Source organism: Bos mutus, chromosome 2 (assembly GCF_027580195.1).
Source record: "Bos mutus isolate GX-2022 chromosome 2, NWIPB_WYAK_1.1, whole genome shotgun sequence".
Taxonomy (NCBI): Eukaryota; Metazoa; Chordata; class Mammalia; order Artiodactyla; family Bovidae; genus Bos; species Bos mutus.
In genome coordinates, this window is record NC_091618.1 from 19,974,053 (window position 1) to 20,046,141 (window position 72,089).

Below are 72,089 nucleotides of genomic sequence, written 5' to 3' on the forward strand. Positions count from 1 at the left end.
CATGCCAATCCCACTGCAGTAAGTTCACCTAGAAATAGGTAGGATGCAAGGGGCTAATGCAAGAGAAGAAAACAAAGGCTCTTCTATGCTCTTTGTTAATGTTTTTAAAATTTTTTTTTATTTTAAAAATAAAGACATTTTTAAAGTCTTTATTGAATTTGTTACAATATTACTTCTGTTTTATGGGGTTTTTTTGGTTTTTTTTTTTAGCCACAAGGCATGTAGGATCTTAGCTCTCCCCACCAGGGATCGGACCCTTACCCTCTGGATTGGAAAGGGAAGTCTTAACCACTGGACCACCAGGGAAGTCCCGAAGTCTGGTTTTCAATGCACACAGAAACAAGTATTCACACATATTCAGTAAAATGCCTTACGTTCTTTTGAAAACAGAGAATAGTAGCTATCAACTGTGTCAATTATTTATGAAGCTATTTTCTGATGTTTTACAGCCAATTATGAAACTTCAGCCTTTCCTGGTCTGGTGCATTTTACTCTCCTGTGCTGCATGCTGAAAGATTGGATGACTAAGTGTGCCATTCACCCTTATTTTGCATAATTGTCATTCCAGCAAATGAATAGTCTTTTGTGCTGTCTCTGCAGCCAGCTTTTTTCTCTAGGTCAGAACTTGTGTGCAGACCATCACAAAAGTGCTCCAGCCCCAGAGAGTAACTGTAGCTGATGTTCCTTCAAAAGCAAACTGTTCCCAGCTTAAAGTAAAATGTGACCTGAAAACATACCTGGACCTGTCACCTTTCATGGATCCACACAGCTTTTAGTAACTGAGTTCTGCTATCAAATGGTTCCTGGGTGCAGGTTTTGGAAAAGAAAGGGAAGATGTGAGTCACTGGACACAGATGAAAACATAAGCCTCCCTCTCGACACCCCCACTAACCTCAGGCATGAAATGGGGGCAGGTGAAAACCCAAGACCAACCATAATCTTCACCAATTGCTCAGGCCAGCCTTTCAAAATCGATGTTCTGGATGCCAGCCAACTGCCCCTCATAAATTAGCATCACTGGGATATAGTCCAACAACCAAGCACATACTTACGCACACGGAGGCATCCATGTCTTACACTCCAGAAAGCCGACGGTCTGTATGATTTGCTAAATGTAAGGAGCTCCTTTACTCCTTTCCCATTTGTTCATCTTTATTTTACTTAGACCTTAATCATACAGATGAGATCATTATGCAACATTGATCTTAGCTCTTGATTCCTGCTTTTCTAAATATCATTGTCATTGCTAATTCGCTAAGTTGTGTCCAGCTCTTTGCGGGTTGCCATTTCCTTCTCCAGGGGATCTTCCTGACCTAGGGATGGAACCTGTGTCTCCTGCATTGGCAGGTGGGTTCTTTACCACTGAGCCACCCTAGGGAAGACCTGTTATTACAGTCTTAGTCAAAAAAATGTCCAGCAAAAAGAAAGTTGTCCCATGAATGGAGAATATACATGGACAATGTAGTTGTGAAGATATACAAGGAATAAACTGTTTTTTCTAAAGTAACAAAACTTTATGTTTTATTACCAAAAAAACTACCAGAAAAGTTATTTTTGTCCACGTTGAAATTTTAAAGTATATATTTTTCTAACACAATGTCTTTTTATTAGTCAAGTGCCACTTTATTCCACAAGATTTTTTTTTTTCAAGTATAGAAATGAGAATGAAGGAATAACTAGGAAAGAAATTATAGGGTAAAGTCAGGAGTGAGTCTCATACCAAAAAAAAGGATGCTATGAGGTCTTAATAAAAGATCTTGAAATTTGGGATCAATAGCTCCAAAAGCAGCACTTACACAGACAATATGAGAAAATATTACAAAGTTGTAATTTGTATTTTTGAGACAGGTCATAGGGTGGGAAGACAAGAGGCAGATGGTTAAACCTCCAACTAGATTTCAAAACTAGAGGCTATGAATGGTGTCTCTTGGGGGGAATTCAGTCAAACTATTTTTCTCAAAGTCTTTGTTGGCAAGCATGACCTTGAGGGATGGCAAAGTGGTGCAAGAGAAGAACAGTTCTACAGTACGTGGAGAAAACATCTACGTTGAAGAATAATTGACATAGACCATCGACAACACAACACATCTGAATGTCCACAAACAAAGGTGTGAGTATGAAGATCTACCTCTGGAAATGAGAGGAGATCATTACTGGTGCAGTCATCTCTTCCAGTCTCACCTCGCCTACTTCTCTCTGGCATTATACACAATTTACTGTCTTGAATTATTGGATCCATTTTTTCACCATGCATCAAAACAAAATAGGTGGAAGTTTGAGGGAAATGGGCATATAGAAAGGTTTTTCATAAAGTATGTGCTTTTCCTGCAGGAAAAAAACAAAAACAAAAACTCAGGGTGGATCAGCAGTAACAGCAAAAAAAAACAAACAAACCTTTTCTTGGCTGGAGTGCAGATGGCTTTTGCTTATTTTCTTTTTTGCTTATTTATGTTCCACTTTATTTCACAGAGGACTTGAGATGGCTTTCAAAAAACACACAGAAGATAAAGAGTTGAAAAGGTAATGGCAAAGGGAAAAATACAGGTGTGTAAATCAAAGCTACAAGGAGAGATTAATACTGAGAAATATACATTATTCAGTGCTACTCACCACTAGAAATGATAAAAAGTTGACTTGAGACTTCCTTCCATCAAAGTCAGGCAGTGAGAGTTATGAAACCCATTTAACATTGCATCCTTAATGTTTAAAGTATGTACTTTTGCAAAGTTTTTAGAAGTTTATTCAGAAGATGACTTTTGCACGCAGGGGCACTAGACTGTAGCCCTGTCTCAATAAACCAGACTAACTGATTCCATCATGGTCCCCAGGGACAATCATAAAGGTGCTCTCTTTCTCATTTTTAAAGATCTTTTTTGAAATAATGTTATAGTGTGTATATGTATCCATATCAATGTATAGTAATATTGAGGAAGGTCTTGATGCTATTTAAATTTATGTAAATTGTATAATGCTACATCTTGTTTCATTTATTCATTGTTTCTGAGATCAATATCCTTGTTGACTCAGTTGACCACAGGTGGTACCCAACTTATGATGGTTTGATTTATAATTTTCTGACTTTAGGATGGTGTGAAAGCAATATGCCTACAGTAGAAATTGTATTTTAATTTTGAACTATGCTTTTTTCCTTCAATGCACTTGTGTGATATCCAGCCCTAGCTCCCAGTCAGCCATACATACAACCATTCTGTTTTTCCATGTTCAGTACAGTAGTCAATCAACTACATGCGATTAGTTCAGTTCAATTCAGTTGCTCAGTTATGTCTGACTCTGCAACCCCAGGGACTGCAGCACGCTAGGCCTCCCTGTCCATCACCAACTCCCAGAGTTTACTCAAACTCATGTCCACTGAGTCAGTGATGCCATCCAACCATCTCATCCTCTGTCGTCCCCTTCTCCTCCCACCTTCAATCTTTCCGAGCATCAGGGTCTTTTCCAGAGTCAGTTCTTTGCATCAAGTGGCCAAAGTATTGGAGTTTCAGCTTCAGAATCAGTCCTTCCAATGAATATTCAGGACTGATCTCCTTTAGGATGGACTGGTCAGATCTCCTTGCAGTCCAAGGGACTCTCAAGAGTCTTCTCCAACACCATAGTTCAAAAACATTACATGGGATAGTCAACACTTTATTATACAATAGGTTTGTGTTTGCCCAGCTGTAGGCTAAGAGTTAGGAGCATGTTTAAGGTAAACCAGGTAAGCTATGATGTTCAGTAAATTAGGGGCATTAAATGTATTCCAATTTTTGTTATCTTCAACTTATGATAGACTTGTCAGGATATAATTTAATATATAATCTGTATTTATAACTGTTATATCATAATCTATAGTATGAAAATATTGTTGTTGTTCCAGCACTCAGTTGAGTGCGACTCTTTGTGACCCCATGAACTGAGCATGCCAGGCTTCCCCGTCCTTCACTATCTCCCCGAGTTTGCTCAGACTCATGTCCATTGAGTCGGTGATGCCATCCAACCATCTCATCCTCTGTCTCATCCCTTCTCCTGCCCTCAATCTTTCCCAGAATCAGGGTCTTTTCCAATGAATCAGTTCTTTGCATCAGGTGGCCAAAGTATTGGAGTTTTTGCTTCAGCATCAGTCTTTCCAATGAATACTCAGGGTTGATTTCCTTTAGGATGGACTGGTTGGATCTCCTTGCAGTCCAAGGGACTCTCAAGAGTCTTCTCCAACACCACAGTTTGAAGCACTGAGCCTTCTTTACATCCAATTCTCACATCTATACATGACTACTGGAATTTATTGATTTAGGAATTTTTCATTTAAATTGTGCCATTGTACATAATGCTGCAATAAATACCTCTGTACATATTTTCTTATATGACTTAGAAGTTATTTTGAAACATGAACTTAAAAATTTAATTGCTGATTTGGACTGTATGCAGAAGCGAAAAGCTACTGCCAAGTTGCTTTCCAAAATGGGGTGTTATCAGTTTATACTTCCAACAGTGTATGATAGCTACTGTTTCCTTGAATCTTTACTAACTGGAATATCTCCTTTCTCTCCCACCCACATGTACACTCCCTAATCTGAGAGGTTATGGCATATCATTATAGTTTTAACTTGAATTTCCTTAAGATTGGAAATTATTTTATTTTAATTTCTTTTTTGTAAATGCTCCATTTGTATAGTTTATTTGCTTTATTTCTGTTGGGTTCTAGGCACTTTAAAAATATATTTGGTTGGGTTTTATATTTACCTTTAAAAATCTTTTCAAGTTTTGTTTTGGAATTACATTAAACTGATATATTTATTTGAAAGAAAACAGAAATCCTGACAAAACTATCCTCTTTCCATCTGTGATCCTTGCATATGCCTTCATTAGTTCAGATTTTCCTTTATGCCCTTTAAATATTTTGTTATTTTTTTCTCAAAGACTGTATTCCACATTTTCTCTAAATTTATTCCTAGATGCTTATAGCTTTTGTTAGAATAGTAAAACATGTCCTTACCCCGGGCTTCTCAGGTGGTAAAGAATCCTCCTGCCAGTGCAGGAGATGCAAGAGACACGAGTAAGTTCAATCCCTGGGTTGAGAAGATCCCCTGTAGTAGGAAATGTCAGCCCATTCCAGTATTTTTGCATAAAAATTCCATGGACAGAGGGCTACGATCTGTGGGGTCACAAAAAGTCAGACATGACTGAGCAACTGCACGTGCCTGCATGTCCTACCCTTATTACATTTTTGTTAGTTGTTGTTAATGTATAAAACATTACTGATTTTTTATGTCACTTTCCAGGAGCATTTCCATCTTATTCAGGGATTGGAGGTTCACTGTGATTGCTAGAGACACAATTATATCACCTACAAATAATGATGCTTTGACTTTTCCATTTTGATCCTTATCTCTCTCACATTTTTTTTTTCCTGCATTAGTAGAATTGAATGTGTGTGTGTTAGTCACTCAGTTGGGTCTCTTTGCAACCCCCTGGGCTATAGCCCACCAGGCTCCTCTGTCCATGGAATTCTCCAGGCAAGAATTCTGGAGTGGGTTGCCATTTCCTTCTCCAGGGGATCTTCCCAGCTCAGGGACTGAACCGGGTCTCCTGCATTGCGCACAGATGCTTTACCATCTGAGCTACTAGAGGAGCATAGCATTGACTAAGACCTTCATTATTGTGGAACAGAAATGGTCACAGCACACACACACGCACACCACACACAGAACAAGGAAAGTGACATCATATTTTTAAATAGCAACACTGGTACCAAAAATACAATAAAGTAATGTTTTAAATTTTTTAAATAAAAACTCTTTGAATCCATAATTTTATGCCTAGCTAAATTTTCCATTTAACATAATATTGCAATTCATCACTATAACATTTTTAGTGATACTCAAACTGTCTTATATTTGGCCAGTGGGAACTTCTCTAAGTTGGTTTCTAAGTTGTCTCAACAGCTTTTTATGAAGTAAATGGTATTTAGGGACCACAGTCTACGCCCTAGGAGTAGTCATTGCTAGTAGGCTAAGCAGTGCTTTCCAGATCTTCTCAGCAGACAGAATAGGAAAATTTAAATACATCATTGCTACTGCTGCTGCTAAGTCCCTTCAGTCCTGTCCGACTCTGTGCGACCCCATAGATGGCAGCCTACCAGGCTCCCCCATCCCTGGGATTCTCCAGGCAAGAACACTGGAGGGGTTGCCATTTCCTTCTCCAATGCATGAAAGTGAAAAGTGAAAGTGAAGTCACTCAGTCGAGTCCGACTCTTAGCAACCCCATGGACTGCACCCTACCAAGCTCCTCTGTCCATGGGATTTTGCAGGCAAGAGTACTGGAGTGGGGTGCCATTGCCTTCTCCAAATACATCATTAGCTCATATAAATAGTTCTCATTCAAAATCAAGACTACAGAGGCTTTACCAACTTAGCTCACATCCGTATCCTCTTCCTTCTATACCAAAATCTGGTTTACCAGTTAACAACAACATAAGTGCTCAACAGTCTCAGTCTGACAATAGCAAACAACCACCAAATATTGGGTCACCAAACGCCAGTTTTGTCTGCTTTCTTTTTAGTTCTTTCGTCCGCTTTTGTAGTTCATTTGTCCTTAGCGTATATTTCACTAGAGACGTACAAGTCAAATTATTGTGCTTTTAAGTTGCTTGAAATGATTCCTTTTTGGTTATACTGCCTACTCAGTTCACATTGAAGCACCTCTGTTTCATTTTATTTTCCATTTTTATAGATTTTCAAATGTGAATTGTGTTGAATAATTATGTAAAATATTCACTTGCTTCCAGAGTCAAATGTACAAAACAAGGTACACTGAGAAAAGTGCGACTTCTGTTCCCTCTTGCCTTCTACTGGCAATCAAGTTTTTCACTTTTTCATTTACTTCTGACTTTTTGAAAAGGTTAAACAAATACATACATTTTCAAAACCCTCTTAGATAAACTTAACAAATTCTTTAAAATACTTAATTCCTTTCTTATGAATCTGTGTTATAAAATTTAAAAAAAAGAATGAAAACTACCTTTATTATTTTTTGAGACAAATGTCATATGGATTCCAAATTAAAGATCTTGCCAGAAAAGGAATGTGTAGAAACAATTCACTTATAAAATTCGCTAATTCACTATGCTGAAGGAGAAAATTTAGAAAACTATCTTAACTTATACAGAAAAATTCTTATAAAATTTGAAACCTGTTTTTGGTCTTTGAGAATATAAAGAATATCAGTTACTACCTGGAAATTTCCAGGTAACTTACAAAAAATATTATATTTAATGAAAAGACTTTGGCTATATTCTAGTTACTGTTAGAAACAAGACCGGGATACTTAGAAATATTAATAGAACCAACTGATAAATCATTACATCTAGTAAGAGAGCTCAGAAAAGTGCCAGATGTAGAACCAAATGGAAGAAACCAATAGCAGGTCTTTATGTGCCACTCAAATGCAGGATACTTAACCCTGTGTTAATTTCCTAAGATTTCTGTAACAAAGTTCCACAAATTGGGTGAGTGAAAACAACAGATATGTATTTTTTCACACTTCCAGAGGTCAGAGGAAGACCTGGGTTCGATCCCTGGGTTGGGAAGATCCACTGGAGAAGGGAAAGGCTACCCACTCCAGTATTCTGGCCGGGAGAATTCCATGGACTGTATATTCCATGGGGTCGCAAAGAGTCGAATACGACTGAGCAACTTTCACACTATACACTATTCACACTATGCTTCATAAAGAGTATTTAATAAATGAACTATTTGTTTTAGAAAATTCTCAAAGCACCAGAAAACCACTCCACCCACCACCTTTAAAAACAAAATCAAGGTTCAAGAGAGAGGGGACATATGTATACTTATGCCTACTGTATGGCAGTTCAGTTCAGTTCAGTTCAGTTGCTCAGTCGGACTCTTTGCAACCCCACAGACTGTGCACACCAGGCCTCCCTGTCCATCACCAACTCCCGGAACTTACTCAAATTCATGTCCATTGAGTCGGTGATGCCATCCAACCAGCTCATCCTCTGTCGTCCCCTTCTCTTGCCTTCAATCTTTCCCAGCATCAGGGTCTTTTCAAATGAGTCAGTTCTTCACATCAGGTGGCCAAAGTATCGGAGTTTCAGCTTCAGCATCAGTCCTTCCAGTGAATATTCAGGACTGATTTTCTTGGCTGGAAGCTGCCCTTGTTATCACATGGTGTTCTCCCATGGCTGTTTTCTTATAAAGACCTCAGTCCTACTCAATTAGGGGTTCACCCTACTCCGGTATGACCTCACCTCAACTAATTATGTCTGCAATGACCCTGTTTCTAAGTCAGGTCACATTCTGAGGCCCTGGAGGTTAGGATTTCAACATGTAAATTTTTGATGAGGGAGGGCACCATTGAAATCTGCAGCAGGATATAGCAAGTGCCTAAAGAGCAGGCCAAGCAAAAGGCTACGGACAAGAGACAAAAGTGATGCCTTGAATCCCAGCACATCATGAAAGGCAGAGACAGCACTAGGAATTGACCTTATAGATTTGGGGATGGCAGAAAGCATATTCCAGGTGGAAAAACAACCACTGAATTCTTGACATCAGAAATGGTGGAAGATAGTGTATGAGTTAATGCAAATATAGACTGATAGAGGAGAATTGAAAAAATTCAGTTCAGAAAAAAGACTTGGGAGGATCTTGAAGACATTGGTACTTGAGCAATTAGGAAATCAGACTCTCGGTATAAGCAGCTTTTGGCGGGAAAAGCCTTTTGCAGAAAAGAGCTCTCTGCAGGAGGTACCCTTTTTGTCTCATCACTAACCTTAAACCAGGCACCCCCATGCTCTACTCATTGCTGCCCCCCAGCAAACCTTTCTGTCTTCTGATCACACAACACCTTGCTTGGAAAAATTCAAACAATATAGAAGTTTATGGGCTTCCCAGGTGGCACAGTGGTAAAGAATCTGCCTGCCAATGCAGGAGATGCAGGAGACAAGGGTTCAACCCCTGAGTTGTTAAGATCCTCTGTTGTAGGAAACAGCAACTCACTCCAGTATTCTTGCCTGGGATAGCCCATGGTCAGAGTAGCCTGGCTATAGTCCATGGGGTGGGTCACAAAGAGTTGGACACAACTGAGCAACTGAGTGCACACACACACATACACACATATATGCATATATATACATACATGTGTATATATATATATATATGAAAGTGAAAGTCCCTCAGTCGTGTCCAACTCTGCAACCCCATGGACTGTAGTCCATAGAATTCTCCAGGCCAGAATACTGGAGTGGGTAGCCTTTCCCTTCTCCAAGGGATCTTCCCAACACAGGGATCAAACCCAGGTCTCTTGCACTGCAGGCAGATTCTTTGCCAGCTGAGCCACCAGGGAAGCCCAAGAATACTGGAGTGGGTAGCCTATATATATTTATCTATAGATATATATATTTATTTATCTATACAAGATATATATATATAGATATAGATATAGATATATATATATCTCGTATGGGGGTTCCCTGGTGGTTCAGATGGTAAAGAATCCGCCTGCAGTGCGGGAGACCCATGTTCGATCCCTGGGTTGGGAAGATCCCCTGGAGAAGGAAATGGTAACCCACTCCAGTATTCTTGCCTGGAGAATCCCCAGGGACAGAGGAGCCTAGTGGGCTACAGTCTATGGGGTCGCAGAGTCAGACATGACTAAGTAACTAAGCACAGCACAGCACACATTATATGGGCTTCCCCAGTGGCTCAGACTGTAAAGAATCTGCCAGCAATGCAGGAGACCTGAGGACATATATTATATAAATATATAATATACATATGAGTATATATATTGTATATACATATAATATACATAACATCCACCCATTCTAACAGTATTTATTTGCAAACTATGGTACATGCCAAGCTCTGTGATCTATACAAACTATATTTGGGGTCTGCAATCTGAATCTGATATTCCTTCTAGAAATGAAGGCAAAAGCTCACCATTGGATAAGTAGACCAAAACAATGCTTGTTTGTTTTTTTTTTAAACCTAGCTATTTGGCTAAACCTAGTTTAGCCAATATAGCAAATTAAGTATACCTGCTTCTTCTCAGAATACTCACACCACAGGAATAGAGAAATACACTATAAATAGGACCAGAATTATGAGAGAATTTAAATTTAATTTATTGGACTGCTCTTTTATTAATAGGTTGCTATCAACTCTGTTTACCTCTCTGTCTTACAGAGTGAAACCAACAACCTTAAAGGAAATTGTCAGTCTCTTGCCTAGTTGTTTCCTATATTTAATATAAATTTTAAAATGGGCTCCCTTGTACAGTATTCCAGACCGCTCAGAAAGAAGAATAGAGGCCATGCTATGCTGTTCCACCACTCTGGCAGTCATCAGCTGTGGCGGCAGAATACCATAGACTGGGTGGCTTACACAGCCGATTTATTTTCTCACAGTTTTGGAGGCAGAAAGTCTGAGGGCAGGGTGCCAGTCTGGTCGGGTTCTGGTGGGAGCTTTCTTCCAGTTTGTAGAAAACCATCTTCTCACTGTGTCTTCAAGTGGCAGACAAACGGCTCTGGTGTCTCTTCCTCTTCTTGTAAGAGCACTAATCCCAGCCTGAGACCCACACCTCCAGGACCTCCTCTAAATGTAATTAACTCCCAAAGACCCCATCTCCAAATATGGGGGTTGGGACTTCAGCATGTGAGTTCAGCTTTCTGTGATTGTGTTCTTGAGGCTGTGGGTTTATAGTTCTTGCTTCTTCTGTCTGCCCTCTGATGGATAAGGATAAGAGGTTTATGCAAGCTTACTGATGGGAGGGGCTAGCTATGGGGAGAACTGGGTCTTGCTTTGGTGGGCAGGACCATACTCAGGAAATCTTTAATCCAATTGTCTGCTGATGGGTAGGGCTGTGCTCCCTCAGTTAGTTTTTTGGCCTGAGGTGACCCAGTCTTTCAAATCAGGAAAGGAGTACATCAAGGCTGCAAATTGTCACCCTGCTTATTTAACTTATAGGCAGAACACATCATGAGAAACTCTGGGCTGGATGAAGCACAAACTGGAATCAAGATTGTTGGGAGAAATATCAATAACCTTAGATATGCAGATGACACCCCTCTTATGGCAGAAAGCAAAGAAGAACTAAAGAGCCTCTTGATGAAAGTGAAAGAGTAGAGTAAAAAGTTGGCTTAAAGCTCAACATTCAGAAAACTAAGATTATGGTATCTGGTCCCATCACTTCATGGCAAATAGATGGGGAAACAATGGAAACAGTGAGAGATTTTATTTTGAGGGGCTCCAAAATTACTGCAGATGGTGACTGCAGCCATGAAATTAAAAGACACTTGCTCCTTGGAAGAAAAGTTATGATCAACCTAGACAGCATATTAAAAAGCAGAGACATTACTTTGCCAACAAAGGTCCATCTAGTCAAAGCTAAGGTGTTTCCAGTAGTCATGTATGTATGTGAGAGTTGGACTATAAAGAAAGCTGAGCTTCAAAAAATTGATGCTTTTGAACTGTGGTGTTGGAGAAGACTCTTGAGAGTCCTTTGGACAACAAGGAGATCCAACCATTCCATCTTAAAGGAAATCAGTCCCAAATATTCATTGGAAGGACTGATGCTGAAGCTGAAACTCCAGTACTTTGGCCACCTGATGCAAAGAACTGACTCATTGGAAAAGACCCTGATGCTGGGAAAGATTGAAGGTGAGAGAAGGGGATGACAGAGAATGAGATAGTTGGAGGGCATCACCAACTCAATGGACATGAGTTTGAGTAAACTCTGGGAGTTGATGATGGACAGGGAGGCCTGGTGTGCTGCAGTCCATGGAGTTGCAAAGAGTCGGACACGACTGAATCACTGAGCTGAACTGAACTGAACTGACCCAGTCTTGGAGTCTATGACTCTGTGATAGGGTTACTGGCATCTGCAAAAGGCCTTATACCAACACGCCTCTCAGGACTACTGCTGCCAGTGCTCCTGTCCCTGCAGCAGGCCACTGCCGACCACAGCTTTGCAGGAGACCCTGAAACACTCACAGGCAGGTCTAGCTCAGTCTCCTGTGTGGTCACTGGTCCTTTTCCCTGGGTCCTGATCACACAAGGTTTTGTTTGTGTCTTCCAAGAGTCTCTGTTTCCCTTGGAGACAGATAAAACTGGAAAATGGAAATCATCTTCATTATAATCCCAATGAAATGCAATGCCAAAGAATCTTCAAACTACCATACAATTGTGCTCATTTCACATGCTAGTGAGGTAATGCTCAAAATCCTTCAAGATAGGCTTCAACAGTACATGAACCAAAAAATTTCAGATGTACAAACTGAGTTTAGAAAAGGCAGAGGAACCAGAGATCAAATTGCCAACATCCATTGCTGCTGCTGCTGCTAAGTCACTTCAGTCATGTCCAATTCTGTGTGACCCCATAGACAGCAGCCCACCCGGGCTGTGATTCTCCAGGCAAGAACACTGGAGTGTGTTGCCATTTCCTTCTCCAATGCATGAAAGTGAAAAGTGAAAGTCACAGAAAAAAAACATAAGAATTCCAGAAAAACATCTACTTCTGCTTCATTGACTACACTAAAGCTTTTGACTGTATGGATTACAACATACTGTGGAAAATTCTTCACAAGATGGAAATCCCAGACTACCTTACCTGTCTGCTGAGAAACCTGTATGCAGGGCAAGAAGCAACAGTTAGAGCCTTACATGGAACTACTGATTGTTTCAAAATTGGAAAGGGAGTCTGCAAGGGAGTCTGTATATTTTCACCTTGTTTATTTAACTTCTATGCAGAATACATCATGAAAAATGCCAGGCTGGATGAATCACAGGCTGGAATCAAGAGTTCCAGGAGAAATATCTACAACCACAGATATGCAGATGATACCACCCTAATGGCAGGAAGCAAAGAGGAACTAAAGAGCCTCTTGATGAAGGTGAAAGAGGAGAGTGAAAAGGCTAACTTGAAACTCAGCATTCAAAAAACTAAGACTATGGCTTCTGGTCCCATCACTTCATGGCAAATAGATGGGGAAAAAGTGGAAACAGTAACAGATTTTATTTTCTTGAGCTCCAAAATCACTGCAGATGGTGACTGCAGCCATGAAATTAAAAGACACCTGCTCCTTAGAAGAAAAGCTGTGACAAACCTAGATAACATATTAAAAAACAGAGATATCATTTTACTGACAAAGGTCCATCTAGTCAAAGCTATGGTTTTTCCAGTAGTCATGTGTAGATGTGAGAATGGACCATAAAGAAGGTTGAGCACCAAAGAATTGATGTTTTCCAATTGTGGTGTTAGAGAAGATTCTCGAGTGTCCCATGGACAGCATGGAGATCAACCAGTCAATTCTAAGGGAAACCAACTCTGAATATTCACTGGAAGGACTGATGCTGAAGCTCCAATACTTTGACCAACTGATGCAAAGAGCTGACTCATTGGAAAAGATCGTTATGCTGGGAAAGATTGAGGGCAGGAGGAAAAGAGGGTGAAAGAGGATCAGTAGGTTGGATGGCATCACCGACTCAATGGACATGAGTTTGAGCAAACTCCAGGAGACAGAGAAGGACAGGGAAGCCCAGTGTGCTGCAGTCCCCTGGGTCACAAAGAGTCGGGCACCACTGAGAAACTGAACAACAACAACAACAACATGAGCTTGGGGGATACAATTCAGTCCACAGCGATCACTGTGGTCCCACCTTGCCTATTCTGTAATCACAACATCAGAGACACTTGCTGGGTTTTGTATTTGCCCACAAATACGCGACTCTGCCACTGTTTCAGTTCCTATTGCTTGTCCCAGGAACGTGATGTAACTTCAGTTCTCCCCATAAACCATTAACTGTGCAGGTGGCTGCACCAAGTTCCTTCTTGAAAACCTTCACTGGCAACAGCATTGCTGCATGTCAGAGCTCCACCAGCTGCAGCTGTGTGCTCAAGCAAGTCATTTAACTTCTCTGTGCAGAGGGCATTGTAATAGTGCTTCTTTCAAAACAGGTGCGTTGTTAGAAAAGTGCCTGGATTTTAAGGGCAATGTGTGTGCTGGTCATTGCTGTCATTGTAAATGATAGATTTAGCGTCTTTTCAGTGCTTATTTCTAACTATTTATATTTATATGCTCGTACTTAGGTCAAACACATGGCTTGCTAGTTTCCATATGTGCTTTGAACTTTTCCATCCATCACTTGTTTGCCCTCCTTCTAGAATGTCTGCCTCCAACTATCTCCACTTGTCACAGTCTTACTAATTCTGCAAAACAGCTCGAAATGTCATCTCTTTCTTGAAGTCACTCTACTTGTTACACCCGTTTCTCACTCAACAATGAGGAGTCCCTCCTGCCATGACACATGACGTCATGGTCTCCTGGTATGTTTATTGTTATTCTGTTTTGTGTTCATGGTTATTTGTGTATGGCTGGATTGTAGAGTAAATAAGATTGTAAACCACACCAGGGCATAATTATTCATGTATCCTTGACAGCCCCAAGCCATGGGAAACTATAATTAATACCAGTTTAATAAGAATATCTCTAAAGATAAAATAAGAGCAAAGGTTCAGAATTTATTTTTGTATTTTATTAAGACATTTTTAGGACATAATCTATTAAAAAAACTCTATGGCCACAGGAAGGACAGATATTTATGGTAAAAACAAGAAGACAAGGCAAAGACAGAAAAGAATTTCACAAAAAAAGTGAGAATCATTACCTCATTTTGCTGAGCTTAGTAGGCAAAATGCCCTCCATCATTTTTCTTGGATAACTTTGAATAAAATATCCATGTGTGACTATATTAAAAAATGGAAAAAGATACTTAAAGTCAGAGCATGAGAACCAGAGGGAAGTACCATAAAGCCCAGGTGCCAAAGAGAGAGCACAGTACAGATGGATGGATGGAGAGCAGTCTCAGCAGTGGGAACAAGCAGATGCCCAGCAGCACCTTCAGACCAGCTCACCTAGTGGCAGCATTGCTTCTGGCAGCTGCACTTCTGCTGACAACAGCTCTTCTGCTGGCAACAGCCCTTCCCACCACCGCAGCCACACGAGTTGCAGCTGCAGGTGCGGCGGTGGCAGCAGACCACGGGGACGCTGCAGCAGCCCCCACAGCAGCCATAGCAGCAGGGGCAGCAGCTGGTGCAGCAGCCCACCCGGTAGCATCTGCAGCTGTTGCAGCCGCCACAGCCACCACCGCAGCCACCACCGCAGCCACCGCCGCAGCCACCACCGCAGCCACCGCCGCAGCCACCACAACTTCCACAACCACAGCAGCCCATGGTGTCAGTAGAGAGGACTTGGATTCAGGAGAGGTGAGGAGGGAGTCTCAGGATGTGAGGGAGGTTGAATGTCACCTTCTTCTAGGGGGACCCTTATATACCATCTTCAGGAGCTGAGCCAAGAATATACAGGTTGTGCCTTGTTGTTCATCCCACTTCCTCTAAGATACCTCACAAGACTCTGACATCCTTCCTTGTTGAGACTGTGTCCAGTTACTATTGCTATTTTAACCATTACCTGTCTCTTAAAGCTATATTTGGATTAGAACACACTTCGAACAGCTTTGCGCTCCTAAGAACTTACACGTGTATGTATGTTTTGCCCCAGGGACTAGAATAGTGCCTGACCCATTGTACATATTCAACAGCCAGCTGTTGTATTAAATGCCTGAAATATTTAAGAACTATCCTCATTTTTTATAACCGTGACAGTTTGCATCTGGAGTCAGGTAAAAGTCCCATTTTTTAACATATGCTTCTTAGTTACCACAGATTAGGAAAAAAGATTGTTTTTCTATCTGCTGAGATTCACTGCTTATCCACTAAGTTACAAAAACCTCTTGGAAGAATAAGTGAAAAACCAGACCCCAAACAGAAAGAGCATCCTTAACATCTCACCTTAAAACGCAGGTATGGTTTCCAGTCCAATTTAACAGAGTAGAAAGACACACACTCCTCTCCTCCTCCAAGAACACCAAAATTGCAACTAGCTGTTGAACAACCATCAACAGGAGGGCACTGGAACCCATCAAATAAAAACACCCCATGTCCAAAGACAAAGAAGGAGCTGCAGCGAGACAGTAGCAGGAGCACAATCACAATCAAATCAAATCCCATATCCTCCATGTGAGTGACCCACAAACTGGAGAACAATAATACCAAAGGAGTTCTCACACTGTTCTGATAGTTCTGAACCCCACATCAGGCTTTCCAGCCTGGGGATCTGACAAAGGAACTGGGAATCCCCAGGGAATCTAATCTTAAAGCCAGTGGGATTTGATTATAGAACTTCCAGAGGACTGGGGAAAATAGAGACTCCAGTCTTCAAGGGCACAAACAAAATTTTGCATGCACCAAGACCCAGAGGAAAGGAACAGCTAACCCACAGGAGACTGAACCAAAACTACCTGTTAGTGTTGGAGGGCCTCCTGTGGAGGCATGGGTCAGCAGGGGCTACCACAGGGACCAGGGCACAGGCATTATAAGGCCAGGAAGGTCCTCCTTGGTGTAAACTCTCTCGGAGTTCACCATTAACTCTACCATAGAGCCCATAGACCCCAGGGCTGGGTCACCTCAGGCCAAACAACTACAAGGGAGGGAGTGGAACCCCCACCCATCAGCAGATAATTGGATTAAAACTTTACTGAGCAAGGCCCTGCACACCAGAGCAAGACCCAGTTTTTCCCATCACCAGTCTCTCCCATCAACAAACTTACACAAGATTCTTAGCCCCATCCATCAGAAAGCAGACAGAAGAAGAAGCATAGTCTCACAGCAGCTAAAACAAAAACCATATTACAGAAAGTTAATCATGATGAAAAAGCAGAATGTTATGTCCTAAACAAGATAAAACTCCAGAAAAACAACTAAATGAAGTGGAGATAAGCAACCTTCCAGAAAAAGAATTCAGAGTAATATAGTGAAGATGATTCTGGATCTCAGAAAAAGAATGGAGGCAAAGACTGAGAAGATGCAAGAAATGTTTACCAAAGACCTGCTGCTGCTAAGTCACTTCAGTCGTGTCTGACTCTGTGCGACCCCATAGACAGCAGCCCACCAGGCTCCCCGTCCCTGGGATTCTCCAGGCAAGAACACTGGAGTGGGTTGCCATTTCCTTCCCCAATGCATGAAAGTGAAAAGTGAAAGTGAAATCGCTCAGTCAAGTCCGAATCTTAGCAACCCCATGGGCTGCAGCCTACCAGGCTCCTCCGTCCATGGGATTTTCCAGGCAAGAGTACTGGAGTGGGGTGCCATTTCCTTCTCTGCAGTTAGGTTCACTGCAATAATAAAAACAGCTTCTTATTAAAACTTTTCATCCTCTCTACAGAGAAGCTGTAAAGTTAGGCAAAGTTCCCAGGTGGCTCACTGGTAAAGAATTCACCTGCCAATGCAGGAGACACGGGTTCAATCCCTGGTCTGGGAAGATCCCACATGTTGTGAAGCAACTAAGCCCTTGTGCCACAACTATTGAGCCTGTGCTCTAGAGCCTGGGAAGCACAACTACCAAAGCCTGTGTGTCCTAGAGCCCCAACTCCACAGCAAAAGAAGCCACTGCAGTGAAAAGCCTGCACACCACAACTAGAGAGTACCCGCCCCCCAAAACTAGAGAAAGCCCTCGTGCAGCAATGAAGACCCCGTAAGCCTAAATAAATAAATTTTAAAAATTTAAAAACAAAATTGCTTACCAAAGACTTAGAAGAACTAAATAAAGAACCAACAAACAGAGATGAATAATACGCTAGAAGGAATGGATAGCAGAATAATTGAGGCAGAATGGATAAATGACCTGAAGGACAGAATGGTGTAAACCACAGCCCCAGAGCAGAATATAGAAAAAAGAATGAAAAGAAATGCAGACTGCCTAAGAGACCTCTGGGGCAACATTAAAAGCACCAACATTCACATTATAGGAGTCCCAGGAGGAAGAAGAGAGAGAGAAAGGACCTGAGAAAATATTTGAAGAGATAATAGCTGAAAACTTCCTGAGCATGGGAAAGGAAATAGTCAACCAAGTCCAGGAAGCACAGAGAGTCCCACGAAAGACAAACCCAAGGAGGAACACACCAAGACACATAGTAATCAAACTGGCAAAAATTAAAGACAGAGATAAAATACTAAAAACAACAAGGGAAAAACGACAACATACAAAGAATCTCTCGTCAGGCTATCAGCTGATTTCTCAACAGAAATTCTACAAGCCAGAAGGGAATAGCATGATATATTTAAAGTGATGAAAGGGAAGAACCTACAACCAAGAATACTCTATCCAGCAAGACTCTCCTTCAGATTTGAAGGAGAAATGAAAAGCTCTCCAGACAAGCAAAAGTTAAGAGAATTTAGCACCACCAAACCAGCTTTACAATAAATGCTAAAGGAACTTCTCTAGGCAGGAAACAAGAGAAGGAAAAGACAGAAATAAAGCCAAAAAAATACAGAAAATAAACCCCAAACAATTAAGAAAACAGTGATAGGATCATGTATATCAATAATTAGCTTAAATGTAAATGGACTAAATTCACCAACCAAAAAACATAGACTGGCTGGGTGGATGAAAACATACGCACATATGTACTCCCACTTACCACATCACTCTGCTCGGCAGCCTCCCCGCCACCAAACTGTATGTAATTATTTTATATTGTTGTTAATCATGTTCCCATTATGGCTTGTAATTATAATTATCTTTTTTTTGGGGGTCTGGCTATTGATTGTGAAAACTGATAAAACATCTTTTACTATTGTGATTATGTTTAAAAAAAAAAAAAGCACAGCTATGCTTTCTCTGGCTCCCTGAGGTCCTTATTTTATAAAAATTGACTGTTCATTAAAGATTACCCTGCCCCTGCCAAAAAAAGAAAACTTGTGTGATGTCAGATGCTAAAACAATAATTTTGTGTAGCCCACACCTAACATCTGCTAGGAGGAAGTTCCTCCTTGTCATTTGTCTGTTAAATAATTGGGTAAACAAAAATAAGAGAGATTTCATCCAGTGGCTGGCCTTTTCCCATGCCTCTCTGGGTTTGAGACGTGGGGCCAGCCCATCGGTTCAGTCCAAAAATGGCCCAGGGGAATGTTTATCTGAAGTGACTGGTGTCCATCCAGCTGGCTCTGCGGGTATAGTTTCCTTCTTTCACCCCAAGTAGCTTGCAGGTATAAACAGTAGTCCCCCTTGCTTGACTGTGTTGAGAATTGAGGCCTGCCCAGCTAGTCCAGGAACTCCAAAGAGCTCACTGCCAGTCTTTCTTGGGACTTACACTGCAGCTTCTGTATCAGAGACACCTGGGCTTGGGCAGGTCCGTGCTTCTCCCAGGACATTGGTATCCCTGGATTGACAACTGGCATCTCTTTGTTAAGTCTACCTTTTGAAAGCTAGAGAAGGAAATCTTAACATGCCCTCCTCCTTTGATTTACTTCTCACCATTGAGCAGTCTCTCCCAGCTCCCCATTTCTGTTGCCCAGCGTCGTGGAAAAACTCTGGGGCACTCGTGGGAGCTCTTCAACTCTTCACTCATGTGATCTCTAGGCTGGTCATTTCTGACACACAGGCAACATTCTGAAGCCCCTGAGGCTGCTTTTTCCCTGCACCTTGGCCATCACTTTTCCATTTCTAAACTAAAGATCTGATACACAAGTACTTCATTCCCAACAGAAAACTCAAAGTTATGAGGCTGCTATTCTAAAAATAGCAAGTTATCATGGCACGGGTATTCAAGGAAGTAAACAAAAAGTCTTGTGAGACTCTTCCAGGGAAACTGGGCCAAAAAACAGGAAAAGGTGTCAGTATATAAGGGTCTCCCCCAGCAGAAGGCGACATCCAACCTCCCACATCTCCTGAGTCTCCCTCCTCACCTCTTCTGAGTCCTCTCTACTAACACCATGGGCTGCTGTGGTTGTGGAAGTTGTGGTGGCTGTGGCGGTGGCTGTGGTGGTGGCTGTGGCAGTGGCTGTGGAGGTGGCTGCGGCGGTGGCTGCGGTGGTGGCTGTGGCAGCTGCAACAGCTGCAGATGCTACCGGGTGGGCTGCTGCACCAGCTGCTGCCCCTGCTGCTATGGCTGCTGCGGGGGCTGCTGCAGCGTCCCCGTGGTCTGCTGCCACCGCCGCACCTGCAGCTGCAACTCGTGTGGCTGCGGTGGTGGGAAGGGCTGTTGCCAGCAGAAGAGCTGTTGTCAGCAGAAGAGCTGTTGTCAGCAGAAGTGCAGCTGCCAGAAGCAATGCTGCCACTAGGTGAGCTGGTCTGAAGGTGCTGCTGGGCATCTGCTTGCTCCCACAGCACAGGCAGTGGGAGCACTACCTCCATCCATCTGTCTACTCTGCACTGTCTCTACTCTGCCACTTGAGCTTCTTAGGAATTTTCTCTTTGGTTGTGTATATCATACTTTGAGGCTTCAGTGATTCTTCATTTCTTGAGAGTGATGGCAGGACATCTTATACAATGACATCCAGTGGGAAAAGATGGAGCTGCTGTTCATCAGTAGCAGTAGCACTTAGCAGATGCTGACGGTATGGTGGTTGTTGAGACCAACTTCTCTCAATTCAATCTTGTCTGCTTCTCCCAGATCTGTTACCCTGCTGTGTAGGATTTAGACTCTGTGTTGGGACTGTTTTAGTATCTTCTCTTTTTGCTTTGAGCAGTTCAAGTCTTCATACCTTTAAAGTGTTTAAACCCACGGGAATAATTAAATTCAAAGCTGTGAGCACCTCTAAGCATCTGATAGCAGCCCATAGCCCTGATCTCAGACTAGTAGGATTGAGATCCTCAATATTTTGACCTGTAGCAGGTGTTCATTGTTTATGTCCACCAAGTTTTGCCTTTGCCATCTCTAAGCACAACGGATTCCTGATTTTGCAATGCTTGCTTTATATTTCTAGTTATTACATTGCCATCTTCTAAATGTCAAATAAAATAAACTAAATCATCCTCAAAATATTGACTCATGAGATCTTCTTACTTGGTGGTAACCTCTGAGGGAAGATGGAGAGGTAATGTTGAATAATGAGGAAAGAGACCTCCCTTGCTCGCTTGAATTGATTGTGAGCACAAACTACTTTGATGGAAGACCTACATTAATAAACATTAAAATTTTAAGTGATTTGTCTGTTTCTCATCTATTTTGTGACCTGATTATTTTTTCAAGGATATCTTAAATGAACTGACAATAAGAGCCAAAAACACACAAAGCTGGACAAAGTTTATCTTGGCTGTCAGAATTTCTGCCATTGTGATCCATGCATATTTCCTTCTCGGGCAAAACAATTTCATGAAAGTATGGATTTCACAGGCAATTTAAATTTGATTTGTTAAGAGTGTCTTTTTGACAAGTAGATTTCCTCAATTAAATTTAAAATCCTTGTTTAGTCACAAAAGATTAATTTCCACAGATTTTTTAGCCAACTCTGTATCTAATTACAATCTAAATATCCTCTATAACAAAACACAATACTGCTTCTCAGTTTAGAACTATATTTTCACATTTACTGTGAGCAAATCAGATTTTGGAATTATGAAGCTTTTAGGTGAACTCTGCCATCTCTTTTGAAAAAATGAATTTTCCACAGAAGATCACACTCATCCAACAACCATCACAGCCATCATCACCATCCCGACCACAGTCACCAGCTTCACCACCATCAATTTGCATTAAAAAAAGAATGAATTGAAAGAGTAGCACTGAAACATATACATTATCATATGCAAAACAGACAACCAGTGGGAATTTACTATATATCTCAGGAAGATCAAACACAGTGCTCTGTGACAACCTAGAGGGGTGGGATGAGGAGGGAGGTGGGAGGGAAGATGTTCAAAAGGGAAAAGACATATGTATACCTATGGCTGATTCATGTTGGTGTATGGCAGAAACTAACACAATATTGTAAAGCAATTATCCTCTAAATAAAAATTTTTTTAATTAAAATTAAAAGGAAGCGTGAATAGACAAACTTAAGAAACTCACCTTTCAATGGTCTTTTAAACAGTGTTTTCAAGGTTCCCATAAGCTACTTTTGAAAACGAGTAACAGATTGGAATGCACACGGAAAAACAGTCACTCCTCTACAATATCTGTAAGAATGCTGATAATACTATTTCTTGGGACAGCACTTAAGCAGTCTGAACTTTCATTTTTTTAAGTACATGTCTTTTAATTCAGAAATTTCATGTCTTGGACAAAAGCATACTCTTTACAAGGCTATTTACGTTACCAAATCAAACTTGAGTCTGCTACCCACACATAAAGCCAATCTATTGACCCCAGGTGGTGGTGAGGGAAAGTACAGTGTTTACTATAAGGCACCTCACAAGGAGAATGGGTGGCTCATGCCCAGAAACCCCAAACTCACCAAAGGATTTCAGCAAAGCCTTTTAAAAAGCCAAGTAAGGGAGAAGGTCACAGGGTCTATGATCAGCTCATGCATAGTGCTCTGACTGGTTGATGGTGAGGGAACAGGGTGGTGTTACAGGGGTTAATATATCAACCCTTAGGCACCAGAAGTTCTGCAGGACATGTGCTCGTGATCATCAAGTAGCTAATTTCTTCCATTTGGTGGAAGTTTCTAAAAAAAAACTTAGAAAATATGCATCAGATATTACTATCTAAGTATTCGGAGAAGAGTGACAGCAGAGGATATAGGGGAGGTGTCTGCCCTAGGAGGGTCCCACTTGGTTGAACTCATGGCATTGAACTTAAAGACTTTGTTGTTCAGTCACTCAGTTGTGTGCAATTCTTTGGGACCCTGTGGACTGCAGCACAGCAGGCTTCCCTTTTCTTTACCATCTCCCAGAGTTTATTAAAACTCATGTCCATTGAGTGGGTGATGCTATCCAACCATCTCATCTGTCACCCCCATCTCCTCCTGCCCCCATACTTTCCCAGCATCAGGGTCTTTTCCGATGAGTCAGCTCTTTGAATCAAGCGGCAAAAGTATTGGAGTTTCAGCATCAGTCCTTCCAGTGAATATTCAGGGTTGATTTTCTTTAGGATTGACTGGCTTGATCTCCTTGCTGTCCAAGGGGCTCTTAAGACCTTTCTCCAGCATCACACAGAAAGACTAGAAAAACACTATCTTCCCCTGTGTGTATGTGTATGTATGTGTTAGTTGTTCAGTTGTGTCCAACTCTTTTGACCCCACAGACTGCAGCCTTCCAGGCTCCTCTGTCCATCCATGGAATTCTCCAGACAAGAATACTGGAGTGGGCAGCCATGATACCACCCTTATGGCAGAAAATGAAGAGAAACTGAGGAGCCTCTTGATGAAAGTGAAAAAGGAGAGTGAAAAAGCTGGCTTAAAACTCAACATTCAAAAAACTAAGATCATGGCATCTGGTCCCATCATTTCATGGCAAATAGATGGGGAAACAATGGAAACAGTGGCAGACTTTATTTCCTTGGGCTCCAAAATCACTGTAGATACTGACTACAGCCATGAAATTAAAAGACACTTGCTCCTTGGAAGAAAAGCTATGACCAACCTAGACAGCATATTAAAAAGCAGAGACATTACTTTGCCAACAAAAATCTGTCTAGTCAAGGCTATGGTTTTTCCAGTAGTCATGTATGGATGTGAGAGTTTGACTATAAAGAAAGCTGCTGCTGCTGCTACTGCTAAGTTGCTTCAGTCGTGTCCAACTCTGTGTGACCCCATAGATGGCAGCCCACCAGGCTCCTCATCCCAAGGAAAACTGAGCACTGACTAATCGATGCTTTTGAACTGTGGCGTTGGAGAAGACTCTTGAGAGTCCCTTGGACAGCAAATCAAACCAATCAATCCTAAAGGAAATCAGTCCTGAATATTCATTGGAAGGACTGATGCTGAAGCTGAAGTTCCAATACTTTGGCCACCTGACGTGAAGAACTGACCTACTGGAAAAGACCCTGATGCTGGGAAAGATTGAAGGTGGGAGGAGAAGGGGATGACAGAGGATGAGATGGGTGGATGGCATCACCAACTTGATGGACATGAGGTTGAGCATGCTCCAGGAGTTGGTGATGGACAGGGAAGCCTGGTGTGCTGCAGTACATGGGGTCGCAAAACGTCGGACATGACTGAGCTGAACTGAAATGAGCCATTCCCTTTCTCAGGGGATCTTCCTAACCCAGGAATAGAAATCATGCCTCCTGCATTGCAGGCAGATTCTTTACCATCTGAGCCACCAAGAAAGCCCTGAAATCACATTCAATTTCTCTTTATACAACAGAATCCTGCCCAGTTGTCAAAAAAAGGAAATAGATCTCCATGAACTGAGAAGGAATGATTTCATATCTATTAAATGTTCATAAAGCAAGCTACAGTGTACAAGATCAATTATGTAAACTGAAATTTATCTAAAAAATTATAATATACAATCAAGAGAAATGTGTTAACCATGATGTATACGTGAGGTGTTGTCCGAGTATCTGTGGGGGAACAAAGGGGACTAGGGAGGTTTGGGGCTTCCCAGGTGACGCTAGTGGTAAAGAACCTGCTGGCCAGTGCAGGAGATGTAAAGCGATGTGGGTTCCATCCCTGGGTTGGGAACATACCCTTGAGGAGGGCACGGCAATCAATTCCAGTATTCTTGCCTGGAGATTCCTTTGGACAAAGGAGCCTGGCAGACTACAGTCCATACCATGGCAAAGAGCTGGACATGACTCAAAGTACTTAGCACCCATGCAGGGAGGTTTCAGGAAGAGGACCTGATACGATGGCTCCCTGCAGGCTTTACATGGTACACCTATGATGGCACTGCCACCATTGCAGCATCCTGTGACATCACAGCTGAGCAGTATTAGTGCCCTGGGGAGCACTGAGCCAGGGGGAGCACTGCTCTGAGTTCTTCCTCTTTGCTGGCCTCGCTGGATGTCCAACCACAACTTCCTCGGTACTGGGGCTGAGGGATTCCAGGGAAAACAGAGGCAAAGAAAGCCTGGTAGTGGCTCCCTTCCTGCTGTGTTGGATGCAAGTGTCTGATTTTCAACTGACCAAAGACTTCAATGTCTCCAGATTCCTAGTGGGCAAAATAATTTGGGGGGGAGTCCATGGATTCTTATGTACAAAATCAGCCCAATCTATAGATGTCATTGGCCTTTCCTGGTGGTTCAGTGGGAAAGAATTCACCTGCCAATGCAGGAGACATGGGTTCAATCCCTGGTCAGGAAGATCCTCTGGAAAAGGAAATGGCAACCCACTCCAGTATTCTTGCCTGGGAAATCCCATGCACAGGGAAGCCTGGTAGATTGCAGTCCATGGGGTTGCAAACGGTCGGACATGACTTAGAGACTAAACAACAATAACAATAGGTGTCATTAAACGATTCACACTTACCTTATTTCCTGCATGTTTTTAAATTCCAATAGGTGCTATCCAAAAGATCTTCTGTAGTCACAGAAATAGACCTACAACAATCTCTCAGATTCCTAAGGAGACACACCCAGATAAGAGAGGCTTGTCTCCAAACACATTCAGGACAGAGTGAGGACTGTATGATTAAATTATCATTATGCATTTAGAAATCTGCAACAGTATTACTGTTGAAGTTGGATAGTTGGGAGTTCATGACATGCTTAAAGTTTCTTTACAATAAACAGTTTAAAAATACAAAGATCAACAAATAGTGTACAATTAGAAAAAGATGCTCAACCTCACTAATAATCAAGAAAAGTATTGATCTTTTCATCTGCTATAGTAACAAAACATTGCGTTAATACTATCTGGTGTTGGTTGCAGAGTATAAAGCAAGCATCATACAAAGTGGGTGAGAATAACTGATGTACATTCTATAGAGGGTTATTCAGTTAACTTTCATCACTATGCAAAACATAGATAATCTTTGATATAGTAATACCATCCCTAGGAATTTGTTCAAAGGAAATAATCAGAAGAAAGAAAAGATGTAATATATAGTTAACATTTATGGAGTGCTTATTTTGCGCTGGGGATTGACTCTTTTAATCTGCATAATAACCATATGGATCAGATATTAATATTATTATTATCGTTTCTATTGGTTCAGACGCTAAAGAACAGACCTGCAATGCAGGAGACCTGGGTTCGATCCCTGGGTTGGGAAGATCCTCTGGAAAAGGGAACAACTACCCACTGCAGTATTCTGACCTGGAGAAATCTGTGGACAGAGGAGCCTGGCAGCTACTGTCCATGGGGTTGCAAAGAGCTGGACACAGCTGAGCAACATTCATTTTCATTTTAGGAATAGGAGACCAGAAAGGTGAAGTTATTGCACAAATGGGTGAGCATTAAAGCTGAGAATTGAACCCTGGGAATCTGACCCCATGTGGGGAGTGTTGTGTTTGGACATTCATGACAACATTAAAAGTTCACTTATATGGAGACTTCCCTGGTTGTCCAGTGGCTAAGCCTTCGAGCCCTTAATTCAGGGAGCCCAAGTTCCATTCCTGGTCAGGGAACTAGATCCCACATGCCTCAACTATGAGTTCGCATGCCACTGCTAAGACCCAGCGCAGACAAATAAATTAGATAAATAAGTTTTTTAAAGTTCACTCATAGGCATTTGGCCAAATAAACTGTGCTATCTACAACTATTACAATAGTTCCTAGATGAGCATCAAGCACCTTTGACTCTCAGACTCATCCTATCTGTACTTGCATGTGTACAAAGCTGAAGTTCCCTGTAAAATAGCCCACAGCATATTCCAAACAAGGACAAACTGTAGCAACATGCTTTAGCCACCCTAATGTTCAGGCCTCTAATTAGAGCAGGGTCACATTTCCATCAGCCTCCACAGCCATGGTTGTGTCATGTGGGGTAATGGCTGGATCCGCCCCATTTTGTGTTGGAATCGCATCCCTCTGGTAGTCACTGCCAGGCTGCCCTACACCTCTGCACATTCCCACCTCCACTTGTCGTAAGAGATCCCTAGGGTGCCAGGTCACCTACTCAGCTGTCCCTCCTCATGGCACCCACCCACATTCCTCCACTTTCAACCTCCTCACCACAGACCCTCTTTGCTGCTTCTGACCAACTCTTGTGGATCCTTGCTCGGCTGGGCTGAGGGTGCCCTTCTGGCATTCACCACTTTTACATCATCCATACCCACCTCCCCTCCTCTGTCCCAGAGGTGGAGCAGGGTCTTCTTTTAATTCCCCACAACCTTTCAGACTCCAGATGACAACCAAGCTAGTCTCTACTTAAGGTACAAAGACAACAGAAAGGGATTTAAAAACATACCAATTCAGCCATGCTCTTTACCCCTGGATGCCTCTGTGACCCCCTCCATTCCACTACTGGTGTCTGGAGGGAGCACCAGCCAGCTCCCCTCCTCCCACAGAAATGCCCTCAGGCACCTCTGCTCCCCTTGGAATTCAGGCACAAACCACAATTAGACTCCAATGAAAGGAAAATTGGCCCACCCTGAGTGGGGCCTCGCCCTGATCTTATTCTTAAATCTACCCCAGGTTTAGGCAGGGACTATGAGAAAACCTGCTCCCTTCAGGGTAAATCCCACTTTATTTTCACCCACACAGATGTGGTCTTGCCTCCAAACCCAGAGTTCACAGCAGGACAATTACTTCAGAACTCAATAAACCAACATCTGTACCACCTGATACCTGGAGTATTTCAAGTGTCATATGTCTGGGATGGGCTTCCTGGGTAACTCAGCTGGTAAAGAATCTGCCTGCAATACAGGAGATCAGATCAGATCAGATCAGTCGCTCAGTCGTGTCCAACTCTTTGCGACCCCATGAATCACAGCACGCCAGGCCTCCCTGTCCATCACCAACTCCCGGAGTTCACTCAGACTCACGTCCATTGAGTCAGTGATGCCATCCAGCCATCTCATCCTCTGTCGTCCCCTCCTCCTCTTGCCCCCAATCCCTCCCAGCATCAGAGTCTTTTCCAATGAGTCAACTCTTCGCATGAGGTGGCCAAAGTACTGGAGTTTCAGCCTTAGCATCACTTCTTCCAAAGAAATCCCAGGGCTGATCTCCTTCAGAATGGACTGGTTGGATCTCCTTGCAGTCCAAGGGACTCTCAAGAGTCTTCTCCAACACCACGGTTCAAAAGCATCAATTCTTTGGCACTCAGCCTTCTTCACAGTCCAACTCTCACATCCATACATGACCACAGGAAAAACCATAGCCTTGACTAGATGGACCTTTGTTGGCAAAGTAATGTCTCTGCTTTTGAATATGCTATCTAGGTTGGACATAACTTTCCTTCCAAGGAGTAAGCATCTTTTAATTTCATGGCTGCAGTCACCATCTGCAGTGATTTTGGAGCCTCCAAAAATAAAGTCTGACACTGTTTTCACTGTTTCCCCATCTATTTCCCATGAAATGATGGGACCAGATGCCGTGATCTTCATTTTCTGAATGTTGAGCTTTAAGCCAACTTTTTCACTATCCACTTTCACTTTCATCAAGAGGCTTTTGAGTTCCTCTTCACTTTCTGCCATAAGTGTGGTGTCATCTGCATATCTGAGGTTATTGATATTTCTCCTGGCAATCTTGATTCCAGCTTGTGTTTCTTCCAGTCCAGCATTTCTCATGATGTACTCTGCATATAAGTTAAATAAACAGAGTGACAATATACAGCCTTGACGTACTCCTTTTCCTATTTGGAACCAGTCTATTGTTCCGTGTCCAGTTCTAACTGTTGCTTCCTGAGCTTCCAACAACACAAGAGAAGACTCTATACATGGACATCACCAGATGGTCAACACCGAAATCAGATTGATTATATTCTTTGCAGCCAAAGATGGAGAAGCTCTATACAGTCAGCAAAAACAAGACCAGGAGCTGACTGTGGCTCAGACCATGAACTCTTTATTGCCAAATTCAGACTTAAACTGAAGAAAGTAGGGAAAACCACTAGACCATTCAGGTAGGACCTAAATCAAATCCCTTACGATTATACAGTGGAAGTGAGAAATAGATTTAAGGGCCTAGATATGATAGATAGAGTGCCTGATGAACTATGGAATGAGGTTCGTGACATTGTACAGGAGACAGGGATCAAGACCATCCCCATGGAAAAGAAATGCAAAAAAAGCAAAATGGCTGTCTGGGGAGGCCTTACAAATAGCTGTGAAAAGAAGAGAAGCGAAAAGCAAAGGAGAAAAGGAAAGATATAAACATCTGAATGCAGAGTTCCAAAGAATAGCAAGAAGAGATAAGAAAGCCTTCTTCAGCGATCAATGCAAAGAAATAGAGGAAAACAACAGAATGGGAAAGACTAGAGATCTCTTCAAGAAAATCAGAGATACCAAAGGAACATTTCATGCAAAGATGGGCTCGATAAAGGACAGAAATGGTATGGACTTAACAGAAGCAGAAGATATTAAGAAGAGACGGCAAGAATACACAGAAGAACTGTACAAAAAAGATCTTCATGACCCAGATAATCACAATGGTGTGATCACTGACCTAGAGCCAGACATCCTGGAATGTGAAATCAAGTGGGCCTTAGAAAGCATCACTACGAACAAAGCTAGTGGAGGTGATAGAATTCCAGTTGAGCTATTCCAAATCCTGAAAGATGATGCTGTGAAAGTGCTGCACTCAATATGCCAGCAAATTTGGAAAACTCAGCAGTGGCCACAAGACTGGAAAAGGTCAGTTTTGATTCCAATCCCAAAGAAAGGCAATGCCAAAGAATGCTCAAACTACTGCACAATTGCACTCATCTCACACGCTAGTAAAGTAATGCCCAAATTCTCCAAGCCGGGCTTCAGCAATATGTGAACCATGAACTTCCTGATGTTCAAGCTGGTTTTAGAAAAGGCAGAGGAACCAGAGATCAAATTGCCAACATCCAATCATGGAAAAAGCAAGAGAGTTTTTCCATGGATCATGGAAAAAGCAAGAGAGTTCCAGAAAAACATCTATTTCTGCTTTATTGACTATGCCAAAGCCTTTGACTGTGTGGATCGCAATACAGGAGACCCCAGTTCAATTTCTGGCTCAGGAAATTCCCCTGGAGAAGGGATAGGCTACCCACTCCAGTATTCCTGGACTTGTCTGGAGGCTCATATGGTAAAGAATCCACCTGCAATGCGGGAGACCTGGGTCCATATAGTCAAGGCTATAGTCTTCCCAGTGGACACATATGGTTGTGAGAGCTGGATAGTAAAGAAGGCAGAATTCCAAAGAATGGATGGCTTCATACTGTGGTGCTGGAGAAGACTCTTGAAAGTCCCTTGGGCAGCAAGGAGATCAAATCAGTCAATCTTAAGGGAAATCAACCCTGAATATTCACTGGAAGGACTGATGCTGAAGCTCCAGTATTTTGGTCATCTGATGCACACAGACAACTCATTGGAAAAGTCCCTAATGCTGGGAAAGATTGAAGGCAGAAGGAGAAAAGGGTGTCAGAGGATAAGATGGCTGGACAGCATCACCGATGCAATGAACATGAACTTGGGCAAACGCCGGGAGATGGTTAGGGCCAGGGAGGCCTGGCATGTTACAGTCCATGGGGTCATGAAGAATCGGACACAACTGAGCGACTGAACAACAACAACAGTGTATGGGACATAAATATTATGTCTCTGTTAAAAAGTGCCCAACTCTGTCTTCTTCATGTTCATGGTCCTTCCCTTCCTCTCTAAGGGTGACCTGGAACATCTTTCCTTTGAAATGACTGCTCCAAACCATTTGCAAATATGGGCTTGAACAAGAGTGTGAACTCACACACACTCCCCACACCAAGAAAAGAAATAGGGTGGCCCACACAGTTCTCTACAAACACAGCTAAAATACCCATCAAACAGCTGTTCCCTGAATGAACCTCGCTATCTGCCTCTGCAAGATCAGGATAAATGCTTATCTAGTGGTGGACCCTGGTAGCTCAGCTGGTAAAGAATCAGCCTGCCATGCGGGAGACCTGGGTTCAATCCCTGAGTTGGGAAGATCCCCTAGAGAAGGGAAAGGCTACCCACTCCAGTATTCTGGCCTGGAGAATTCCATGAACAGAGGAGCCTGGCAGGCTACAGTCCATGGGGTCGCAAAGAGTCGGACATGACTGAGCAACTTTCACTTTCACTGGTGGACCCAAATCAAAGGAGCAGTAACCTGAAGGTAGCTTGAAGTCGCCATGTTGAAGCCAGACACGGCTTTCAATTTTCCTATGAAACCTTTGCTGCTCTCTCCAAAGTATTACCAAGGGGCATAATCATAGGATGGAAGACAGTTGATAACTTAAGCTTTTCATGTTTGAAACTGAACTCTTGATCTTCCTCAAAAAGATGCATTTGTCACAAACATCCCTTCCTGGTTACCCTCACTTAACAGCAATCTCATCCTTTTGCACTGGCCTAAAAGACCTGTGGTCATGTATGGATGTGAGAGTTGGACTGTGAAGAAGGCTGAGCGCCGAAGAATTGATGCTTTTGAACTGTGGTGTTGGAGAAGACTCTTGAGAGTCCCTTGGACTGCAAGGAGATCCAACTAGTCCATTCTGAAGGTGATCAGCCCTGGGATTTCTTTGGAAGGAATGATGCTGAAGCTGAAACTCCAGTACTTTGGCCACTTCATGCGAAGAGCTGACTCATTGGAAAAGACTCTGATGCTGGGAGGGATTGGGGGCAGGAGGAGAAGGGGACGACAGAGGATGAGATGGCTGGATGCCATCACTGACTCGATGGACGTGAGTCTGAGTGAACTCCGGGAGTTGGTGATGGACAGGGAGGCCTGGTGTGCTGCGATTCATGGGGTCACAAAGAGTCAGACACAACTGAGCGACTGAACTGAACTGACTGAAAAGACACTGATGCCCCCTGGACTCCTGTTTCCCTCACACACAGGCACTGGGTTTATCAGCAAGTCCAGCAGACATTACCAGAGCCCAAAGCACTCATAATCCACTCACCACCTCCGTCCAGCAAGAACTTCCTCAAGATGGCGCAGTTTCTATTCCAGCCCCTCCGAAGTCAATTCTCTATGTGCTGTTGAGTCATCCTTTTACAATGAAAGGCAGGTGATCTCTTTTCTAAAATCACGCTCTTCCCAGGTTGCCAGCTCCAGTCACGGTCAAAGCTGAAGTTTACAATTATCTATAATGACACCCATGAAACACAGTCCCCATCACCTTGCTGAACTCCCTATGCTCAGCATCCTCATTGACCTGCGCTCTCACTGCCCCCTTCCCACCATTCACAATGCTCTTGTCCAATTAACTGGCCAGTTCATTCCTCCATCACTTTCTTCCTTTCCTCAAATGGCACTTTCTCTTTGAATCCTATTTGGACTGCCCAATACAAAATTGAAATCCCACCCATCCTCTCTGCTATTCAAACCTCTTGTACTCTGCTCTATTTCTTTTCTTTTGCATCACATTTTCATTTGCTTTGTTCTTTTTAAAGGACTTCAGAGGCCCAGAAAATGATGGACTGTAATCTCTTTGGTTCATAATACACCCTAAGCATAGTTTTTCTTATTTATTTTCCCAAGCATTTTAATAATTTATCAAGCTAGGATCTTAACAAGATAGCCTAACTATAAGGCTCCTCACCACCCCAACCCACCCCCTGTAACCCCACACCCAGGCAAGTCCCTACCCTAATGCCTGTGCACATAATTCCTTTGATTTTCTTTGGTCATGGATTGCTTACAACTATATGCATTTTTTCTATGAATATGCTTCAATTTATTTGTTCATATCCTCTCCGGATAACGGGAAGTTCCATTGTTTCCAAGTTTTGCTATTTTTGACAATGCTGCTATGAACATTCTTGTATATATCTCCTGGAGACATATGCAAGAACTTACACACATTTATGAGTGGAATGCCTAAGTCTTATGGAAATAAATGAAGATCAATCAAAGAAAATGGCTAAAGGTTATTTATTCAGAGTTACTATGGCAAAGGTAACTCTTTGTTGTAAGCCACCCTCACTGTGTTACGACAGAGACTCAAAGGCAAACAGAGGAGTGGGAAAGTTTTATGGTAGAAAAAGGGGAGGATCCATGTGGACCCGGATTGGAGGCTGTTGTTGTAAAGAAGCTGTTGTAAAGTGGCTAACTAGAAGTAGGGTGTCCTATGTGATGGGTTAGACATACTTGACTTTCTCTGACTCGTCCTAAGTTAGAAGAAGGGGAAAAAATTAGGGAAGTTGTCAGCTTTTAATCAAATTGCTATAGACATTATCATTTGACTTCCTGCACCCTTTGCCAGAGATACTTGGCTGCCTGGGCTGGTCATTTAGATAACCACACCATTGGCATGCATGCAACACAGCAAGATCAGCCCAAGACTAATACTGAGTTGTCCATTAGATCTGAAGTTTCACATATATAATATATATTTCTGTACAATTTATCTTCCTGAACTTTTTAATTATAAAGTAATTAATTTAATTATATTATTTCAATTATAAAGTAAATTGTACATATCTCCAAGTTAATTATTTGTTTCATCCTTTGCAACATTTAATAAACACTCATTCTTTGTAGAAAAATGTGTTAATATTTTCTAATGCTCTGTGATACTTCTTCAAAATTTGCATTGTGTTGTTCCTACATAAGCTCTCTGGAAATATCTATAAGCAATGGGACACATGCAAGCCCTCAAAGATCCATCAGGAATTCAGTACCCTGCAAAGACAGTGTCTGGACAGAGCTTTTAGACAGTATGACCTTTATACTTGTGGATGTCAATGTGTGTATCCATATTTAAGGTGTATTTACTATTACAACTCCATTATCCATATTACATATCCATATCCATATTACAGTTATAAAAATCACCATGGTATGTAAGTTTCTAATTGCAGGAACAATCTGAAGACAATGAAGTATATACAGCATCAGTTGTGTAAAAAGAAAAAAAATTCCTGAGGGCAAGAATTTTTATCTCTTTTGTTCATTGGAGTATTCTCAGTGATAGAACGGTGCCTAGTGCATTGTGGGCACTCAATATATATATGTAAAATGGAGGGATATGATGTATCTATAAAATATTATGTTACGGGTGCATATGTTTGATCTTGCCATTACCCTCACAAGTAAAGACTGCATCACTCAGATCTATGTCCCCTCCATTAATGCAGGCTGGCTTCCAGCTTTTGCTTATTTTTATATAATCCACTGCAACATGCACAATGTTTGGCAAAGTTAGTGATCACCAGGTATAGGCTGAAGCAAATTCACTTATTTATATTATTAACCTTTGATGCACTTATTAATGTGAAGGCTGGCAAATAGTAACGAGTAATAACCCCCCAGTAAGCAGGATCACTCCTCATTGTCTAGGGACATCTGAACACAGACTGGGCCGGGTGGGAAGGGCCTGTTTTTCCCTGAGCCTTGTTAAATCCTCCCACAGCCTCTTCCTAGACGCACCCCTGTTGTTGTTGTTATTGTTGCTGTTGTTTAATTGCTAAGTTGTGCCCAACTCTTTGCGACCCCCATGGACTGTAGCCTGCCAGGCTCTTCTGTCCATGGGATTTCCCAGGCAAGAATACCAGAGTGGGTTGCCATTTCCTTCTCCCGGGGATCTTCCTGACCCAAGGATCAAACCCACGTCTCCTGCACTGGCAGATGGGTTCTTTACCGCTGAGTCACCAGAGAAGCGCGTGTCATTGTTTTTGCGTGTGTGCTGTAACCTTGCACCCAGAACCAGTGTCTTCTGAAGTTCTTTTCAATGCAACACTTCTAAAGTATCCACCCCCTGTGAGCACTGCCCAGGGGAGTGGGAAAGACACAGAGGGCAGGACCTCTGTGGTCCCAGCAAAGTCCAGAAGGAATAAGTCACCTTCTCAGCAACTGCCTGACCACTGATGCAGTGACCTGCCCCTTTCTTCATCTCTTGCTTTGACCAGGGAACAGATTTAGGTAGAAAATCCTAAGGGCACTGCATTCCGAGGGTGGGTTTATCAACATCGTACACTCTAAGTGGTTTCACCTTCAAGGCACTGTGAGAGATGTGATTGAAAGTACTTGTTGTAACCTCTTCATTTTTATGTTCCTACAATGTTCACTTATGATAGAATATAATCAAAGTGGGTAGTGTTTCAGTAACTCACTGCTGCTGCTGCTGCTGCTAAGTCACTTTAGCTGTGTCTGACTCTGTGCGACCCCATAGATGGCAGCCCACCAGGCTCCTCCGTCCATGGGATTTTCCAGGCAAGAGTACTGGAGTGGGGTGCCATTGCCTTCTCTTACTAATAGATTTATTCACTCATGACCAGACCAGTATTTTATAATCATAATCTTCCGAAAGAAAGTTGACTAGTACTGGTAATGAAATTTTAAAATCTCACTAAATTGTAGTCAGATGTTAAACAAATAAGACCTACACAAATAAACTAAGATAACCAAGACCTAAACAAATACACATTGCTTTAGGCATCGAATTTCATCTGGCGGTAGACACTGAGATCAAAATCTGTTAGAAGGTTATCTAGGGGTAGAGAGAAAGTTATGTCATATGAGTTCATTGATATGGTGTTCCTAGAATCCTTTTCTCACTTACGTAAGAGGAGAGTTGAAGCCACAAATTTTTTTAAATTTATTATTGGAATATAATTGCTTTACAATGTTGTGATGGTTTCTGCTGTACAGTCAAGTGACTCAGCTCTATGTATACATATATCCTCTCTCTGTTGAGCCTCTCTCCCAGCTCCCCATCCCACCCCATCCCCATCCCACCCCTCTAGGTGGTCACAGAGCACCAAATTGAGCTCTCTGTGCTAACAGCAGCTTCTCACCAGCTCTCTATTTTACACATGGTCGTGTATATATGTCAGGGCTACTCTCTCAACTCGTCCCACTCTCTCCTTCCCCCACTGTGTTCACATATCCATTCTCTACATCGGCGTCTCTGTTTTTGCCCTGCAAATGGGTTTATCAAAACCATTTTTCCAGATTCCATATATATGTGCTAATATACAATATTTTTCTCTTTCTAACTTACCTCCCTCTTTATAACAGGCTCTAGGTTCATCCACCTCATTACAATGGATTCAAATTCACTCCTTTTTATGGCTGAGTAACATTCCACTGTATATATGAACCACAACCACCAAATTTTTACCATCATGTGAAAACCTATTAGGGACAGATTATTCATTAATTACTTTAAATCTATCTCAGAAAACATCAGGGGGTCTTACTCACTTCAGTGGGTTTAGTTGCATCTTTGCATGAGACACATTCAAACAATGAAAAAAGAGGAGATATTGACACATTTTTGAATGCCAGTTTTGTGGTTTATTAGGAAAAGAACTGTCTACGGTTTACAGAATCAGAAAATAGTAGCAGAGACAGAGAATGCAGAAACCACAGAGAGAAGGAGAAAGAGATAAAACAAACATTTCAACAGTAAAATTTCGAGAAAGCATAGCATTAAAAATCATCACTCCATTTTGTGGGGCTCATACTTTGGTGATGGATGGAGAAAGACTGTGTGGGTGTTTTTCATTTGGAGGCAGAATCCCAGTGACCAGAGGATATGAATTAAATTCCTCAGCATGAGAATTCATCTCAAGTCACCTATATGACATTCAAATCAGGGAGGACTGGCAGAAAGAAAGAAAATCTTACCAACGAGACAGTTACCAGCAGCACCTTCCCAGAGGCCAGACTGGCAGCCTAGTGGCAGCATTGCTTCTGGCAGCTGCACTTCTGCTGGCAGCAGCATTTCTGCTGGCAACAGCCCTTCCCACCGCCGCAGCCACACGAGTTGCAGCTGCAGGTGCGGCGGTGGCAGCAGACCACGGGGACGCTGCAGCAGCCCCCACAGCAGCCATAGCAGCAGGGGCAGCAGCTGGTGCAGCAGCCCACCCGGTAGCATCTGCAGCTGTTGCAGCTGCCACAGCCACCACCGCAGCCACCTCCACAGCCACCGCCGCAGCCACCACCACAGCCACCACCGCAGCCACCACAACTTCCACAACCACAGCAGCCCATGGTGTCAGTAGAGAGGACTCAGGAGAGGTGAGGAAGGAGACTCAGGAGGTGAGGGAGGTCGAATGTCAGCTTCTGCTGGAGGGGACCCTTATATACCAGCTCTGGGAAGAGGAGAGGGAAGACACATGACCACTTCCCTGTTGCTATTTGGCTCTGTAGTCATGGAAGAACATCATAATATATTAATTAGTACCCTTTTTAGGAATGTCAGCAAGATTTACTAGATGATGTTTATTTTTCTAAGTCAAACACCCTAAACATTCCAGTGAGGGCCCCTGGGAACTCTGGAAAAGGGGGTGCTATGATCGGTCATGGGCACACAAAGAAGTCTCACCTAACACAACATGTTGTGCTTGAAATGACATTTGAACAGCAAATAAACACTATCAGGAGGCTATTTCTGTGTACGGCCCAGAAGTCCTCTTTCCAAAGACTGGAGAAATTAAAGCGGTCTCAGCCTCAAAAGTCATTGCCAAGTTCAATAGCAGCCCCAGTCCCCTCACCAGAGCCTCTTTACTGGGGACTGGAAGGTCCTCACCACATGGTTTAAGGATGGCCACTGTGTTCCATTATGTAGTAGGTTTCACTTTGTGTGCTGGCTTATGAATAAACTTTTTCAATGACTTTTTCCTGTAAAAATTCCTATTGCGATTAAAATAAGAAAGCTTGGACTTCCCTGGTAGTCTAGTTGTTAGGACTTCGCCTTCCAGTACAAGGGGTGAATGTCTAATTCCTGGTCAAGGAGCTGAAGTTACAGGTGCCTTTGGCAAAAACAACAGCAACAACAAAAATCAAACAGAAGCAATATGTAACAAAGTCAATAAAGACTTAAAAATTGATCCACATCAAAAAACAAATACATACATATACACATACATAAAATAAGAAAGCATTTCCTAGCTAGAAGGAAAAATGAATTTAGGTGCTTGAAGAATTTTTATTGATACTAAAATGAAAAATGAATTTGGGTGCTTGAAGAGTTTTTATTGATTGATATCTAAGAGGAAAATCTTATATGCAAAATCATATGGCCCACAGTGGCAGAGAGATGAAGAGAAACAATACAAAAACCAAAAAAATTAAAAATAAAAAGGAAAATACTCCAGAAAAGTGAAAGTCACTCAGATGTGTCTGACTCTTTGCGACCCCATGGACTATATAGTCCATGGAATTCTCCAGGCCACAGAATACTGGAGTGGGCAGCTTTTCCCTTCTCCAGGGGATCTTCTCAACCCAAGGATCAAACCCAGGTCTCCCACATTGCAGGCTGATTCTTTACCAGCTGAGTCACAACTCAACTATCAAGGAAGCCCATCCAGAAAAAAAGGAATATAATCACAGTATATAATTTTTATTCTGTGATGAGTCATATTTATATTGTAAAATTTTATCATCAGTTACAGATTTTACTAAAAATAGTGACATAAATATTAATACATTAGGAGTGACATAAAAGAGTTCAATCCTCATTTTAACAAAACTAACAATGGCTACCAAGAAACAGTCATTCAAGGAATTAATAAGAAATATGAGGGTTTCCCTGGTGGTCCAGTGGCTAGGACTTCACACTCCCAATGCAGGGGTCCAGGGTTCAATTCTTGGTCCAGGTCCCACATGCTTCAGTGAAGATCAAAGATCCCATGTGATGCAATTAAGACCAAGCACACTCATATAAATAAATAGTTTTTAAAAATAGAAAAGAAATGTGGGGGTGGGGGCAGCTCCTAGCAGAAATGATTGGCAAGATGGCAATATTGCCTTTGCAGAGTGGCCTAGAGGGTGAGGTGGGATGAGAGAGGGCAACTTAGAATTATTTTAACTGTGTACATACATATATTTTGTTAATAATATTCAAGATATCCTGGTAATTGACTGACACCTTCCCTGTGGCACATTTCACGTGACCCTATTACCCAGTCTTACTTCCTATTCTAAATCACAGATCAAATAGTCACACAAAATTTCCACTTACATCTCCCAGCACAGAACTTGGTCCACACCAAGAACTCTGCCCACCTTTATTAACTAACTGAAGGACAGTTTTCTTTCAAGCAAGTCTCAGGCAATTATATTGTTGCGAAATACTAGATGGGGAGATGCTTTGGAGAGATAAAACACTATCTCAGACTCGGCACTACTGACGTTTTGAGTCAGAGGTTTCCTTGCTGCGAAGGGAGTCCTATGCGGAATGTGGAGCAGTATCTCTGGCCTCAACCCACTAGTTATGACAACTTCTTCCTCAATTCTGACAACCAAAGATGTCTCCAAATATTGTCAAGTGCCCTGGGTGGGTGGGTGGGGGGGGGTGCAAAATTGCCTCCCATTGAAATCTAGTGCCCTATAGAAATGTGAATGGATCCAGTGGTAAAGAATCGGCCTGCCAGTGCAAGAGATGCAGGTTCAATCCCTGGGTTGGGAAGATCCCCTGAAGTAGGAAATGGCAACCCACTCTGGTATTCATGGAATTTTCCATGAACAGAAGAACCTGGCAGGCTACAGTCTATGGGGTCACAAGAGTTGGATGTGACTTAGCAACTGAGCACACACAGAAATGTAATAGGGATAATCCATGCCAAGCTGTTCTGGACAACAATGCAAGTTTAGAAACAGCCCCATGAAATCTGCAAAAGGATTTGGGGTAAAATTCTTCTTTCCTCTTCTTGGGAGAAGCCCCTGGACATGTGATTCTGAAGGGGCTAAGCCCCTGAGCTGGCTGGTGAAAGAGGACAGGAGAGGCCTCATCCACTCTTACTTCTCCCTGCTGCCGTACTTACGAGCAGAAATGCTCAGAAAATGCTTGCTAGAGTAAATTGATCTGCATTTTCATGTAGCTTCTTTTGTGCTAAATGTCACAAGGCAGGCAGTAACAGTAAGAACACCATAGGAAATTCTACTGATGCCAACAAAACAAAATCCTGCCTTCCCTTTCTAAAAGTGGAGTAGAAAGACACACACACACAAGCAAAAATGCCAGACGACGTTCACACGGTCTTGCTAGTCAATTGTAAGCCAACATTTTATCTCGCACCCCTGCAGGAAGTGAAAAACGGAACACCAAGAAACACAAGCGATGCTTGGTGAGGGGAAGGGCAACTGTTGGAAGTGGGGTTTGCCTGCTGACTCCTGGCTGCCACAGACATTACTGAAAAGACAGGAGACCTGAGGAAGGGGCCTGGGGAGACGGTCTTTTCTATAATATTGGGTACCCCAGGGAACTCAAAGGGCTTCCAAAAGACCTAGGTTGTGGAGAAGAGAAAGACGATAAGGAAAAGGGGCATAAAAACAGAACTGGGAGAATGAATGCAATGGACACACTCAGCTCCATGCTTCTCCCACAGCTCATCCCCCCACCCCAATTTATATCGCCTATAGGCTAGGTAGCCTGCCATGGCCTTCTTCTTGGCTTCTGTTTGGAAGCCTCCATGGTGGTCCTTTAACCCAAATTAAAGTTTAACTTTAACCCAAGTTTAACCTGGATTTAACATCATCTCAGTTTGAGCCACTATAACCAAATACCAGAGTGGCTTATTAACAGTAGGAATTTATTTCTCATTGTTCTGGAGACTGGAAGTCTGAGATCAGAGGGCCAGCAGTGTGAGGTTCTGGTGAGAACTCTCTTCTAGGTTGCAGACACCCAGCTTCCAGTTGTATCCTTACATGGTAGAAAGAGGGTGAGAGAGATCTCAGTGGTCCCTTTTAAAAGGGCTCTAATCTCATTCATGAGAGCTCCATCCTCATGACCTAATCACTTCCCAAAGGCCTCCTATTAATACCACATTGGGGTTAGGATTTCAGGATATGAATTTTGGGGGAACAGAAACATTCAATCCATTGCAACTTCCTCATTACTCTTCAACTGGCCCTTTATCGTTTCACTTCTGTGTTCCTGATACAAGGATGAAAATATAAATACAATATGATATCAGACTTTGAAAAGTTCACAATCTGGTCAAGAACACAAAGGGTTATTATCTGTTAATGTGAAGACATCAAGAAAGAAATAGAGAAAGTTCAAAAGAAGTGAATGTTGATCTCTGGGCAGAAGATGCTTCAGCTGAGTTTTGAATAAGACCAGAAATCTTCCCAGAGTCCACAAGTGAGGAAAATAGAGATGGTGAGATTTCCTTCTTAAAAGATGATTTCTTAAAATGATTGATCATAGTATCTTCTCAAGTATAAAAATGTAACAAAGGAATTAAGCTTGACTGTGAAAGCAAGCTTAATCCCCATTCCTCCAGGCTTTGCAATCTATGGTGGCATTTGCAGAGGGTACCTGAGTGGCAGTGAGACATAAGTGCTTCTTGAGAAGTGATGGGTCACTGAGAATATGTGATCCATTGTGGGCTTCTCTGCAGAGGAACATAGTACTGACTAACCATTGTTCTATAAAAATATCTTAAATATAATAGGAAATCATTGTAATCACTGCCACTGATGTTGGATCTCAAAGTCATCAGTTCAGTTCAGTCGCTCAGTCGTGTCCGACTCTTTGCGACCCCATGAATCGCAGCACGCCAGGCCTCCCTGTCCATCACCAACTCCCGGAGTTCACTCAGACTCACATCCATCATGTCAGTGATGCCATCCAGCCATCTCATACTCTGTCGTCCCCTTCTCCTCCTGCCCCCAATCCCTCCCAGCATCAGTCTTTTCCAATGAGTCAACTCTTCACATGAGGTGGCCAAAGTACCGGAGTTTCAGCTTTAGCCATCATTCCTTCCAGAGAATACCCAGGGCTGATCTCCTTCAGAATGGACTGGTTGGATCTCCTTGCAGTCCAAGGGACTCTCAAGAGTCTTCTCCAACACCACATTTCAAAAGCATCAATTCTTCGGTGCTCAGCCTTCTTCACAGTCCAACTCTCACATCCATACATGACCACAGGAAAAACCATAGCCTTGACTAGATGGACCTTTGTTGGCAAAGTAATATCCCTGCTTTTCAATATGCTATCTAGGTTGGTCATAACTTTCCTTCCAAGGAGTAAGTGTCTTTTAATTTCATTGCTGCAGTCACCATCTGCAGTGATTTTGGAGGCCAAAAAAATTAAGTCTGACGCTGTTTCCACTGTTTCCCCATCTATTTCCCATGAAGTGATGGGACCAGATGCCATGATCTTCGTTTTCTGAATGTTGAGCTTTAAGCCAACTTTTTCTCCCCACTTTCACTTTCATCAAGAGGCTTTTTAGTTCCTCTTCACTTTCTGCCATAAGAGTGGTGTCATCTGCATATCAGGTTATTGATATTTCTCCCGGCAATCTTGATTCCAGCTGTGCTTCTTCCAGCCCAATGTTTCTCTCGATGTACTCTGCATATAAGTTAAATAAGCAGGGTGATAATATACAGCCTTGACGAACTCCTTTTCCTATTTGGAACCAGTCTGTTGTTCCATGTCCAGTTCTAACTGTTGCTTCCTGACCTGCATACAGGTTTCTCAAGAGGCAGGTCAGGTGGTTTGGTATTACCATCTCTTTCAGAATTTTCCACAGTTTATTGTGATCCACACAGTCAAAGGCTTTGGCATAGTCAATAAAGCAGAAATAAATGTTTTTCTGGAACTCTCTCTCTTGACTTTTTCTCAAAGTCATAATTGAAAGCAAAAAGTTAGCCCAATAGTCTCAGCAGTAGGTTCTGAAGAAACAAAGCAGATCTTAGAATCGAAGAGTCATGGTAGACCCTTTGCTGTGTGCAGAGTGAGGCAGAATTGAGTTGGAACCCCACTCAGACCCCAAATGTTACCCTGAGCAAATCCTTGGACCCCTCTGAACCAGAACTGCTAATGAATCTACCTTGAAGGACTATGCTGAGAATAAACACAATAAAGTACCTGACATGTGGTTAGTCCCTTTCTTCTAAGAAAGCTAAGGATAAAAGCTAACATGGTATGCAAAGTTTCTTATATTTACACGAACCTCATTAACTGGTAGTCATGATAAATGTGTGATTTTTTTCAGACCTGGCAACACAAATATATATGGGACAAATTATTCCAACTAGAAGACTTTCTGGAAAAGGTAAAACTGGAGGCAGGGTTTAGTGGGGAAGGAGGGATAAACAGGTAGAGCATTTTTTAGAGCTCTTTTCTTTAGAGCAGTTTGCTCTGTATGATACTATGATGGTGGCTACCTGTCATTATATTGAGTTTGCCAATAAGTTTGTTTGGACTTTTCCATAAGATGTAATGGAAGAATCCAAATGAACTTTTGGGCAACCCAATACTTATTGAAACTCATAGGATATACAAGACCAGAATTCAACCCTAACATAAATTATGAACCTTGGGTGATAATGACTTTCCAGCGTAGGTTCAAGGTTGCAAAAACTGTAGCTCTCTGGTGTGGGATGTTGATGACTGTAGGTGTAGGGGGCAGGGAGCATATGGGAAATCTCTCAAACAATTTTACTAAACAATTACTAAAACAATTTTACTATGAACCTATATCTAAAACTACTCTTAAAAATACAGTCTAGTTCAAAAAAATAAACATGATTTAACCTAAACTAAGGAAACTGATTCACAGAGAGACTGTGGTTTTCTGGGGACATGAACTCAGTTGGTGGTTGGGGTTCTTGGTTTCTTTGGCCCTTACCCTGAGTATTGATTGGAGAAAAGAGACAGAGATAAACCAGCATGGGATATTCATTTTGAAACCCATCATCACAAAACCTCCTACCCCATAGCCATCCCCCTGCCAAGCAACTTGCCCATAGTTCAGGTACTTTCAAAATAAGGACAAAAGTGAATCTGCAAATAAATGAGAAAATTCTTTGACTTTTTAGCTGCAGAACCTCATGACCTACAAGGAGAGGCAAATTAGGGTGCTTTGCTTCCACACGTGGAATTCCACTTTGTCTGGGGTTCAGCAAAGAATGTCTGCAAACAGGAGGATTTCCCTCTGAAACTGAGGAAAAGAACTTCACTAGATGCTGAGCGAGTGATCCCAATGCCCAGGAAACAGGCAAGTTTTCATCAAATGAAACTCACGGGAGGGTTAGACTTGCACTTAAAAACTGCTAGACGAAAACAAAATTTAACATTTTAGAAGCATGCTGTTTTATTAGAAGCATAACCCGAGGAAGGGGTCAATGCTAAAATAAGCAGTTGGATGAGGTCAGCGATGTTTCACAAGGAAATAGCCTCGAGGTCTGGTGAAACTCTCCAGAGGAAGCTGGTGGAAACCATAACAAAGGAAGTGGTCACTTGCTCTATGTTAAGCCCTGAAGATGGTATTTAAGGGAGGGCCCCTGAGACAAAGGGCGTCAGACCTCCCTCCCTTCCTGAGTCTCCCTCCTCACCTCTCCTGAGTCCAAGTCCTCACCATGGGCTGCTGTGGTTGTGGAAGTTGTGGTGGCTGCAGTGGTGGCTGTGGCAGTGGCTGTGGTGGTGGCTGCGGTGGTGGCTGTGGCAGTGGCTGTGGTGGTGGCTGTGGTGGTGGCTGTGGCAGCTGCAACAGCTGCAGATGCTACCGGGTGGGCTGCTGCACCAGCTGCTGCCCCTGCTGCTATGGCTGCTGTGGGGGCTGCTGCAGCGTCCCCGTGGTCTGCTGCCACCGCCGTACCTGCAGCTGCAACTCGTGTGGCTGTGGCGGTGGGAAGGGCTGTTGCCAGCAGAAGAGCTGCTGCCAGAAGCAATGCTGCCACTGAGTGGCTGGTGGGCTCTGCCTCCCAGGGTAAGAGATGTTGGGAGCACAGCTCACAGCGTTTGGTAAGACTTCTCCTCGGACTTCCCTGGTGGCTCTGATGGTAAAGAATCTGCCTGCAATGCAACAGACCCAGGTTCAGTCTCTGGGTCAGGAAGATCCCCTGGAGAAAGGAATGGCAACCCACTCCTGTATTCTTGCCTGGAGAATTCCTTTGACAGAGGAGCCTGGTGGGCTCCATGGGGTGGTGTCCATGGGGTTGGGTCACAAAGAGTTGGACACAAGTGAGTGACTAATACTTTGATTTTTCTTTTTCCCTCCATCCCTCCTGCCCACTTCCTCCTGTCCCAGGTACCTGGCTGCCTTGTAACTGATGGTTCTGCCCCTTTACTCTCAGGTTTCAGGGCTTGTTCTTTCCTGTTAGTGTGGTATCATGATGACATTAATTTCTTCTCCCTGTATCTTCAGAACTCAGCATACGGAGGTATCTATTCTCTGTCACCTTTGTATTTTTTGTCTCCACTTGGGGAAAAAAAAAGATGAAAGATGACCATATATTATCAACATTAGTGCTTGGGAACACAGCCACTCATGTCAAAAATCTATTTATATTATAAATATGACAAAATAAAATAATGATGGTAATAATTCATTTTTTTAGAAAACATTACATTTGATGGACTTTTTGTTCTATTCTATTGTCCATTTACTAATTTTTCCCCTGTTTCAGTATTGTTAAAAAAAAAAAAAAAGGAACTTTTTCTTAATTAAAAGTGATCTTTATTCTGATATGTCTCTCTGGACTATGAGATAGATACCTGCCCATGGGTGATCCAAGAGCACAAAAGACAAAAGGTGATACCCAAAGATTGGGATAAGTTTCAGTTAATGGATGATTAGTTCTCTACTATCCTATATCTGGGTTTATAATAAAGATAGGAATTTGGGGGAAGTCCCCAACCTTTGGTTGTCAATATCTTTGAGGAAGTTCCTAGGCTCTCCTACAGATGCTGTTGTGACATCTGTGTCTGCAACTGAGTTCTGGCTTTAAGAGTTGACTGCACCAGTCTTCAGAGGTCAGAGCTTCACTCCCTCGTTCCATGTGTTTCTTACTCTCATTCAGCAAGCATGGGCTGTATTAGGCTAGATATTCAGCCAAGTACTAGAGGTCTGAGACTAAACAATCCTTTGCCCACAAGGAGTAGACATCTCAGAGGAAAACGGAGAGTCAATTACAATATAGCTTTCTATTTCAGTTTTCTTTGGTCACTTTTCTCCAGGATGGATCCTACATCAGCAATCCAAATAGATTTTGGGGGTACATAGCAGCCCCTGTGCTGAGTACCAATGTAAGAGACACTCAATTCATTTCCTGGATAAGCCAATCAAGGAAATAGTTGATACTTTTCACAAGGCTTTTCACCCAGCCTCCCAGCTGACCAGTTCCTCCTCCCTAATAACAACCCCCCCCTCCTTTTTCCTTTCTCCTTCCTCTTCAGCCTCCTCTGTAGCTCCATTCCCAACATTGGTACCCAAGGCCCAAGCCTTCATCTTCTTCTCCATCGTTCTATGCCCTCATCTGGCCTCTACTATTTTTTCTTTCCCATGGTACTCAACACTTCCTAACATACCATATAACCCATAAATTTACCATGCTTACTCTTTGTCATTCCCTCCGCCTCACCCCGCACCCAACAAGAATGTACAAAGCAAAGATTCTCACTCTTTTGTTCACTGACCTATTTCTGGCACCTAGGATAGTCCCTGGTACGAGTCCAGTTCAGCTCAGTCGCTCATGTCCAACTCTTTGCGATTCCATGAATTTCAGCATGCCAGGCCTCCCTGTCCATCACCAACTCCTGGAGTTCACTCAAACTCATGTCCACTGAGTCGGTGATACCATCCAGCCATCTCATCCTCTGTCATCCCCTTCTCCTCCTGCCCTCAATCCCTCCCAGCATCAGAGTCTTTTCCAATGAGTCAACTCTTCGCATGAGGTGGCCAAAGTACTGGAGTTTCAGCTTTAGCATCATTCCTTCCAAAGAACACCCAGGACTGATCTCCTTTAGAATGGACTGGTTGGATCTCCTTGCAGTCCAAGGGACTCTCAAGAGTCTTCTCCAACACCACAGTTGTATATACTCAATAAATAGTTTTGTAATGAAGAGATGATTTTTCAAAAAGTGTTTAATCATGGAAAATGTCAAACATACACAAAGGCGGAGAATAGTACAAGAAACGCCTAAGAACCATCACCCAAGAAAACAACTGTTAACGTATGGCTCATCCCTTGTCATCTATGCCCTCCTCCACACCCCTCCCATCACCGGATCATCCAGACCAGAATCCCCACGTCATCTCCACAGCAAATACGTTCACATTTCTGGGAACAAATGGATTCCTCGTCATCTCTCTCTGACTTAGACTATGGCTAAGAGCTATCCGAGGAATGCGGCAATAAACTTCTCAGGGTCCAAAGCGAAGTGGTCTCTCAGGAAATCATTTAGAGGAAAACATGATACCCTCACCTCTAAGAAAACTTCAGCTTTCCCTGGGAGGGCCCTACAACTTATTCTTTGCCACTTCCTAGGAGCATCTTGCTAACTTATAGGCAGACTTCTTAAAAAAATCACAGGAGGATGAGAATAGAAAATCCAAACCTATAGGATAGTGACCCAAGACACCTGGGGAGACCTTTAATCAATGCCACTTCTCACTACTAGCCTTCAGAACCAAGCACTGTTCATCTTTGGGGAGAGTTTTCTGTTTCAGCAACAGATACATGAGGGGAGCTGCCCGTGAGAACGGGGTCCTTTGTCCGAAGGACACAGCTCTGGGAGCTGCCTCAGTCCTTGAGGGTTTGCTTGCAAACACAGCTCTCTGTCCCGCCACCCCAGAGATTAGGCGCTTATTTACTGAGATGTTATGATGAATATGGGGGTATATCTTTATAGTCCAGATAAAAAGATTAGTAATCAATTGTTAGACCAAGGCCTTTTACCCCATCAGGGTTTGGGGATAAATTCACAAGGGCCTTTACAACCCCTGATCCCTGCAGTTAAAAATGATAAAAAAGGTATAAGATGTTTTTAGGAGGGGTCATTGATTGTCCTGCAATCCATGCTGATCCGATAAAATGAAAGTCTGACGATCCAGTATGGGTTGATCAGTGGCCCCTATCAGTAAAAAAGATCACGGCCGCCAATCAGCTTGTGCAAGAACAGCTTGCTCTTGGCCATATTACCCCCTCAAATTCACCTTGGAATTCACCTATTTTTGTCATTAAAAAGAAAACAGGTAAATGGAGGCTATTACAAGATTTACAAAAGGTTAATGAAACAATGGAATTGACGGGCCCCCTTCAGCCGGGGTTGCCTACCCCCATGGCCATTCCAAAAAATACTTACAAAATTATTATTGACTTAAAAGACTGCTTTTATACTATTCCCCTTGCCACTAATGACTGTCAAAGATTTGCTTTTAGTGTCCCTTCTACAAATTATAAAGAACCTATGAAAAGATATCAGTGGCAAGTTTTACCTCAGGGAATGGCTAATAGTCCTACTCTCTGTCAGAAATTTGTTACTCAAGCTTTAAAAACCACTAGGTCCTTGTACTCCCAAATATATATTATTCATTATACAGATGATATTCTTTTGACATTTCAAGATGAAGAGTTGCTATTAACAACATTTGCTTATATGCAAACTACATTACAGGATTGTGGTTTGATTATCGCAACAGAAAAGGTGCAGTGCTTCCCCCCCCCCATTCTTATTTGGGGTTTTTTCTGGGAAAAAAAATGGTTTCGAGCTCAAAAGATAGAGATTCGTAAAGATAACCTGGTTACCTGGAATGATTTCCAAAAACTGTTAAGAGATGTTAATTAGATAAGACCTTACTTGAAGCTAACTACAGGGAAAATAAAGCCTCTTTTTGATATTCTGAAAGGTGATCCTGATCCAACTTCCCCCCGAACTCCGACTCTGGAGAGAAGACAAGCCTTAGATAAAGTTTGAACAGGCCCTGTCTAAACAACAAGCTACTTATTGCGACTATACTCAAGAATGGGGTTTATATATTCTTCCTACTAAACATGCTCCTACAGCAGTCTTATTCCAAGGATTGCCTTTAAGATGGCTTCACTTGCCTGCCTCTTCCTCTCGGGTACTAACCCCCTATTATGATTTGGTTGCTGCCCTAATAGCTCTTGGGCGGTCAGAATCCACTATATATCTAAAAAGAGACCCACATTTTATATGTGTTCCATTTTCTAAAATTCAGCAGGACTGGCTGTTTCAGTTTAGCAACAATTGGGTTATTGCCTTAGCTGGTTTTAGTAGACTTGATAATCATTATCCCTCAGATAAAATTTTACAATTTGCTCACTATCACCAATTTCTCTTTCCAAAAATTGTTGTTTCTCAGCCCCTTGCCGACCCCTAACTGTATTTACTGATGGCTCTTCTAATAAAATAGCTAGTTTGATTATACAAGACAATACTACCACCTGGTGTACTAATTATAAGTCTGCTCAAGAAGTAGAACTATTTGCCGTTTTTCAGGCTCTGTTGCAAATTTCTGCTCCATTTAATTTATATTCTGACAGTCAATATATCATAAGAGCCTTAAACACTATTGAGACTGTTCCATTTATTGGTACCCTAAATTCTACTATCCAAACTCTTTTTCGTGATATACAACATTTAATTTGTTCCAGAGTTAATAAATGCTATTTCGGTCATATTCGTGCTCACTCTGGGCTTCCTAGACCTTTAGCACAAGACAATGCTTTGGCTGACGAAGCTACACATATGATATTTCCTTCATTGGAACAAATGACAAAAACTTCTCACAGCTTACACCATCAAAACAGCAATAGCTCAAGACTTCAATTTGACATTACTCAAAAAGCTGCCAGACAGATTGTTAAACAATGTCAAACATGTCCTCAATTTTTTAGCGTCCCCCATTATGGAGTTAATCCTCGAAGATTGTTGCCAAACGATATATGGCAAATAGATGTTACCCATATTCCTAAATTTGGTAAACAAAAATTTGTTCATGTTACCATTGACACCTTCTCCGGCTTTTTACATGCCTCTCTACAATCCGAAAAGCTAACAAACATTGTATAGCTCATTACATTAAATGTTTTGCTGTTATGAGAACCCCTAAAACCATAAAAACAGACAATGGTCCAAGATACACTGGAAAAAATTTTCAATTATTTTGTATACAATTGTCTATCTCACATAAAACAGGTATCCCTTATAATCCTCAAGGTCAAAAAATCATTGAACGGACACATCAAACTCTCAAACATCAATTGCAAAAACTAAAGAAGGGGGAATTTTATCCTAATACCCCCTCCAACTCTCTAAACCATGCTTTATTTGTTTTAAATTTTTTACAATTGGATATAAGTGACCGTTCAGCAGCACAGCGATTTTGGAACTTTGTTGCGCAAACAATAAGACCTAAAGTCTTTTGGAAAGACCCACTTGTGGGAAAATGGTATGGACCAGATCTTGTACTAATTTGGGGACGAGGGCATGTTTGTGTTTTCCCACAGGATGCCGAAGCACCGCGCTGGCTGCCGGAAAGGTTGGTACGCACGGCGGAGACAATCTCTAGCAAACCAGATGAGAAGATCGACAATTCAAGAACATGATGAATTACCATCTCGGCAACAACTTCAGGCATTGATGCGAGAGGCACAGAATCGTGTTGCTGTGCAGGGCGATCCGATATCGCCTTTAAGCTTCCTGATAACCTTATTATTTATCTTAAATCAGATTAATACTGCACATTCTGAAGAATATTCAAGTGCTTACTGGGCTTATTTTCCCGACCCTCCCCTTCTCCAACCGGTGGGCTGGGAGGGTCAGTCTATTCTCATATACACTAATGATACTGTGGCTTTGGGTGGTTTTTCAGATAAACATATTATTCCTAATCAAGTTAATTTCTCTTATCATAGAGTGTTTGATCGCTTACCTATTTGTCTGTCTAGATATTTTAATTCAACAGGATGTCTTTTGTTGGGGAGTCCGGATATGCTGATTATGACAATGGTTGGAGCCTGTATATTCCTGGAATAACGAAAGAGTCTGGAATTCCTCAATGTCATAATAAAACTGGTCCTTTAGATATTCCTTTCTGCGATTTGGAACAAAGGGAAGAGTCACTGCTGCACCATGGAAACTGTGTCGAGATGGAACTGCCACAGTTTATAACATATTTGGGACAAATGAGTCATTGTGAGACTGGTCTCCAGACTCGGCCCGAAACCCTGGAGCTCAAGATAATAGAAACTTTGCATCTCGTGTTTGGAACTTGGGCGGCTCTAAAGTGTTCCAGACAGAAATCTGGAAACTAGCTGCCGCCCTTGGATGTGAGGGTTCCTACCTTCAGGTGGGATCGAAAGTGAGACACGGTTATTTGTGGAATCTCACCATGAGATACCCTCGTACATGTGTGCCTCACCCTTATGCTTTACTAGTAGGATCTGTAAAAATACAACCTGGGTTACGAAATTATAATGTAACTTGTAACAATTGTACCTTAACTAACTGTGTTAGGGGAATTACTAATCAAACTAGGGTTCTAGTCTTAAGACAGCCTGCTTTTGTTATGGTTCCTGTAAAGATTAATGGGTCTTGGTATGATGAAAGGGAACTTAAACTTTGGAGAGAAGTAGAGGATGCTTTAATGCATTATCACAGGGGAATAGGGTTAATAATTCTGGGATTTGTAGCTTTGGTAACTCTTATTGCTTCCTCGATTACTGCAGGCCTGTCCTTGGCACAATCAGTGCAAACTGCAACTTTTGTTAATAATCTGGCACAAAATACATCCGTTGCCCTGGGGACTCAGAAAGATATTGACAAAAAGCTAGAAGATCGATTGAATGCCCTTTATGATGTTGTAAAATTTTTAGGTAAAGAGGTTCAAAGTATAAAGTTGAGATTACAAGTACAATGTCATGCTGATTTTCGATGGATCTGTGTTACTCCCAAAAAATATAATGGTAGTATAACTGCTTGGGATAAGGTGAAAGCTCATTTAGAAGGTATTTGGCATAATGAAAATATTTCCTTAGATTTGCTGCATCTACATCAGGAAATAATGAACATTGAAAATGCACCCAGACCTGATTTGGATGTTGCAAAAAGAGCTGAGTCTTTTGTTAAAGAACTTTTTCGACATGTACCTACTGTCAATAGTATTTGGTACTTGAGAGCAGCCATAGGAGGACTATTCTTAATAATTTTAACTGTTTTATTTCTTGCACCTTGTTTAATTAAAAAACTGATTGATGATCTATGGATGATAAAGGCTTCCATCTATGGAAATGGTCTGCGGTTAAAAGAACATAAGCGTGCGCCTATATAAAAAGAAAGGGGGAGATGCGGGGAGCTGCCCGTGAGAATGGGGTCCTTTGTCCAAAGGACACAGCTCTGGGAGCTGCCTCAGTCCTTGAGGGTTTGCTTGCAAACATAGCTCTCTGTCCCGCCACCCCAGAGATTAGGCGCTTATTTACTGCAGGCACCTGGAATTCTGTGCAAACTTTTCACGCACAGAGAAATGTTATCTGGTGTAAGAAATAATAACAGGGAGCCATTCCCATGCTCTCAAGATTTCTTGTGACTGTTTGTAAGATGTATAGGCCAACCAAGAAAAAATGTCAACTGTCTTGTCTTTCTCACGCTCTTCTGTATAAATATGAGATGCTGAATAAAGTTGGTGTCAGACTGCGTCCCTTCGTGGAGACGTGTCTGAACCTCTCGACCCCATCTTTGTTGTAGTCTCTTGCTTTAGTTTCTTTCTTAGCCCCGCTGTGCACGTTCTTGAGACCTGATCGACTTTGCCGGCTGGCACCAGCAGATACAGAAAATAATTTTTTTTTAATCCATTTACCAATGAGAATTTCATAATGCTTTTTTAAAAAATCTGGACTTCCCTGATAGCTTAGTTGGTAAAGAATCCACCTGCAATGCAGGAGACCCTGGTTCAATTTCTGGGTCAGGAAGATCCACTGGAGAAGGGATAGGCTACCCACTTCAGTATTCTTGGGCTTCCCTTGTGGCTCAGCTGGTAAAGAACTACCTGCAATGCAGGAGACCTGAGTTTGATCCCTCGGTTGGGAAGATCCACTGGAGAAGGGAAAGGCTACCTACTCTAGTACTCTGGCCTGGAGAATTCCATGGACTGTGTAGTCCATGGAGTTGCAAAGAGTCAGATATGACTGAGCAACTTTCACACTACACAATACTCACACTATGCTTCATAAACAGTATTTAATAAATGAACTATTTGTTTTAGAAAATTCCAAAGCACCAGAAAACCACTCCACCCACCACCTTTAAAACCAAAATCAAGACTCAAGAGAGAGGGGACATATGTATACTTATGGCTACTGTATGGCAGTTCAGTTCAGTCATGTCTGACTCTTTGCGACCACATGGACTGTGGCACACCAGGCCTCCCTGTCCATCACCAACTCCCGGAGTTTACTCAAACTCATGTCCATTGAGTCGGTGATGCCATCCAACCATCTCATCCTCTGTCGTCCCCTTCTCCTCCCATCTTCGATATTTCCCAGCATCAGGGTCTTTTCCAATGAGTCAGTTCTTCACATCAGGTGGCCGAAGTATTGGAGTTTCAGCTTCAGAATCAGTCCTTCCAATGAATATTCAGGACTGATTTCCTTTAGGATGGACTGGTTGGATCTCCTTGCTGTCCAAGAGACTCTCAAGAGTCTTCTCCAACACCACAGTTCAAAAGCATCAATTCTTTGGTGCTCAGCTTTCTTTATAGTCCAACTCTCTCATCCATACAAAGCAATTATCCTCCAATTAAAAAGCAGAAACAGAACCAGTGATTATAAACACAACCTGACAAAGATAACCTGACAAAAATCTAGGCTTCTATATTTAACAGTCTTATTTCCTCGATCATCTTATTTGCAAAACTGGATCATGGCTGAATCTCTCTCATAAGCTTCCAGAATAAATGGATTTATGATGTTGTTCAGTGGTGTCCGACTCTTTGAGACCCCATGAAATGCAGCATACCAGCCTTCCCTGTGTTTCACTATCTCCCAGAGTTTGCTCAAATTCATGTCCATTGAGTGGATGATGCTATCTAACCATCTCATCCTCTGTCGCCCTCTTCTCCTTTGCCTTCAATCTTTCCTGGCATGAGGGTCTTTTCCAATGAGTTGCTTATTCACATCAGGTGGCCAAAGTATTGGAGCGTCAGGTTCAGCATCAGTCCTCCCACTGACTATTTAGGGTTGATTTCCTTCCAGATTGACTAGCTTGATCTCCTTGCAAATTTACACGAAATGTCATATTTAAAAGCAGATGATTGGCACTGCTCCCAGTGTCTCTTGCGCTGTCACACTGGGTATCAAGCGAGTATGGATACACTACTTTCAGTTAGTCTTTCTGCATACAGAGGTGTTTGCCCACAAACCGCGGATTCCCGCCTCCAGTTTAAAGGTTCTGGAAGCTTGTGAAGAGCACTCGAAAAACGTTGGAGCGGGGTTTCCGACTCCTAGTAGGGCCGGCTCCGCCTCCGCCCCGCCCATGGCCCCGCTCCAGCCCGGTCCCGGCCCCGCCCACCACCCCGCCTCGCCCACGGCCCCGCGCTACCTTTAGATCCTGGTTCACTGGACCGGACTGGCGAGGTTGCTGGTCCCCCGAACTTGATAACCCAGGCTGTGAGCGAGTTGGTGAGCAGAAATCCCCTGCTGTAGGTAAGGATGTCTCTGGGAGGTAAATTAATTGATGAAACAGATACCTTCATCCTTCGGCAGCCTTGTCTCCCCTCCCCCACCGCTGGGAGCGTGAGGGGGCGGGCACCTGCGCTGCCGCGGGCGGGTTCAGACTGGCCTGGGTTACACGCCACCCCCGCCCCCCACCCCCAGCCCTTGGCGGAATGCCAGCTCCTTCCTGCTGCGGCTCCTGGGATCCTCAGCCCTGCCAAACACAGTGCTGAGACGCGCGCAAGTAGATTTGGCTACAATTGTTACTCTCAACCATCTGGAAAAAACAGATTACATAAAACCAGAATTCTGATACAGGGCCAGCATTCCCCATGGTTACATCCATGGTCACAGATTTTTAACTGTAAAGAAATCTTAAAGCACAATTCTGAATCCTCATCCAAGAATGTCGAAGAGGTCCTAGTGAGGGAAAGAACGGAAACTTTGAAGTTAGGAGATCTGGGATCCTGTTGAGACGACTGTGATTGAAGTTAACAAATAACGCAACGTGTACCTTACAATGATACTCTGGAAAGGATACCATTCATCAAATAACGTGTATAACAATGACTCATCAAGACCTTGTTGCCGCGGTAAATATGCAAAAACTTTGAGCTTGTGGAGTGCTTAAAATTTTTCAAGGGTAATGGAAATAATATTTATAAAAATACACAGAAGAGTTTTCCGTCTGCAGACATCAGAGTCTCCTGAGGTAGAAGATGTATTTCATTAAGATATATATTTTAAAGAGCCGTAAACATAACTTCCAGATACAGACGTACTTCCCTTTATTGAGTTTTATATACAAACTGAAGGTTTGGGCAACCTCACCTCTGCGAGCAAGTCTATCCGCACAATAGTTCCAGCAGCATTTGCTCCCTTCTGTGTCTGTCCCTTTTGGTAATTTTTGCAGTATTTCTGACTTTAAATTATTATTGTATTTGTTACGGTGGTCTGTGAGTTTTGCTGTTACTCCCACTATTTGCTGAAGGCTCACATGATGGTTAACATTTTTCTTACTGAAGTATTTTTAAATCAAGGTATGAACATGGGTTTTTTTAGACATAATGCTATTGCATTCTTAATAGGCTACAATATAGTGTAAACATAAATTTTTACATGTCCTGGGAAAGGAAAAAGCTCCAGTGACTCTCCTTATTGCAATATTTGCTTTATTGGGGTGGTCTGGAACTGAACCCATGGTAGCTGGGAAGTATGCTGGTATGTTTTTCTTCAGACTATCTTAGTGGTAGCTGAAATGGACAAAAATACTAGTTTCTTTCAGTCATTATTGGTTATCGGCCAACAGTGGTGTCTCAAGTTTGGGTAATGGTAAATGCAATTCAAGCGTAAATATTTAAAGGTGAATTGATTTGGCTCTCTTCCCAGGTGGTGCTGTGCTTAGTCTCTCAGTCATGTCCCACTCTTTGTGACCCCATGAACTGCAGCCTGCCAGGTTCCTCTGTCCATGGGGATTCTCCAGACAAGAATACTGGAGTGGATTGCCATGTCCTCCTTCAGGTCATCTTCCCAACCCAGGTATTAAACCCAGGTCTCCTACATTGCAGGTGGATTCTTTACTGTCTAAGCCACCAAGGAAGCTAGTGGGAGACAAAAGAGATAATGGGTTCCATCCCGGAGTAGGAAATGGCAATCTGCTGGAGTAGGAAATGGCAACCCACTCCAGTATTCTTGCCTGGAAAATCCCATGGACAGAGGAGCATGGTGGGCTACAGTCCATGGGGCCACAGAGAGTCAGACACAACAGAGCAACCAAGCGTGCACACACTCAGAGACACGTATACAACCTTAGCAGTTTAGGTGAAATGAACTACTGTGTGTGTTTCTGGAAATTACTGTCTCTGAACTATGCAGGCCCAGCTGTGTTCATTCTGGTTGGATTTGCAATGCCTGCCTGTATGAGGGCAACGTGAAGGGAGGTGGACTGATTCCCTCATAGGGGCCAAGAACCAGATGGAGCAGCTCCTGAGGCAACCTAATGCGGTAGATGTGATTATCTACATTTTAAGAGGTGGCTCGGAAAGGTAGGTTACTTAACAAGTATTAAAAGATAATTTTCAGAAAGAAATAGTCATGACTCATACAGATATAAAATAAATGCATGCAATAAAGATTTTATTAACTCATTAATAAGGAAACTGGGACCCGGATTCAATCCCTGGGTCGGAAAGGTCCCCTGGAGAAAGAAATGGCACCCCACTCCAGTACTATTGCCTGGAAAATCCCATGGACAGAGGAGCCTGGTAGGCTACAGTCCATGGGGTCACAAAGAGTCAGACACGACTGAGCAACTCCACTCCACTTAAAGCTGTTAGAACCAGATCAAAGAAGAATCCCTGAAATTGGTACATTTATAGGTCAGGAATGTTGAAATGGAGGTAAAACTGGTTTTCCATGGAAGAGAGGGGCAAAAGGCTATGTCTTCCTTGGATAGAACTCATTTTCATGTCTACAGACAAGAGTTCTTTCACATTGCCTGTGAGTTATTACAATTCAGGGCTCAGTCGCTCAGTCATGTCTGACTCTTGGTGACCCCATGGACTGTAGCCCACCAGGCTACTCTGTCCATGAGATTTCTCAGGCAGAAATCCTGGAGTGGGTTGCCTTTTCCTTCTCCAGGGGATCTCCCCAACCCAGGGAAAGAACCCATGTCTCCTGCATTGGCAGGTGGATTCTTAAACCCCTGAGCCATCAGGGAAGCCCGAGTTACTACAGAGTTGTAAAATAGCTCAAACAATGCCTAGGTTTTCCTTGAAACACCACTTTCCCCTCCACTTCCACCCACTCCGTATTTTTGACTAGTTACCACACTGCATTTCAGTGACAGGATGTGATGGTTGACTTCTATCAAAGTCTTCCACCAGTTTAAATAGGAATGGTTAAATAGGAATATCCATCCAGCTACATCAGACACCAGATTTATCTAACCATAGACACACAGAGAATAAACAATCTGAGAGGGGATGATCAATTTATCAACAAATGTTTCGTGCAAATTAAAAAAAAAAAGTGATGCCAAATATGATAAAATAAGACTTGAAGCATGTATTTTATTTTATTTTATTTTATTTTTTTTTATAACCACGCCTGACTGGCTTGTTTTATTGGAGAAGAGGACGTGGAGTTAACAATGTGAATGAAGACAGTTGGGACCTGAGGTTGGGAAGAACACCCTCCCCTCCCCATACAAGCCCACTGCCCCAAATAAAAAATAACCAACTATGGGAGAGCAGCCGAGACAGCGACTGGGGGGCAGGGGAAGGACCATGCGTGTGCTGGGAGGGCCCAGAGGCAGCAGCTGCACGAATGCGCGAGTGTAAGTCTCTGAATCTTCATGTAGGTCTGTATAAATATATAGATACGCTGTTCGCTTGTCGCCCCTTCTCTTCCTTCTGCTCCATGCTGCGTGCCGCGGTCCCAGCTCCTCTTTCCACATGAGGGCGAAGGGAAGGGGATGATGCGCAAGTCATCACCGGATGGCTATCAGACCCACATCCATCAGCTTCTGGATCTTCTGTGCTATCACAGGGTTCTTTAAGTGTTCGCTGAGCGCCTGGGGGTCCTTCTGCATCTGTTCCAGGATGAGCCGCATGGCCGGGTCACTCATTTGCTGCACCTCCGGGTCGGCCGTGGCCCGCCGCTTCACATCCTCGGGGCTGTCGTGTCGGTTATACTGGGCCATCATGCAGCGCTGGTAACCATCTGCGGCCTCCTTGCAGTTAGAGTCCAGGTCGAGTGCTTTCTGGTAGACATCCATGGCTTTCGTGTAATCCTTCATCGCCTCCAGGGCAGCTGCTTTCCGGGTATAACCCTTGATGAAGGTTGGCTCCAGCTGGATGCACTCCTCACAGTCCTTGAGCGCCAGCTGGAACTCCAGGAGCTTGGTGTAGCAGGCAGCTCGGTTGCTGTACAGCTTGGCGTCTTTGGGGTTCCGTTTGATGGCTTCCGTGTAGTGCTTCATGGCCTGGGGGTAGTCCCCTTTCTGAAAACACTCATTGCCTTTGTTCTTCTCCTCCAAGGCCAGGTCAGGGTTTATGTAGGCCAGCCGCTCTTGCTTCTTCAAGATTTTCTCTGCCTGCTGGCATTTCTTGAGCACATCTGGGGTTCGGTGCTCTGCCAGAGACTTGTTATAGAAATGGATGGCATCCTTGTACTTTTCTTCTTTGAAGTAAGAGTTGCCAATTCGTGCATAAGCTTTGGCAATCTGTCGGTAGTCTTCTCAGTTTTCTCGCCCCACTTCAATGGCCTTCTCACAAAGCTCCCGGCATTGACCATAGTCACCCTTTTCGAAGTACGCGGCTGCTTGGTTGGTTATGTACGTCATGTTGGTGGGATCCAGGTCTTTGGCTTTGTCGTAGTGCTTCAAGGCCGTGTCAAAGTCCTTCTTCTTGTAGGCTTCATTCCCCAGCTCTTTTTCTCTCAGCGCCTGCTTCTTATTCTCTGGAAGATCTTCTTCCATTGGCTCTGGTTTTGTCTCCTTTTTGGGAGGAGGTGGTGGTGGAGGTGTTGCAACTTCCTCCTCTTCATCCATACTGCCCAGATCAACTCCGAGCAGGACGCTAAGAGTAGTCATGATCCGGGGATCTTGCAGTTTCATGCCCAGGTCGGACGGCTTGTTCCGCAGCTGCTCGATCAGTTCCCGGTAGGTAGGATCTGCGAGCAGAGTCTTGGTCCTGGGATCACTCTCCAACTTCTGGTACAGATTAGGCATGTTGAAAGGGTTCATGAATTTCCTTTCTGCCAGCCGGGCCTCCATATTCTGTAAACCTTCTTTGAGCTGAGGATTGTTTGCTTCATGTTTTAAACCCTCTTCATAGGTTTGCTTGGCTTCTTCAAATCGGTTTAAGAATTCAAGAGCCGCTGCTTTTCGTGAATAGCCCTTGCCCCAGTCAGGCTTCAGGTCAACGGTCTTGCAGCCGTCCTCGTAAGCCTTCTGGTAGTCTCCCTTCTTGGCATAGGCCGCGGAGCGATTGCTGTAGAGCACGTGGTTCTGGGGGTCTAACTTAATGGCTTCGGAGTAGCACTGCAGCGCATCGTCAATGTTGCCGGCACTCAGGGCCTTGTTGCCCCTCTCTTTGAGCTCATTTACCTGCTCCATAGCCCGGTCCGGAACCCCGTTGAATAGACTCCGTCGGCTCCGCGTTCCCAACCGCACGCCTGAAGCGTGTATTTTAAAGGTCACTTGTATCTACTCTTGCTATGGTTTTGACCAAAAGCAGAACTACCTCAGCCTGAATATTGAATCTTATTGTTGTTGTTCAGTCGCTAAGTCGTGTCCAATTCTTTGGGACCCCATGGACCGTAATCTGCCAGGCTCCTTTGTCCATGGGATTTCCAAGGCAAGAATACTGGAGTGGGTTGCCGTTTCCTTTTCCAGGGGATCTTCCCGACCCAGGAATGGGACCTGAGTCTCCTGCATTGACAAGAGGATTCTTTACCATCTGAGCCACCTGGGAAGCATATTGAATATCTGGACCTAATTACTTTTTGAAGTGTGGATGCTTCATTTCAGTGAGGAGTCCATGGTTTTGGGTTTGATTTGTTTGGGAGGAGGGAGATACCTGAAGGATTATGAGTGGCTGATGGGTAATAGGGCTACTTCATAGTTTCCTGCGATTCTAAGTCACTTCGACAAAATTCTGGAGAAACTAGATTACTTCAGTAATATTACTGAGAAGAAAGTGTTTTGATATGTTTACCTCCCTAATCATCTGTTGCAGAAGGGAATAGCAACCCACGCCAGTATTCTTGCCTGGGGAATTTCATGGACAGAGGAGCTGGCAGGCTACATACAGTTCATGGGGTCACAAAGAGTCAGATACAGCTGTGCAAGTAACTTTCACTTTCAATCATCTGTGTTTTAGAAAAATCTGAATCTCGATCTTATTCAACAGCATTCCAAAGAGGGTGGCTTCGGAAGAGGGTGGGTTCCAAGATACGAAAGCATTAGAAGGAGGTGTGGTTTGGTGCATATAAAGCCATTGCTCCTGACAACTCAGTTCTGAAGGAGGGGGACTTGAGACTCCAATGAAAGGAAGGGACATTGTGATAGGGACTCACAGCGGCTGCTGGCAGGAGGGAGCCAAAGTTGGATCTGAAGGCAGGAAATTGGACTAGGTTCTAGGAAGAAATAAGTTCAGGGCACAGAAGGAACAGGTAATTCTGACTCTATCTGTATTATTTTTTAGGATGTTATATGTGGTCAGACTTGCAAAGTTTGTTGGCCTGTCCTGAGTTTGATTTATGAGCCCTGTTTCCATTCTAATATTCTAGGACAGACCCAATTTCAAAGATGCTGTTCTATTTTCAGATTAAATTGAGGGCCTGCTCCAATGTAGAATTTGGGAAAACCTTAGTAGTTGCAGCAGTAGGAAAGTTCCAGGGCTTTGGAGAGTCATACACAGTAAAATGCTCTGATGGGGGGTGAAGGGGTGGTGGAAGGTAAGGGATATGTTTCTGTTAATTGAAGTATAATGTACATGCAATATACAAAGTATAGATTTTTAGCTTGAGTGTCTATAATTGCATACATGTATGTAACACTAGCATATCAGAACTTAGGATATTTCATTATCCCCAGAAAGTTCTCTCTTGTGCCTTTACAGACAGTTGCCACGTCCTGCCCCTCCTTCTAATTTTAATCAGTGGTGTATCATATAAGGATGTTTTTGTGTGTCTGGATTCTTTTTAGGCAGCATAATATTTGAGATTTACTTGTTTTAGTCCATGTATTAATGATTCACTCCTTTTTTAAAAATTACCTTTATTGAGGTGTATAATATACATAAAGTGCAAATAGATTCTGACAAATCTAAGTTTATAATCACCACTACAGTAAAAAAAATAATAATAATAATTTTTTTAAAAGAAAGGAAAAAAAAAAAGATGTAGAGCTTTTTCATCACTCCAGAAAGTTCCCTTGTTCTACTGCAGTTAGTCCCCACCCCCATCTCCTACCCCATGCAACTACTGACCTAATTTCTATCACTACAGATTAGTAGTGCTTGTCTTAGGGCTTTATATGTATTAATGAAACTGTATGGCTTTGAGTCTTGGTTCTTTAGAACAGCATAATGTTTTCCATATTCACCCAAATTTTTGCAAATCATTCTTTTCTATTGCTGATTAAAATCAGTATTAGTTGCTTAAATATACAGTATTGGTTATTCATTCACCTTTTAATGGACATTTCAGTTGCTTCCCTTTTTTTTTTTACTATTATGAATCACATGAACTTTCTTATATGGATTGCCAAAAGGTTTTCCAAAGAATTGGTACCATTTCACTTTGTCCCAAGCACCTGTCTCAACCCAGTTGCACTAAATCTTTGTGAACATTTGGTAAGCTAGTGTTTTTGTATTCAGACCTTCTAGTGGTTATGAAGCATTTTCTGTGATTTTCCTTTCTGGTTTCTAAATGGTATCTCTTAAAGAGCAAATATGGTTTTTTAATGAAATTCCATTTATCTTTCTTTTTGTTTTAAGTTTAGTCCTTGTTGTCATTGCAATGAAATATTTACCAGCCCTGGTCATAAAGATCTGTTTTCTTCTAAATGGTACTCTCTGGTACTAGAGTCTGTTATGTGAAATTAGTTTTTCTGTATGGAATGAAGTAGTGATAAGTATTAATGCATTTTAAATAAGATGAAGTCACAGCTAAAATGCAGTCAGTCTCTCAGTAGAAACTGGTGAAACCACTCTCCAACCTTGATTTTGCAACAGAGCAATAGTACTTAAGCAATTCCCTGGAGTCATTTCCCCAGGCCTTCCTCCAGCATCAGCTTGCCTTGCTTAAGCAGACTTGGATTTGGATGTTTTACTCAAAATTATATTCTCTTCTGTTTTAGTAGTAAATAGATTAAAAGGCATAATTAGTTGTTATACTCTATCAGCAAAACGCAGATGTTTCACTTTTCAGTGATTAAATTTTTGGTTTGCGTCTGTCTGGTGAGGGGCTTGGTGTGGCAGGGTTGAAAAATCTAAAAGGGGAGCTTGAGTTTTTTGGAAAATGTAACAAATATTGGCCCTAACTCTATTTTCACAAAGGCTTTGGGCCTTGGGGAGTGAAGTAAAAGTGAAGTCGCTCAGTCGTGCCCGACTCTTAGCGACCCCATGGACTGCAGCCTATCAGGCTCCTCTGTCCCTGGGATTTTCCAGGCAAAAGTACTGGAGTGGGGTGCCATTGCCTTCTCCGTTGGGGAGTGAAGCCATTTGCAAATGTCATCTACTTCCCAGCTGCCCAGCCCCTTTGGAATTTAGAGGCTGTGTGATGCATGATCCCTTTGAATTACCAGTCTCATGCTGTGTTGTTTGAGATAGGTGTGAGATTCTGGAGAATAATGTGAAAATTAGGCCAGTCCCCTTCTCAGATGCTGGTTGTCTTGTCAAGCACCCTCTCAAAGGTGAATGGAACAATTAGTAAGGAGGGGTGGATGGGAATGGGGTAGAGACTGGGGCTTCTAGATAGTTTCCCTCTAAATTACCAGCATCTCAGCTAGTTCTGGCAGCATCTTCTAAACAAGCATGGAAGAGGATATGATAAAATGATTGCTTGGTGCTGACCCATCCCTTGTACTCTAGATAAATGTTCTGGGAAACTTCTGCAAAACCAGATTTGTAGGTCTTTGATCAGGTCACCGAGACCCCTGCCTCAGGGAGCCCCACAGCTCTGAAAACTGGCTCTGAGCAGAATTCCATCTTCTGGGAGTGGGTGGAGGAATCTAATCAACTAAGATTTTTAGCTAGGAAATCTACCCAGACCTCAAAGAACCAGAAAGCCCAGTTCTTGCTTTTTAATAGCTGCCTTCCTATGCAAATGAAAATATATATTTAGAAATACCTATGGTCATAAGAGTTTTTATGCATATACACAGCCTTTGGATTAGGAAATAGGACACTGCCCATGCCTAAAATTTAGATGAAGTTGTCATAGGCCCAGTATGTTTCCCTGTGGCATATAGGAATAATACATGAAAAATTTTTGTGTGAACAAATGTGGAAAAGGTTTGTTCCACACAATGAGTCTACAAGTGAAGACTAACTGAAGTACATACAGCAAAGTGGAGGGTCTGGACTTTAAGAACCAAGAAATGTGAGTTCTGGGTTAACCTTGCAACTCCTTGAAAAGGAGTCAATTTTTTTGTTTGCTTTCCATTTAAAAAAGTTTCATTTTCCCCACATTGTAGAATTATAATGACAAATGAACTTCTTTTGCAGTCCATATAAGAAAATTGAGAGTTTCAGAGATGATATTATAAAATCCAGGAAATACCTAAGATTATTACTAAAGCTATGCACATTCATATGAAAAAGAATGTTTGCTTGAAAGCAGTTAGAAAGATTTAAGGATATGGTTAAATAACAGTAGAAATGGAAAAAGTCAATAACACAGCAATTCTTGGAATAAAAGAGAAGAGGAAAAACTGAACTCTATACCAAGACACTAAAAACATGCAAGAGATTGCATAGAAAGAAATTTTTCCAAGGCAGATGGAAACACCCAGCCCAACTGTTCATAGTTGAAAGACAAGTAAATCTTCATTTTTTTTTTCTTCAGGAAATAAATAAAAACTTATGAGCACCTCAAAGTGAAGTCAGATAAGACATGCCAGTAAAGAGATTATGTTAAGAAGGTTACCGCCCCCACATACCCTGAGAAAGGGAAGCAGCAGTAAAAATATGGGACCTTCGAGACCTAGATCCATGTCCAGTTCTAACTGTTGCCTCCTGACCTGCATACAGGTTTCTCAAGAGGCAGGTCAGGTGGTCTGGTGTTCCCATCTCTTTCAGAATTTTCCACAGTTTATTGTGATCCACACAGTCAAAGGCTTTGGCATAGTCACTAAAGCAGAAATAGATGTTTTTCTGGAACTCTCTTGCTTTTTCCATGATCCAGCGGATGTTGGCAATTTGATCTCTGGTTCCTCTGCCTTTTCTAAAGCATCTGGAAGTTCACGGTTCACGTATTGCTGAAGCCTGGCTTGGAGAATTTTGAGCATTACTTTACTAGCATGTGAGATGAGTGCAATTGTGCGGTAGTTTGAGCATTCTTTGGCATTGTCTTTCTTTGGGATTGGAATGAAAACTGACCTTTTCCAGTCCTGTGGCCACTGCTGAGTTTTCCAAATTTGCTGGCATATTGAGTGCAGCACTTTCACAGCATCATCTTTCAGGATTTGAAATAGCTCCACTGGAATTCCATCACCTCCACTAGCTTTGTTCATAGTGATGCTTTCTAAGGCCCACTTGACTTCACATTCCAGGATGTCTGGCTCTAGGTGAGTGATCATACCATCGTGATTATCTTGGTTGTGAAGTTTGAGTGAACTCTGGGAGTTGGTGATGGACAGGGAGGCCTGGCATGCTGCAATTCATGGGGTCACAGAGTCGGACACAACTGATCAACTGAACTGACTGAACTGAGACCTAGATCCAAATGAGCGACTGAGAGATGCTGGAGACTTAAGAGTAGAATATGAAGGGACCCTGGTGAGATGGCTGTGGATTTTAATGAAAAATAATCATTATCTGCCTGCCAGCAAAAAGAGAAAAGAACATGTAGGTCCCAGAGTAGTTTAGGAGAGTCACTTCCAGTCGAAAAGGTGGTGGTGGTTTGGGGGCTTGTTCAAGGGCCCAAGGGCTGGCTGGTCACCCCAGTGGTGCACGTGGCAGTGTACGCCCAGGGCCTGTGTGATATGCTGCCTGTGTGTACAGATGGCACAACTAGATCTGGTCTGTGGGGCAGGCTGAGCCAGGAGACTGCCACCTGCCAGGGGCCACCGTGGCTCAGCAGTGACCAGAGGCTAAAGTTCAGTGCTCAGCTCACCTGTCAGCAGGAGCTCACCCTCCTAGGAGCACTCCCAGGCTCCAAATCTCTGTTGATTCATTCAGCCTCCCTTGTTACTTGCAGCATCTTCATTGTAGATTTCAAGTCATGGTAGCCTGATAGGCTGAATTTTGTTTGGAGACCATCTTTTTTTTTCCTTTTTTCCCCCTCTTTCATCCTATTGCCTGCTGCAGTGTTTTTATACCTTTTTAAAAATGGTGATGGAGCATGGAAGTAATATGTGAGAATTGCTGCCACAGGAACAACTTTTGAAAGGGTTGTCATATTTGGAAAACACAGAAAGGGGAAAGATAAGCATATTCTTTCAAAACTGCCAACTCAGAAAATCAATGTGATTCATATCCTCAGGTTAGATTCACTGAAGCAAAGGGAAGTTTAAAATACTCTTTAGGAGGAGGAGAATTTTGTGTGGAGTCCAAATGGAATGATAAATGGATAAAGTAGCAAGAGAACAGCTTTATCAGGATGGTGCATTGCCATGAAGTCTGTGGGCATCCCAGACAGAACAGGTGTTCTATGATGACATAAACAGGTGAGTTTATTATGAGGGATGTGATTAGATATTTAGTTCTCTTCTTTCCTCTGCAACATCTAACCAAGTGGCTATATGCAGTAATGTAATGTAAAGTCCTGGTCATAAAGTTAACCCTTGAACAACATGGTTTTGTGCTGCATAGGTGTGCTTGGTCATAGACTTTTTTCAGTGGTAAGTACTACAGTAGAATACAGTCTGTTCGGTTGTATCCATGGATCCAGAATCGTGAATAGAGTAGAACAGTGGACCACAGAAAGCCAACTATAACTTCTACTCTGATTTTCAACTGTGTGAAAAGATGGCATCCCTAACCCCCTGTGGTTCAAGGATCAACTGTATTGATGAACTGATAATCCAAACTAAAGTTTTGGAAGAAACAGGCATACTCTGCAGTGCACTTTGATACTTAGTGTTTTTTATGAAACATTTTTTTTAATTCTATTGACAACCCACTAGAATTTTTTGACACTGACCATCTGAAAGACACAGTTCTAAAATAAATTGGAATTGGAATTCTGAGGATATAGCCAAGCAGTCTCAACACAGTATGAAAGGAAAGATTATTGACCTTGTAATTAGAAAAACTGAGTCCAAGTCCAGGTTTCGATGTTGGTTAAACATGAAAACCAGTGCAAATCTTGTCTCTGGCCCTTGGTTTCATTACATATAAAACAAGGACAATACCACCTCCTTTATCTAATTCATAAAATTTTCAGAAAAAAATTGAAATAATTGGCAGCCACTGAGGAAAACAATATGGAGAATCCTTTAAAACTAAAAATAGAATTACTGTATGATCCAGCAATTTCATTCCTGGGTATATAATCCAGAAAAAAATAAAAATACTAATTCAAAATGACACATGCATCCCAGTGTTTAGAGTGGCACTCTTTATAATAGCTAAGACATGGTAGCAGCCCAAGTACCCATCAACAGACAATTGAATTAAGAAGATGTGGTGTGCATATGTGCAATGGAATATTACCCATAGAAATACTACCATCTGCAGCAACATGAATGGACAGTATTATGCTTGGTGAAATAAGTCAGACTAAAACATGCTACATGATACCACTTGCATGTGGAATCCAAAAATTTATACAAATGAATGTGTATACAAAATAGAAACAGACTCAGACATAGAAAACAAGCTTCTGGTCACCAAAGGAGAAAGGCAAGTAGGGAGGGACAAACTAGGAGTATGGGATTAACAGATAAAAACTACTATACATAAAATAGATAAGCAATAGGGATTTACTGTATACCACAGGGAGCTATATTCAGTATCTTCTAATAATCTATAATGCAAAATAATCTGAAAAAGGAAATATATATATATAACTGAATCACTTTGCTGTACACTTAAAACACACAATATTTTAAAGTGACTGTACTTCGGTTTAAAAAAATAATTTTCCAGATGTAAAAATTGTACAAAGAAATTGCATAAGTAACTTGATTATCATAGTCATAGCCATGATGACAGTAAATAGTAGCATGTCAATAAGATAAAAATATAGTGACCAAAAACTTCCAATCATTGTGAGACCAGTAGCCTCAGGTTTCTCCAGGAGGAGAGCGAGGATTTGGGTGATAACCAGGTGGTTTGGTTGGAATCCTAGAGCTCATATCAATAGCGCTTTCCAGGGTAGCTGGCAAGGAAATGAGGAGGTGGTGGAAATGGTGCCATGGAAGTAGGAAGCATTACCCATCAGAGAAAAGGAAGATATAACCTTGGAACCAACAAACCCAACCCTGAATTCAGCTTTAGCCTTTTATAGTTGAGTGCCCATGAGCTTTGGGGAGGCTCAGTTTCTGTGTCTGAGCAATTGGGGGCCATGTATATATTTTATATATATATAAAATGTATAATACATAAATTACAATTTTATATTATAAATATATCATATAAATACACAATTTGATAAAATATATAATATGTTTACATTGTTATTTAAATATATACATTAAAATATATAACATATAATAAAATATGTGGGTATATATATATATTAATAGCTGTGGCAACTAAAGGAGCCAGTTGTTGTTCAGTCACTAAGTTATGTCTGACTCTGCAACCCCATGGATGGCAGCATGCCAGGCTTTCCTGTCCTTCACTATCTCCTGGAGTTTGCTCAAATTCGTGTCCAGTGAATTGGTGATGCTATCTAAAAATCTCATCCTCTGCTGCCCTCTTCTCCTTTGCCTTCAATCTTTCCCAGCATCTAAGTCTTTTCCAGTGAGTTGGCTCTCTGCATCAGGTGGCCAAAGTATTGTAGCTTCAGCTTCAGCATGAGTCCTTCCAGTGAATATTCAGTGTTGATTTCCTTTAGGATTGACTGGTTTGATCTCCTTGCAGTCCAAGGGCCTCTCAAGAGTCTTCTTCAGCACCACAATTCGAAAGCATCAATTCTTGTAGGTCTTCATAGAACCGTTCAACTTCAGCTTCTTCAGCATTACTGGTTGGGGCATAGACTTGGATTACTGTGATATTGAATGGTTTGCCTTGGAAACAAACAGAGATCATTCTTTCGTTTTTGAGATTGCATCCAGGTACTGCATTTCGGACTCTTTTGTTGACCATGATGGCCACTCCATTTCTTCTGAGGGATTCCTGCCCGCAGTAGTAGATATAATGGTCATCTGAGTTAAATTCACCCATTCCAGTCCATTTGAGTTCGCTGATTCCTAGAATGTCGACATTCACTCGTGCCATCTCTTGTTTGACCACTTCCAATTTCCCTTGATTCATGGACCTGACATTCCAGGTTCCTATGCAATATTGCTCTTTACAGCATTGGACCTTGCTTCTATCACCAGTCATATCCACAGCTGGGTATTGTTTTTGCTTTGGCTCCATCCCTTCATTCTTTCTGGAGTTATTTCTCCACTGATCTCCAGTAGCATATTGGGCACCTACTGACCTGGGGAGTTTCTCTTTCAGTATCCTATCATTTTGCCTTTTCATACTGTTCATGGGGTTCTCAAGCCAAGAATACTGAAGTGGTTTGCCATTCCCTTCTCCAGTAGACCACATTCTGTCAGATCTCTCCACCATGACCCGCCCGTCTTGGGTTGCCCCATGGGCATGGCTTAGTTTCATTGAGTTAGACAAGGCTGTGGTCCTAGTGTGATTAGATTGACTAGTTTTCTGTGAGTATGGTTTCAGTGTGTTTGCCCTCTGATGCCCTCTTGCAACACCTACCATCTTACTTGGGTTTCTCTTACCTTGGGCATGGGGTATCGCTTCAGGGCTGCTCCAGCAAAGCGCAGCCAATGCTCCTTACCTTAGATGAGGGGTATCTCCTCACCACTGCCCTTCCTGACCTTCAACGTGGGATAGCTCCTCTAGGCCCTCCTGTGCCCATGCAGCCACGGCGTGGGGTTGGTCCAAATTTGGCCTTGGAATACAGAATGAAGCAGGGCAAAGACTAATAGAGTTTTGCCAAGAAAATGCACTGGTCATAGCAAACACCTTGTTCCAACAACACAAGAGAAGACTCTATACATGGACATCACCAGGTGGTCAACACTGAAATCAGATTGATTATATTCTTTGCAGCCAAAGATGGAGAAGCTCTATATAGTCAGCAAAAACAAGACCAGGAGCTGACTGTGGCTCAGACCATGAACTCCTTATTGTCAAATTCAGACTTAAATTGAAGAAAGTAGAGAAAACCACTAGACCATTCAGGTATGACCTAAATCAAATCCCTTACGATTATACAGTGGAAGTGAGAAATAGATTTAAGGGCCTAGATCTGATAGATAGAGTGCCTGATGAGCTATGGAATGAGGTTTCTGACATTGTACAGGAGACAGGGATCAAGACCATCCCCATGGAAAAGAAATGCAAAAAAGCAAAATGGCTGTCTGGGGAGGCCTTACAAATAGCTGTGAAAAGAAGAGAAGTGAAAAGCAAAGGAGAAAAGGAAAGATATAAACATCTGAATGCAGAGTTCCAAAGAATAGCAAGAAGAGATAAGAAAGCCTTCTTCAGCGATCAATGCAAAGAAATAGAGGAAAACAACAGAATGGGAAAGACTAGAGATCTCTTCAAGAAAATCAGAGGTACCAAAGGAACATTTCATGCAAAGATGGGCTCGATAAAGGACAGAAATGGTATGGACCTAACAGAAGCAGAAGATATTAAGAAGAGATGGCAAGAATACACAGAAGAACTGTACAAAAAAGATCTTCACGACCCAGATAATCACGATGGTGTGGTCACTGACCTAGAGCCAGACATCCTGGAATGTGAAGTCAAGTGGGCCTTAGAAAGCATCATTACGAACAAAGCTAGTGGAGGTGATAGAATTCCAGTTGAGCTATTCCAAATCCTGAAGGATGATGCTGTGAAAGTGCTGCACTCAATATGCCAGCAAATTTGGAAAACTCAGCAGTGGCCACAGGACTGGAAAAGGTCAGTTTTCATTCCAATCCCAAAGAAAGGCAATGCCAAAGAATGCTCAAACTACCACACAATTGCACTCATCTCACATGCTAGTAAAGTAATGCTTAAAATTCTCCAAGCCAGGCTTCAGCAATATGTGAACCGTGAACTTCCTGATGTTCACGCTGGTTTTAGAAAAGGCAGAGGAACCAGAGATCAAATTGCCAACATCCGCTGGATCATGGAAAAAGCAAGAGAGTTCCAGAAAAACATCTATTTCTGCTTTATTGACTATGCCAAAGCCTTTGACTGTGTGGATCACAATAAACTGTGGAAAATTCTGAAAGGAATGGGAATACCAGACCACCTGGTCTGCCTCTTGAGAAATTTGTATGCAGGTCAGGAAGCAACAGTTAGAACTGGACATGGAACAACAGACTGGTTCCAAATAGGAAAAGGAGTACATCAAGGCTGTATATTGTCACCCTGCTTATTTAACTTATATGCAGAGTACATCATGAGAAACGCTGGACTGGAAGAAACACAAACTGGAATCAAGGTTGCTGGGAGAAATATCAATAACCTCAGATATGCAGATGACACCACCCTTATGGCAGAAAGTGAAGAGAAACTAAAAAGCCTCTTGATGAAGGTGAAAGTCGAGAGTGCAAAAGTTGGCTTAAAGCTCAACATTCAGAAAACGAAGATCATGGCATCTGGTCCCACCACTTCATGGAAAATAGATGGGCAAACAGTGGAAACAGTGTCAGACTTTATTTTTCTGGGCTCCAAAATCACTGCAGATGGTGACTGCAGCCATGAAGTTAAAAGACGCTTACTCCTTGGAAGGAACGTTATAACCAACCTAGATAGCATATTCAAAAGCAGAGACATTACTTTGCCAATAAAGGTTCATCTAGTCCAGGCTATGGTTTTTCCTGTGGTCATGTATGGATGTGAGAGTTGGACTGTGAAGAAGGCTGAGCGCCGAAGAATTGATGCTTTTGAACTGTGGTGTTGGAGAAGACTCTTGAGAGTCCCTTGGACTGCAAAGAGATCCAACCAGTCCATTCTGAAGGAGATCAGCCCTGGGATTTCTTTGGAAGGAATGATGCTAAAGCTGAAACTCCAGTACTTTGGCCACCTCATGCGAAGAGTTGACTCATTGGAAAAGACTCTGCTGCTGGGAGGGATTGGGGGCAAGAGGAGAAGGGGACGACAGAGGGTGAGATGGCTGGATGGCATCAATGACTCGATGGACGTGAGTCTGAGTGAACTCCAGGAGTTGGTGATGGACAGGGAGGCCTGGCGTGCTGCGATTCATGGGGTCGCAAAGAGTCCGACACGACTGAAGTGAATGAACACGCACACAATAAATGGTAAACAATGGGCCAATGGACATGTGAAAGTAAGTAAAACATCAGCTAGTGAGTCTCTGGTGTACAGGCATACCCCAGAGATACTGCAAGTCTTTCAGACCACCACAGCAAAGCAAATATTACAATAAAGTGAGTCACACACTTTTTGGTTTCCCATTGCATATAAAATTGTGTTTACATTGCACTGTAGTCTATTATCTCTGCAAGACCATTATGTCTAACAAAGATCTGATCTGATCAAGGGATTAGTGGGTGGGGCAGGGTTTGAGAGTCTTATCTGAAACATCAGACTGTCTTCCACCTGTCTCCTACATTCCAGGGCTTAGAGGACCAGCAAAGAACTTCAGGGTAATAGGTCTATGTGTAGGTTTGGGAACTCTCCCTAGTTGATTTCTGCCCACTTCCTTCCCAACCCTGTGGCATGGAGCAGCTCGGCCCAGTGCATGGATAAGGAACCAGGGGTCCTTGGGGCTCTGGCATCAGCATCACTCAGCACCTATAAATGTAGGTTCATGGGCCTCACTAGACTTACTGAATGAATCACACACACTTAAGGGCTGGAGTCCAGGAAGTCATATTTTCACCAAACCCCCAGTTATTCTGATGCTAATCAAGTTCACAGGCATAGTAAGTGGCCAGAATAGGGAAGGGCTATGCAATGAGGCAAGTGCTT

At 42.5% G+C, this 72,089-nt stretch overlaps 5 protein-coding genes and 1 pseudogene across 6 annotated transcripts in view; 3 read left to right on the forward strand and 3 right to left on the reverse strand.

Moving 5' to 3' along the window:
- Positions 1-14,928: 14,928 nt before the first annotated feature.
- LOC138984754 (small cysteine and glycine repeat-containing protein 7-like) lies at positions 14,929-15,246 on the reverse strand. The gene has a single exon (XM_070360385.1). The coding sequence runs from the start codon at positions 15,244-15,246 to the stop codon at positions 14,929-14,931; it is 318 nt and encodes a 105-aa protein (XP_070216486.1).
- Positions 15,247-19,842: 4,596 nt separating this feature from the next.
- Positions 19,843-20,190, forward strand: LOC138984755 (small cysteine and glycine repeat-containing protein 7-like). The gene has a single exon (XM_070360393.1). It carries the CDS (start codon positions 19,843-19,845, stop codon positions 20,188-20,190), a length of 348 nt encoding a protein of 115 aa, XP_070216494.1.
- Positions 20,191-36,510: 16,320 nt separating this feature from the next.
- LOC138984756 (small cysteine and glycine repeat-containing protein 7-like) lies at positions 36,511-36,828 on the reverse strand. Its single transcript, XM_070360405.1, has one exon. The coding sequence runs from the start codon at positions 36,826-36,828 to the stop codon at positions 36,511-36,513; it is 318 nt and encodes a 105-aa protein (XP_070216506.1).
- Positions 36,829-44,148: 7,320 nt separating this feature from the next.
- Positions 44,149-44,472, forward strand: LOC138984758 (small cysteine and glycine repeat-containing protein 4-like). Its single transcript, XM_070360412.1, has one exon. The coding sequence runs from the start codon at positions 44,149-44,151 to the stop codon at positions 44,470-44,472; it is 324 nt and encodes a 107-aa protein (XP_070216513.1).
- A 9,633-nt stretch (positions 44,473-54,105) lies between these two features.
- SLC19A3 (solute carrier family 19 member 3) overlaps positions 54,106-72,089 on the forward strand; it is a 31,036-nt gene continuing 13,052 nt past the window's right edge. Inside the window, exon 1 of one of the 2 annotated variants that reach the window (XM_070379951.1) lies at positions 54,106-54,234. The gene's annotated coding sequence lies outside the window, so the exon portion shown is untranslated. Of the gene's footprint in view, positions 54,235-60,281; positions 60,421-72,089 lie in introns of those variants that run through there. The other variant, XM_005890149.2, reaches the window with a different exon arrangement.
- On the reverse strand, positions 57,339-59,416 carry LOC102266346 (stress-induced-phosphoprotein 1 pseudogene; annotated as a pseudogene).

Bases quoted from the DNA above. Each gene is read 5' to 3' on its own strand.
- LOC138984756 (XM_070360405.1), bottom strand. From the start codon at position 36,828: ATGGGCTGCTGTGGTTGTGGAAGTTGTGGTGGCTGCGGTGGTGGCTGT.
- LOC138984754 (XM_070360385.1), bottom strand. From the start codon at position 15,246: ATGGGCTGCTGTGGTTGTGGAAGTTGTGGTGGCTGCGGCGGTGGCTGC.
- LOC138984758 (XM_070360412.1), top strand. From the start codon at position 44,149: ATGGGCTGCTGTGGTTGTGGAAGTTGTGGTGGCTGCAGTGGTGGCTGT.
- LOC138984755 (XM_070360393.1), top strand. From the start codon at position 19,843: ATGGGCTGCTGTGGTTGTGGAAGTTGTGGTGGCTGTGGCGGTGGCTGT.